This window comes from Vidua chalybeata, chromosome 14, assembly GCF_026979565.1.
Source record: "Vidua chalybeata isolate OUT-0048 chromosome 14, bVidCha1 merged haplotype, whole genome shotgun sequence".
Taxonomy (NCBI): domain Eukaryota; kingdom Metazoa; phylum Chordata; class Aves; order Passeriformes; family Viduidae; genus Vidua; species Vidua chalybeata.
In genome coordinates, this window is record NC_071543.1 from 16297609 (window position 1) to 16369697 (window position 72089).

Here is a 72089-nt window from a genome sequence, read left to right on the forward strand (position 1 = left end):
CCATTTGTAGGAATTTTACACAGCAAGACAAACAAATGCAGACCCTTAAGGAGATGCGGGAGCTGCGGGAGAGTTTCGCGGCGAATCGCCACCAAAAACCCGCCTGAAAGCATCCTCTCTAAATCTCCCGTGAAAAGCAGCATTGCTAATCAGCAGGCTTGATGGAGAGTGCCGTGAGATAGATAGAAAGTCTTGTCACTTTATTTGTGCATGCTTCCCTGCATCTTAAGTTGCAGCTCGGGCTCCCTGAGGATCATGTGAGGCTGGGTTATATATTGGGAGCCGCGCTATAGAGCTGGGAGTGTGTAAGCCTGGCAGCTGGGGAGTGTTATGGTTGCTGCTTTCCTGTGCTAAGCTGATTTACTTGTTTAAGGTCTGACCTCATCATCCTGTCAGTATGGATTCCCACCTATACAGTTAACAGCAGCTCAGCATCGCTCGCGGTGCATTAATCAGGAGAGAGAGGGAGAGAGCTACCGGTATTTGTTCTTCTGTTGCCTTTTCTTAAGAAGAGGAGTTGAAACAGAAGAGATAACAAAGAATCCATTTCCTTCCTGAAAGAATAGGCTTTTGTCTTTTTTTTTTTTTTTTTTTTTTTCTTCCTCTCTGAAAAAACCATGTCAGTCTCTGGAAAGAAAGAGTTTGACGTGAAGCAGATCCTGAGGCTCCGCTGGAGGTGGTTCAGCCACCCCTCGCAGGGCTCCGCCGGCTCCGGGGGCTGCCATCAGCAGGAAGGGTACGAGCACAGAGGCACTCCGGTGCAGAACAGGTTGAAGAGCCACTCTCGGGACAGAAATGGGCTGAAGAAGAACAGCAGCCCTGTCCACCACAACATCCTGGCCCCCGTGCCGGGACCAACGCCGGTGCACCACCGCTCCATCCGCAGCTGGCACCAGCAGAACCTCATCGAGCAGCTGCGCTCCAGCGAGGAGACCCCCAAAGCCAGCACGGAGGAAAACTCTGGCAAAGAAGATTCAAGTAAAACCACACAGGAGCTGCAGATGATCACAGAACAAAATGCAGATGAATCTGCAGAGAGGTAGGAGTTTTAAACTCTGCACTTGGAAAGCCAGACTTGTTTCCAAGTTATTCCCTAAAACTGTCTTTGTTTTTAGCCAGAGTTCCTTACTGCATTAATCTCACTTTATATCTGTGCACACCCACACTCAGAGGAGAAGGAACACTTCTGCACCAGAAAAATCAACAGAAACATTGTCATGAAATTTTGATCTTTGCTTAAGGTACATCATTCCATAACTCTTCCATATGCATACAATCTGCCAGTTTGTCAAATTTGCTCTATCAACATTCACAGCACATCAATTTCTTCCCTTGATTTATTGTGTGTGAGTGCAATGAAAAAAGGAGCCTCCTGACATCCTGTCCTCATTCTGACTTTATCAATGGGTGCAACTTTGACAAATGGGAGCTGCTGGAGGTGCATGGGCTCTGTGGTTGCCATTGATCTCTCACATTTCTCACTCATTTTCTTTTACTGTCTTCCTGGCAAGTAAAATTAACCTTCAACTAAGTGGAAAGGAAGCATCATTCTTTGCTTTTTTGAAGGTTTGTTTGAAATCCCAGTACTTTCACAGCTTATTTAGTAGGCTAAGACAAATGTTTTCTGCAAGGTCAGGTGAAAAAACATTACAGCTATGAGACCTTAAAGGTGTAAGCACAAAGGAAGAGCTATTTTAAAGTTGTGAATAACAAAGAATACAATGTTAATACCACTTATTTAATTAAGGCTTTTTATGTTTTCTTTTTCAAAACTTATGTCAGTATTTTTAGCTTATCCAGCAACATTTTTACCCCACATTTCCCTATATTGGATTCAAATCAAACATTTATCATATGATTATTTTCACCATTTGATGAGATTACTATCAGTCTTTGGACTGATAGTAATAATAATTTAAACATATTACATTGCATTTAAATACAAATTTATCTCACTTGAAGTTACAATTCTCTCAGTAAAAAACAAGCTGACAGCTTGCATATTTTTAGCAGTTATTATTTTTCAAGTTGTGCATCTGCTGTGGGGAACATCTGCAGATGGGAGAGCAAAGACTGCATTCCAAAATGTCACTTGGAAAGCAGTCCCAGTAGTCAATAGGTACCAGATAAAATCATGACAGAATAAAAGCACTGAGGAAGGACTGTGGGAGTTCTGTGTGTTTCCAAGGGCACTGGTTTGGAATGGGGAAGCAGCAGACCCTTAGTACTACATTTCAAATGATAGTACAAATTTCCTGAAAAAAAGAGATTATTTCAGACACACTTTAGAAGGGAAACTGATTTAATTTGAACAAAAATAAGGAGCACTTCTTCATCTAAATAAGATTCTATACCATGTGAAGAAGGAGGTAAAAAAAAGCCAGATCAGTTCAGTTTGGGAGGTAATAAACCACTGCCTTCTAAAATAACATGTGACATTTTCTCCAGCTATATATAAAGTTTCTGCTAAGACCTCCTGAAGTTTTGTGCCTTCATATCCATTCCAATTTAAGTTCTGCTCTTGAGTTGTTTGAAGTTGCAGATTTTAGGATAGTTTTGGAACTGCATATATCATATATTCTTATAGTCAAATAAGTGGGTTTCTTTAAGATTTCAGTAAAAGCCATCATTGCATGTTGTAGATTAAATTATATTTTAACATACGTCTTAAAAAGCAGAATTGGTAATCGATTATTTATAAAGTGATTCATGGCTATGAGTTTCTATATAATTAAAATTTATTTCAAGAAAATAAAACTGACCATTAAGGACAACGTAGCTCAAATTTCTTAAATCTGTATCAACAGAAATCATTAAGTAAAACACTGTTCCCTTCCCCTACAGCATCCAGCACAGGCAACACATTAATGAATACATTAATTGGTTGGGTAGAAATGAGATTCTGAGAAGAAATAAGGAGAAGCAGCCTTATACCTACATCTACCTAAGTCTAGGATGTAGATATCGATATCTGGACATATTTTCATCACTTCAAAACAATGTCTCATCTCTGAAATCATGCTTTTACATCATTCCAGGTCTCCTTTTCCTTTAGAAGTTCCAGATAGTCCCAATCAATGTAATCAATGGGCTCTGCTGGTGATTAACACGTAAAAATCAGTTTTTTTGCAGGATCCCCAGAGCCCTGTTCTCACACTGCCAAAGTGTGGACAGCAGGAGCTGTGCAGGTATTGCAGCTAAATCCCACATCCACACCTGAGGACACCAAAGACAAATTTGCCTTTTAGACCACAAAAGCACTGTACCTTCAAAGCAGCTCTCTCTCAACCAGTGGCTTTTCCTCTGCCTGGAGAAGTCCCATTTTTAGGTGGATCTAAAGCAGGACTCTGCTGAGTGTCACATGGACATCCTAAATAGTAGAAAAGGAAAGAGAATCTGGCCAATACCTCAATCCTGAGCAGAATATAAAAGCAGTTTCTACTAAGAGTTTAATGCTTCCCATGGAAAACTTTGGAAGTGTAAACACAGTATTCTGAATTTCTTCAGAAAAATGTGAGCTGTTTTTCTGTCAAACCTCAGGAGTGAATGCTGTCAGTGATGGACAGAGAGCACCCTGGGGTTTGATGAAATAAGGGTTGGTTGTTGAGGAGGAAAGTTAAATGATAAAGTTCCAAATAGCAGTTCCATTTGGAATACATGATCATCAATATACTTATTTCTGCTTTCTTCAAACCATTTTGGTATTCCTGTCCCCAAATTAAATAGTGAAAGACTTAAAGAAACTCTTTGGGTCCACATGCTTGCTCCTGAATCATATCCCATGACAAGTGACAAAGTGAATGAGGCTCAAGTGATTAAAACTCATTAGTTTTGTCCTAATCATAACCAGTTAATGTGTGGACAACCAACACATTTGGAGCCATAAATAACTGGTTTATTGGCACAAGGGTAAGGAAAACCCCTCAGCATCCTGGGGACTGTCTGGTCCAGTGCTGCTCAGGGAACCTGCTCAAACAGCTTCCAAGAGCATCTGCAATGATGGGCCTTGACCTGCTGCTCTAAGATCCTTATGGAAGTTACATCTGTAGTTTGGAAAAAAGATAAACAGCAGACAACCTTTATTTACTGACCTCATCTGATTCTCACACATCTGCTCCTTGAATGGGGACTGGGACCTCTGCATGGGTGAAAAAGAAAAAAAACAGCTAAAGTCTGCATAGCCACCAAGTTATTTTATTTGTAGAGTGCATTTCCCAATGCAGCATTTTCTGATATTACTGGGGGTGATCAGCAAGCTAAACCTGTGGAATGTGGCCATGCCAAGGAAGGCCAAACACCTTCAGAGATTTCAGGTTTGGCTTAAAGAGGGAGCTGAAGTGAGCTCTGCCAGAGCCCATGGGAAATAACCCGTGGGTGGTTCAGCAGGCAGGGCTGGGGGAGCTGAGCACTTGAGCTGTTCTGATCCATCTGACATCTCTGATCTATCTGACATCTCTGATCTATCCTGCTGGAATCTGCTGAGGTTCAGGCTCCTCTGCCAGGGGGACCAGGAAGAATTTCCATGTCTTTCAAAGAAAGCAGTGTGGCAGTGATCCAGAGACAGCAGCACACACTGGGAGGATTTGATTGTTAGATCTTGACAGTCAGCAGAAACTTTGTGTGCACCCCATGAACACACGTGTGCACACACAGGCTGACAGAGCACTGAAGCCTCCTAAAAAGAAGAATTTTGATATTGAATTACTTTAATTAGTTCTCTTAATAATTTCTGGGCACACAGATATTGACTTCTCCTTGAGAGCACTGTGCCCAGCATTTATTAACATTCTGCCACATTACCACATCCATTCCTGCATGCCTGGCAGGTTTGTGATTCCACAAGTGTGCTATTGCAGACCATGTGTGCTGGTTAGGTATTTCCTAACTGCCCAAGGGCACTAAGATTTCAATAGTAAATGTAGCATCCATTCATCATTTTTCTCTTCTGCATCTTTTTTTCTAATTATGTGGCTGAAAAATTGCCGACAAACTCTAGCTTGGGACAAATTCTAGGACAAATGTTTTCTAATTTCCCACATGAGACAAAATATATTTCTAACTAATTTTAATAGTATCTTTTGATATCATAATCCAAACAGCCATTACTGATGCAAATGGAAACAGATACTTGGGAGGTGCATCCTCCCAAAGGCAATCATTTTCTGTGGTGGTTATTTTTGATGTACAGCTGTTCTGATAGTTCATGCTAAAACTTGAAAATTCACTTTTTTTGGTTTTGGCAGACATGTGGAAATAACTATCAGACTATTTTCTTCACTGTCTCTGACATACATGTAAACACACACATGTGTACGTGACTATTTCAGATATTGTCTCCTATCTGAGCGTTTTCCCTCGAGTTCTGTTTTAGCTCCAGCTGGCTCCCACTCCAGTGTGAAATAAAGAAAAAGTAAACAGGTGACAATTTTCCTGGTGAAAATGGAAGATATTAATTATTCTGTGAAACCACTGGTCAAACCAGATTGAGAGGGCTTTTTGGCACTGCGAGTGAAGTTCTGGGTACCCAAATGAACAGTGGAGCACAGGAATGACTGATCATGCATCCCAAGGCAGCAGTGAAAGGGAGGACTGAGATGTGCCCAGTGCAGAGAAGGTGATAAAGGGGGGAACATCACCACACTGCTTCCCTGTTGTGCTAAGAAACCAGTTCCATGAGCAATCTCTGATGCCCAAGGCAAAGTTTAGAAATGACAATTCCTAATCTTACATCACGGCAGCCTTTATTTTTTAAAACACAACTACTCCAATTTTATTTTCACTGAACCTCCAGCATTTTGAAAGAAAACTTTCAAAAAAATCTTAAATTTAACAAATAAGTATTTTAGAAGCGCGATAAAGAATGCTGGACATGTAGTCAGACAACATTTCAATCCTTCTGTGAAAAAGCTGGACCAGCTAGGTTTAGGTGCTTCCTTGCTTGTCTACAGTACAATTCGAGCTAATTAATGCCTTGGTGTGTATATATATATATGTATATATATATATATATATATACACACCCATATAGATATATATATAGTAGAGTATATAGTATATAGTAAATAGTAAATAGTATATAGTATACAGTATATCATATATAGTATATAATATATATACACATATATACATACATATATACATAGATATATATTTACACACATATATACACACATTTTTATAAATATACACACACACACACACATTGTATAATATATATATATCTTTCTCTTTATTCTAATTTGCCACACTTTCCTTCTTGACACCCTTTGCTTATGTTTGGAAATTGCTGCAAGTCTAAAGAGCTGCAATTCTTGCACTCTGGTCCCAGAATTGCTGTCCTGCCAGCTCTGATATTTCACTGCTGTCCTGCCTGTCTCCAGCAGCTCTGTCTGGACTTGCAGCTCTGTGGGCAGACCTGGATGTGTTCCTGTTGGAGTCTGGCAGTTCTAGTGGAGAGCTGGATTCCTTCTGTGTCATCCTGACTCAAATCTGTTTGAATGTCCTCAGCAGTTGTTTTTCTTTTACCAGCAATGTGGTGCTGTTGCTCATGACTGCCTTGTGATTCATGTGAAACTCCTGCCTCTGTACCAGAGACCTGTTCCCAAGCCATCTGTACATTTTTGCAGTTATTTGTTCCTAAAACCAGTGCTTTGCACAAATAAATTCCATCTTGTGTTTATCAGATCATGTCCCCAGTTGGCTGAGCAATTCAGTTCTGATTTTATAACCCTGATTTAGTGATTTAATATTCAGTTCTGGTCTAATACCCCACCATACATGCAGCTCTTCTCAGCTTGATCTCCAATTGCAATATATAATACCCAAGATTTATCTTTATTTTTTCAATTAATTTAGAAAATTTATGAGAAGTTACAGAGGAACTTCAGTGCTAAGCTCCTTAGGAACCCAGTTTGATTTACCTTCCTATTTGTCAGTGAACCATTGATAATTTAATAGCCTGATTCCAAACCAGTTTGACACTTGTTCCAAAATTAGTTACTCCAGACAGTCCTTGAGGCTGAACTTTGCACTGTCTGACATAACACACTGAAAAATAATATTCTTATGTTCAAGGTATACATGACAACTCTTTCTTTTCTGTTCTCCATAATTTCTAGTAAAAGCTGTTAATGAGGCACTTCGGTTTACTTTGACATGTTATTCTTGGCAAATTCTTGCTGACTTAAGTTTTATTTCTAAGTGCTTAGAAATAACAATTATATGAATTTTACACTGTATAATTTGGCAAGAAGCAGCAACAAGGAAAAGAAATTATGTTTGTGTCTTGTGGAGAATTTTTCAGTTTCTATAGCATTTATAACAATTTAATATCAATTCCAGCAGTAAGTTTAAAAAAAAAAAAGATTTTCTGCAAGCCTGCAATGGATAACCAAAATGCTCCCTTGTTACCTCAGGGACAAGCAGAAACTAATTTTCTTCTAACAATGACCTTTAGCTAAAGGTCAAAATATGAGTTTGAAACTGGATTGTTTAAGATGTTGGTAGCTGATTTGAGAGGGGTCAGAAGTGACAGCATTTTATGGAAATTCACTCACAACTGGTTGAAATAGGGTAGCTGGGGGTAAGCAAGAAAATTTGATATCTAATATTTGCTAAGTGTGGAAAATCTATATAGTTATAGTAAGTGGTATCTGATGCAGGATTTAAATCTAAGAGGAAAATCAACTTTTTTTTTTCTGGCAGCTGATAATTCAAAAAGAGGAAAAGGCCTTTTGAGGCCAAGTGCAAATGCACTGAACAGTGACCAATGAATTAATTCTGACTAAACAAATGCTGTGACCTCATACAGGAGCTCTTGGTACAGAAATTAGACTCACCACATCTCAAAGGCATCCTTGGGATGTATTCCTACTCTCACCTTCTATTATGACATCTTCTGAAGAGCTTAAAAAGCAAAAAAATGGGGTATTGAAGTGGGTTGAAACAGTTATTAAAGATGAAAGGAATTAGTAGAATTGCATTTTGAATTTAATTTTATATTCACCCTGTGGAAGGACTGCATATTTATTAAAAATATTTTTTTTCCATAGCTAGATAAGTAGACTCATGGGAAAATTTAAGCTGAAAAGGGGCTCTGGATGTCATCAAGTCTAACCTTGTCTACCCACCAAGAAGTCTATAATGAGAAATAATCTGACTTACTAGAAAACACATAATATCTTACAGGCCTACACTTAACAAGCCTAGCTTTCAAAGATAAATTATTACAGGCAAGGGAAAAAAACTACCATTTAATAGTAATTTAACAATCTAGGACAATTCCAGTCATTTCAAAACAATTTTTTTATGATTCAATTATCTGCTCATTTTCACTCCACAGAGTTCGCTCTCAGCAAAGACAGCTGTTAAATGGCTTTTTAAAGAGTTATTACTGTTCTAAAAATCACTTCTTAATGTCTTCAGAAAAAGTTAAGGAGATGATTAAACACATGTGCCCAATGCAGAGCAGTTTTTACAGACCCACTGAGATTATGCAACTGAAAGATCAACAAGAAATGAGATGGTTGGTGAAATATTCTGGGAAAAGGGGAAGGAGGTTTCGCTTTGTTTCAAAGTTAGAGCCAGGCAGGATCCTAACAGAAAGAAACTATTTATTTTCTACCTTGGTTTGTGGCTGAATTGTTTACTTTGGAATATTGTACTGAGGAGAACTACTAAAATCCTACACATTTAAAAAATAAAGAGATTTGTTTGTTATAATCAAGCAGCTAAATTTGCCCAATTAACTAGACCATTTTGGTTTAGCTCCTTTCATTCTGCTAGAATAAAATAATTCTCTAATGTATTCAGAGAATGATTATATCAGGCAAATAATAAGACTGTGGCTTACTTCTTGTGCACCTGTTGGTGTGCAGGGTAAAAGAATTAAAAAATGAAGCTGAAGTACTGTTGGGATTCACAGAAAGAGCTGAAGATAAGTGTAGGATATAAACATTAAGAAAATAATATTTAAAACAAAGTTATAACCAAATTTAACCTCTGTGACATCAGATCCCCCCTCAGTGACAGAAACACCAGCACTGGAAATTCCCACCCTGCTGTGACAGCAAATCTGCTCCCAGACCACCTCCCTCCCTCCTTTTCCAAGCAAGTGCTCAATAGTCAAAACTCAATTCAAAGTAAATTAAAATAGCTAGAACAAGACCAGAGAGCCTCTACAAAAATTATGCCCATCCAAGAATTCTTAGCTTAAAATGTCTTTGATTTCATTGTAGTAATTGTTTCCATCCTATGTGACAAGTCAGGATTTTTATTTCACTAAATTTCTTTTTTTTTTTATTTCACTAAAACCTGGCTACTGCTCTCAGGGAACAAGAGGAAAACAAAAAGTATTTAAAGGAACATCTTGCCTTCAGGTTTAAATATATGCTTGAGCATCTAAATGAATACAGTTTCAAAGTGTTTTGTCAGGAAATAGGCACTGTATTCTCATGCTGTTTTAAAGGATAAAAAGTTTGCCTCATCACATTCTCCACTAAAACCCATTTAGGCCACAGAAACATTTTTTAGTGGAAAGGAAAGCAATGGCTGATACCTGGCCCTTCCTTCAGTTTTGTTGCACATATTTTGAAAACCTTGAGACAATAATCTAGATTTCTTACCTAGATATTAACATTTGATTTAATAAAATTCAAGTGCTCACAGCCTATTTTTTTATCTTCATGACCAGGATCTGAAAATCAATATATGTGTTATGTCTCAGATTCGTTGCCATTACCTCAGAGCCATCACCCAGCCTCTTGGTATCACAGCTCACTCATGTAAAAGAGCATTTTCCTGGGGACACAACAGGAACTGAGCAGGGTTTTCAAACATTCAGATTTGCCTGCACACAGCATTGCAAAGTGGAATTCATGTACACTGTGATTAATTCATTATATTTTATAGTTGCACTGTTTATCTTCTCCTTATACTGACATCACAGAAATCAGTCTGCTGGGATTCCCCATTACAATAAGTAGAGACCAAAATTCTTCCAAGAAAATGTTTTGAAGAGCAAACAAATGCAATGCATTTGAGAAGGTGGACAGCCACTGTCACCCTTTGCCATGCTTCAGTTTACCTGATAAGTTACAAGTCAAGAGATGGGAGGCATTCTGGCAAGAAATGAGCATTTTCAAACCCTGTTCATTTTAATGGAACTTGAGAAAATGAAGAACCTTTTTCAATGGGGCAAATATACCTTTATTTAAATGGAAATTGTGAGCAAACCACTAAGAAATCCTAGGAGTTGGAGAAAAGCTATTTTAAGCTATTACATATGGTTTGAGTTGCTAGGGAAACCTCTTTTACAGTGTTCATTTAGCACAGATGCTCAGGAAAGCTCTGTCTCCATGTCAGACCATTTCAGAGCGTTGCAGAATGGGAGGAAATAGAGATGCACACACACACACACACACACATGCAGGCAAAAATACCTCAGCAATTTTACCTTAGTCATGTTCCACGTCTTTGGGGGGAGCTCCTTCTTTTCCTTTCTGCCAGGACCACCAGACTGAAAGCTCTGATTCCAGACTGAGAATATTTGTTCAAACATTGCCTTCAGTTTTGATCCATTGGGGTTCGTGTTGCAAACATTCATCTCTGTAGAGCTTTGCCTTTGTCATGTACTCAGTGAAAAGGCAAAGGAGAGGCTGGCTCTGATGCCACCATTACTGGCCACCCTTTTGAGCAGGGAGATAAAAATATATTTTATATATATTTTGAGCAGAGAATAAATATATACTCTGAACAAAAACTGGGGTGCTCTATCATGTTTGTAGTGATCATTAAAAGGTGAAAATGCTGGTTCTGGGTCATGACTCTCATTTCTGTCTCACAAAGTCACTCACAAAAAATTCTCTCCAGCTCATCATTCAGTTTATGGAAAACTACACCTAAAGGCAGAAATCCCCTCCTGTGCCCTTCCTTACCCCCACCCTGCTCTGTGTGCTGGTGCAGTGCCTTAGGATGGACTCTTGACCTTTCTGGCTGAGATGCCTGACCCACTAAAATCCCCCAGCAGTGCAGCCAGTGCAGCCCCCTGGTGCTGTCACAGGGGATTTAGGAGCAGAGCAAGACAACTTCCTGGGAAGTTCCAGCCTGGTGATCCTGCAGGAGCCAGGCTCTTCAATCAGAACACAACGAGCTGCTGAGATCAGCACAGAAAGGACAAGGCTGTAAGTCAGGACCTATTTCTATTGCCTTCATTTGTTTCATTCGCTTAAAGGATCCCAATTTCTGCTAAAAAAGAGATGTAGAGTGGCCTGGTGGTACAAAATGCCAGTAAAGTTGCTCGGGAGGAAGCTCCCATGGGATGCCCCAAAGCAGGAGAGCTCAAATGTTCCTCTCCCTTCCTCTTTCAAACAGAGCCCAATTACTCCTCAGCCGTTTAAAGTTTCCTTATACTTTTTCACTTAAAGTGAATCCAAACCTGACTTTAACACAACTAATAAAGCAACAAAGTCAGGACTGGAGGGACAATATTTTATGAATAAATGCAATAAAATTGCTGTGTTATTTTTTTATATAACCACATTACAATGTACATTTGTACATTCTACTGGCACTCCAGGAGAAAAACCTGTCATAATAATAATAATATAAGCAATATTTTTCACAGTTCATATCAGTTATACACTTTTAGCCTTTCTTTGTTTTTCTTTTGATTTAATGTGCTACATTTATTTAGATTTTGTGTTTTTATTCCTATTCAATTGCAGTGAGTGAGGCTGACACAAACCCTGGCTTGTTGGAGCAAGTTATCACTATTATCTGTCCAGATAAATGCCAAGTCACTAATGGCATCGAGAGAACAGGTTTTATTAAGCCAGGTTGTCAGAAACACTGGTAAATACACTTGATATTGTCAAATTAAAGCAGCCCTAATGTTCTGTCTGTAAAGGTTGTAAAGACAATTCTCTCTCTGTGTTCCAGAGGTGCTGTGGGTTCATGTGTAGAGGTTTCCTCACTAAGGAATTCCTGTAAGGTGCTGCCTCAAGCCCCTTCTTTTCTGAGCTAGCAAAGGAGATGTTCAGTGGGTGTTCATTTCTGACATTAGCAATGATGATTAGCAATAATAATAAATGCTGAAATATTTCTCAGGTGTTAAAAAGTGCAAGTCAGTGACCCAAGGTAAGAACAGGAGCTAAAGCACAACAGTCAACCTAATTTATAATATTCAAAATTGCCTCCAGTAAATATGGAAGGGCATTTACAATGCACTGGTTTGGTTGTACTGACTTGAAAGAAAATGCCCTCAATTGAGCCAGAAATGAATACAGCAGGTTAAGTTATTTGAATTCCTTCCCAGACCTAAGTTTGAGTTTTATTTTCTGACACAGAAGCTCAGAAGATAACAACTGGCTGGAGAGTACTTTGGTATCAGCATATCTGTACCTAGGGACACACAGAAATATTTGGCTTTAACACAGACAGACTCTCTCAGGGTGTAATTGCACAATTAAGAGAAGGAGAGAATTGATCACAGATAAATTCATGTGGCTTACAAAACCTTCAAACAGCATAGAAAACTTCAGTCTACTTCTCATCTGTGATTTCTACCTGTGAGGCTGCCCAGACCTTTACACACATCCTCTCTCCCTCATTTGTAATAAATCTGTAATTATGACAGGGCACTCTTGCTAAATAGGTTAAAAATCACACTTTTTTCTCCCCAGTGCAGTAGTTTTTAGATTTGAATGAGGTATCCAGCAGATCAACTGAATCAGGTCAGGAGATATTTTGGAACAAGCCTGGAGATTTTTACATGCCTGGAGATTTTTACATGACTGGGGGTGTCTCATATAGCAAAATGAAATTTGAAGCCGTGCCTTCATCTAGGGGATCATGTTTCACTTGAATGGGAAAACGTGATAGATCTGGTTATTTGTTAGTTAGGATCCAGATAAATGCAGGAAAGGAAAAATGTAAAAAATGAAATGATCATGAGAATCCCAAGGAGAGTGTCCCTTTGCCTTTGATGAAAAACAAAAAAGAGGTGAGAAGTACGTATGAAGGTATTATGGTAGTGGTTTGAGGTTTAATAAATCAAGATACCTGAGAAAATCTCCCAGCAGGATCCATAGCTGATGAGCTGCAAGGCTCAGATTGGCAGGGGCAGGGATAATTGCTATTGAGACTGTTACTCTCTGCCTTTCCAAAGCTCTGCTCACTGGAGGCACAACCACTTCACATTTCATTTTTTCTTATACTTGGATCTCCCTTTGCTCCTCTCTGCTCCACTTTTCCCAATAATAGGCAAAAAGGGACAGCATAAAGCAGGGTCTTCTTCCCCTCATGCTCTCCCATCAAGAGTCTTTCTGAAAAGTCCTTAATGAAGGAACAAACATGGAGTTAATTAGTTTCATCTGGCAATAGCTTTGCTTGGAGTGAAAACCAGTTCTTCTTGCCATTGGCCTGTATTTTGTTTTCTGTGTCCTCTAAAGAAAAATGCCACAGGCTCAGATCCAGCATTAAGCCATTAGTTTTCATTTTGTACATTCTGACAGCTTGAAATCTTGCTATATCATGCCTTCTGGTCACATCATTTTTTGTTCTTTAGAAAGATTATCACTTGCTCCCAGGAAGTTGAGCAGGAAGCACTCAGCCTCCCTGAGTTTCTCCTTCACTTTTAATTTCCCTCCAACACAACCACATACTACAAATGTGAGTTTGGAATTCATGCATTGCAGTGATCACTTGGCATTATCAGAACAAAGGATAATTTTAAGATGGCAATATATAAAATACTCCTTTTACCTGAAAGGTTTCACTCAGTTATTCTTTATTATATAATGTAAACGAATAGTGTTAATTCTCCTGGAGGATAATGTTCTTGAATGGTGATTTAAACTGGCATTAATTGAAATTATTTGTCTGAGACACTCACATCATCCCTGAATATCGACACATTTCTATTAAATAAAACACTCAGGCTGTGCAGGCAGTGTTCTCTCCAGGCTGGTTGGATATTGCTACAGCTCCAATTTCTATGCCACAGAAATAAGTGGTTTTAAGCCATGCATTAGAATGTTTATAGCAAAGTTTTGTGTTCAGATTAGTTCTGTACCAGGAAGAGAACCATTAGAAACTCCTTTCTATGTGTCAATTTCTTAATTTTCTGCATAAAACAAACAGTGAGCGTAAAACCCTTCTGTAGACACAAGATCTTTCAAAAGTAGAAAAAGCAGAAAAAGATCAACAATCAAGAGGGAGCACACACTCATCTGCAGAGACTGGAAAATAATTTTGCAATTCCTCTGTTAAAAATAATAAATATACAATTTCCAAAGGGAAAGCTTCCTGAGGAGAGTGTTTGGATTGACTCATCTTTGTACCTCAAAAGCACGGTGTGGCCACAGCTGAGAGACAGCACAAAGGGCTCAGGGGCTCTGCAGTTTGGGTGCAGCTTCCATCTCCCAGTGGAATTACCCCAACAAATCCATGATTTCTATTTCTTAGGAGCATCCAAAATATCCTAACCCAAATTCATCCTGCTATGAATCATGATGACATCTGTCTGTACATTGTCATGTCTAGGGGAAGAACAGAACTCAAACTAGCCAAAGTGGTTTGCAGTTAATGGTATGCACATTTACACTTGTAATCCCAAATGGGAAAAGTTATTTTAACTAACACCAGCTGAGAGAAGTGGCAGGTTTATGCTAGCCTTGGCAATAAAAAATTGCTAAAAACAGGCAGTTTCAAGAGCTCTAGGTTCCAAAGGAATTGTCAGAGCTTTCAGTTTAGTTGGGAAGTCAGGAGTTTCTCTGTTAACTGAAATAAATTATAAATTTTAATTACTTCTTTCTTCATTTGCTACATCATTTCCTATCATTATTACAACCTCATGTCAATGTTACAACCTCAGCAGTCATCAATAATTTCCCATACTCTTTTAGGACAAATCTTTTCATCCATATCCTAAAAACTCCACCATAAAGAATAAAAAATGAAGAATGTGATTGTAGCAGAAATTTCGAGGCAGAGGCTGAGGCAGTTACTGATGTGCTGCAATTTTATCAGCATCAATTAATACAATTAATACAACTTTATCATTATTTTATCTGTGTTCAGAAATGGCTTCTAACTTTCTCTCTCGTCTTTCCTAACTGAAATATTTTTATTTCCCAGCCAGCTGCTGGGGTTTAGCTGTGACAGATGCTGTGATTTTTGTAAGAAAAGAGTTTTTCTCAGCAGCCAGAGGGGCAGAGCTCACAGGGCTGAGCTGCCTGGGGAAAGGGGCTGAGCTGCACTTCTCTTAAAAAAGCAAAAAATAAAAAAAAAAGAGAAAAGAAAAATGATGAGCTGCACTGGAAATATTGCTGCACAAACAAACGGAGCTGGTGGAGCTGCACTTTTGCCCTGGCACAGCTCCAGCACGTCCAGAGCCCCACGGAGCTGGAGCCCCCTGAACCCCAGGCCCGGTGACTGCTGGGCTTTACAGAGCACAGGGAAGGACACCCCACATCCAAATCCCTAAATGACACCAATAACTGAACTTGATTAAACTGAATTTCTCAAATGTCACAGCATCTTAAATAGGTACAGTCAACAAACCCCCGGGAAGTGGTCACCATAAAAATGTAAATAATAGCCTCATCTGCACCAAGAAAATCAAAATACTCCAGTAAATCACCTTGTTTTCATGCAATATTATGCTTCTAAGCTTCCTTATCATCAGGTTTCCCTCCTAGTTTTGGCCACAGACACACTGAATGAGGTTTAATAAAACACTGAATTTTAAAAAGGACATGGCAAATAAATGGCATTTATGTGTTATCGCATTCTAATTAAATAATGAGGAAATCTGGATTTATCCTTTATATACTGATTAATGAAGAGTGCTCTGCTGATTAGTGTGAAGAGTTCTCCATAATGACAGAAAATAAATTCAACATAATTCAGAAATTTAAAGAATTGTAGGCCTGGAATGAATCACAAAACTTATGCCATCAATTCTGATTACAGAAAAGATGAAATTTTACCTGCACACACCATTTTTGAGTCCTGGCTTTCTTAGGACCCAGAAAAATCTTGCTGTTACCTGTCATTCCCCCCCCGTGTTTCATTCAGGTATTTATTTGAACAGAGGTGTAAGCAGTTCTTTGAAAAGTAAAAATTTCCCCAAAGTTTAATGAGAAAAGGGCAAAGATGCCTCTCTGAAATTAAATTCAGTTCCCAACAAACTTTTTGTCTTGCTATGATATACCCATTATAATAATAATTAAATATTAATAGCAATTAAACCCTCTTCCTACCACATGATTTTCTGTAATAAAAACATGGAGCAGCCTGGAATTCTCTCAGCACCTCATCTGCCTTTGCAATTGAATCCCTGACAGATTTCAAGCGTGGCTAAACAAGTTATTCATATCTCTTGTATTTATTTCACTTAAAACCTGCCATCCCAGCTCGATTTTGAAAATGCCATGTGAAATAGTGTCAGAAGTCACCCAGAAGGCGAGATGACTTCTGACAATTCGTGTTTTTCTCCCAGTAAGCTTTGGTATCTCGGAAAAAAAGAATAAAATACAATTTTCTGACATGATTCATTCTGACCAGCCACGCTGGCTGGTATTTATGTCCTTCTTATCATCCAGACACTTAATACTTTTTGATTATTTCTTCAAGTTTTCAGTTTATATTGTCTGTTTCAAAATTCCATGTTTCTTTTAAAATATGGGACCATATTTTGGTTATCCTTCACAAATCCTTACAGGAAAACTCTGGAACGATTTCACTTGGTTCTCTACCTAAATGAAATTCATACAACTCAGTGACTTTGGAATAATCGAAATATAGATTTATCTCTCCAGGCTAATGCACATTTTAAGCCATTATTAAGAATGCTAATTACAGCTCCTCATCCCAGTGAACAGCAGCACAAAGATAACATGAAACAATTTGGGTTCCTGATTCTTCAGACCAAATCATTGATATTTTTGCTCCCTGACTAATGCACTTGTGGAAACTTTCATTCCTGAATACTCAGCTTTTGTTTGTCCAAACTTGTGCACATTTTATAGGAACAAATCTTTATCTGTGCCACACCCTCAGCATCCTCTGCCAGAATTCCATGTCAGACTCCAGGGGGCTTTTCCTGACTCCTTCCTTCAGGATATTTTGATCCCTGACTTTAGTTCATCACTACCCAGTTCTACACTCTGAAGGTCAATATTTGAGTCTGACAGTCATACCATAAGGAAAATATAGAAATATTTATCTTTGAATTCAATTTTTCCCCTCCATGATATATCTACCATTTCGAATTAGCTGCTGAAGATAAAACAGAAATTATATTATTAATTTTAATGGAGAAATTGCTTTTGCTTCTAGTGTTTTTCAGTCTCTGAAGACCTTTGCCTTTGAAATAATTAATTATATTAGTGGTATTTATGGTGTAGTTAAATGTGACTCCACTAAAAAGTACCGAGGACTAAATGAAATAATTGGACTTTCACTCTCTTGGAAATGATTCTCTAACTACAAATAAATACATGCTATGGGGAATTATTTATTCCCCACAACAGTACTGTCTATTTACAATTGGATGGCTGAGTATTATTTGAGATTTTTTCTGCAAACATCAAGGCTAAGTGCAATGTACTGAGGTACAACATTTAGAGTGTTGTATCTTGGATATACTGAATCTGAAAAAAATAATATTTTTCAAAAAAGAATTTTCTGAAAAACATTAAAATATGCTTAAGAGGTAAATAATAAAACATTCCAGAGTATGAATTTGGCACCCAGTTGCTGATACAAAACTAATGAGCATATAATCCAATTTTGCAGCTTTGTCACCGTCTATGAAGCATTGAAAGAAAACAAATAAGAAAGTGGAGTCATTAAACACACTGAGACAAATTCATTTTTGTAAGTCAAAAATTACAAAGGAAACACTTTAGAGGTGAACTTGGTTTTCCCATTTTTCTTTAAAACTAAAGCCAAGCTAAGATGGATTTGAAATTGTAATAAAGACAGAAATGTTCTGCAGAGGGGATGGAAAACTGTTGTGTCTCAATTCAATATTACATTATAATTTGATTTCTAATTATTTCCCTTGACTCCTATGAGATATATAATGAGGTATGATCTTTGAAAATGAATAACATCTCTATTTTCTGATACTACCAATTCAACCCAACTTACCCTTTTTTATTTCTCTGTTTTCTCAACTAGATGTTAAATTGTGGATATAATCCAATATTCTGCTAAATTTACTACGCTAATTTTGTGAAGAGACCTTATCTCTCCTAATCATTTATGAATTTGCATTAACAATATCAAAGACAACCAGGAAATTTAGTCAACAAGCTGTCATTATTTCCCAGTTGGGCTTGGAAATTTAAAAAAAAAAAAGGTGCTATACATTCTAAAAAAATATGATATTAAACTGAGAAAATGTTTTTCTAAATAATCTTTAGCTAAAGTAGTGTTAAATATTGCGGCATTTTCAAGCTATGTGATATACATTTATATCAACAAATGTATTATTATTTACTAAAAACAGATGAAGAGAAAAAGAAATATTTTTCTAAGTGTCAGGAAGGTGTTTAAATCTACATCAAAATCAATTTCTAAAGGCTGTAAGGAGTGATGTTTTGAAAAAACATTATGGGAAATAAGTGGGAAAGCTAGCAGAATTCTGGAGTGGGAGGAATATATTTATATTGTACATTTCCAGGAAAGGCAGAGTCATTATTTTGTCTCCATTATTTGTATCCAGATTCTAAAGGCCATGTACAGGTTCCATGAGCTGTTAATTTGGAAATTTCTCTAGAATTATATGGTGCTCATTAAATTGTCCTCAGATTCATTACTATTGAATCAAGTAATTTAATTGACAAAGTAAGAAGAGATCAGAAATAAGACCTAAAGATGTAACATCCAACATTTCATACCAAGAGGTATTTCAGCTATCAGTATCACAGGAAAATAGGGTTTTTTAAGGATTCTGTTTGTGAGTGCTCAGGAGGCTGCATTTATCTCGTCAGTGCTGTGCAATCCACTCAAAACTGACGGAAGCAGAGAAATCAGTAGCACCCCTACTACACATAACTGCAGTAAAGCACAGTTTATGTGCTGGTTGCTGAATGAAAACTTCCAGATACCAAAGAGAAAAAGCTGGAAGAAGGCATGGTAAGACCAGGATTGTGAGACTTTTATAATCTCAAAAATTTCTGTGCTGCCTTTTGAATAAAAATCAACATCTTCAGCGTTTATAACGCATTTCTAACGCTGTGATCATCACTGCCTCTGTCCCTGGCAGACTGTCCACCACCAGCAGCTCTCTTGGGATGAGCACCAATGGCTCTGACGAGTATTTCCAGTCCACGAACCACGCGGAGCAAACCTTCCGCAAGATGGAGAATTACCTGCAGCAGAAGCAGCTCTGCGACGTGCTCCTGATCGCCGGCGACCAAAAGATCCCAGCCCACAGGTACTGCTCCCAGCATCCTTTCTGCCTGAAATTCCCAAAAAGCTGCCTCGATTTATGAATAGCCTGGTTAGTTATGAATGGAGAGCTACTCTAATTAGGACTCCAGCTAATCACGACGTGATCAACCTTTCTTATATATCTATTATTTTAAACACAATGAAATTCAAATGCAAACTGCTGGCAATGTCCACCCTTTCTTCTTGCTGCTGTCAAACTACAGCAAGATCAGCAGAGAAAATCTGCCCAGATAAGCACTCTGGGAGAAAATTAGATTACTAATTACTCTTTTAACTTCACCGCTCACTGCTGCAAAACTTGATTCCTATGCTAATTGTTTCTGTTGTACACACAATTAATAACATAATAATGCTGGATTTTCTGCCTGGTACTGAGATGATGAGGTAATTTGCTGTCCTGCTGATGCCTTGTCAAGGCTGCCCTAGAACAGAGGCTGGACAGAGCTAAAGAATAAAGTAGGGATTTATTAGGAGGCCTCAATGGATCCACCTTGGGCAGCACCAGAGCCCAGCCAGGGCTGCACCCAAGATGAACCAAAATGGTCCCAAAATGCACGAGCGCTCCCGGGGCTCTCACTGGGATCAGCTCTGCTCCATTTGCACCTTGCAGTTCATTGTCCCATTCCAGCTTTAGCCCAGGCACTCCCATCCTGCTTGTTTTTCTCTCTCCAGCCCACGCTGTTTGTGCTCTTGGGCCTGAGGTTTGGATCATTTGTCCTTGGTGCCCAGCTGGAGCAGGAATTGTTTTATCTCCTTACTCTGTGAAGAGAGCTCACCACCCCATAATATGAAGCCCAGACACTAAAGCAGCACAGAATCTAAAAAATATAAAAGCAAAAACCTTGAGGCATGTCTGCTAACACTGCCTCTCCCGCAGGCTGGTCCTCAGTGCAGTCTCTGATTACTTTGCTGCCATGTTCACCAACGACGTGCGGGAAGCAAAGCAGGAGGAGATCAAGATGGAGGGAGTGGATCCCGAGGCGCTGAAGGCTCTGGTGCGCTACGCCTACACAGGTAACCCTGCCCCAGAGCTGCTTGTAGAAATTGATATCTATTTTTGTTCTTTAAGATATGCATTTTCACACTAAAGTTCTGTTTATAGAAATTTATAGATATATTTATTCATTAATATATGCATTTTGATACTAAAGTTCTGTTTATAGAAATTTATATATATTTTTGTTCATTAATATATGCATTTTGATACTAAAGTTCTGTTTATAGAAATTTATATATATATTTATTCATTAATATATTAATTTTCATACTAAAGTTCTGTTTATAGAAATTTATAGATATATTTATTCATTAATATATGCATTTTGATACTAAAGTTCTGTTTATAGAAATGTATAGATATATTTATTCATTAATATATTAATTTTCATACTAAAATTCTGTATATAGAAATTTATAGATATATTTATTCATGAATATATGCATTTTCACACTAAAGTTCTGTTCATAGAAATTTATATATATTTTTGTTCATTAATATATGAATTTTCATACTCTGGGTTGGAAGGGAGTTTAAAAAATGCCCATCTCCAACCCCAACACCTTCCACAAGACCAGGTTACTCAGAGCCTTGTTTTGGGAAAAGTTTTTCCCTAAACACAATTTTCTTTTTCTTTTTTTTTGAACAATCTAGGTCGTATCTAAAGCTGTTAAAGTTCCAATAAAAATGTCCCAGTCATTGTAGTCAGAACCCACCAAATCCTGCAAGTTAAAATATCTGTTTAAAGAATCCTTCAGCAAGAAAAGAAAATGAATTTGTGAACCACGGGACATCGCAGAGAAAAGCCAAAGAGCAACGAGGTTTTAAATAATGAAAACACAAGGGAAATTACTTTAAACTTACTTTTTTTTTTTTTTTTTTTTTTTTTTTTTTTTTTTTTTTTGCCTAAATGAAAACTGCCCAGGTATCCTCGAGTTAAAGGAAGACACCATAGAGAGCTTGCTGGCTGCTGCATGCCTTCTGCAGCTCTCCCAGGTCATTGAGGTGTGCTGCAACTTCCTCATGAAGCAGCTCCACCCTTCCAACTGCCTGGGGATCCGCTCCTTCGGGGACGCCCAGGGCTGCACCGAGCTCCTGAAGGTGGCCCACACGTACACCATGGTAAGGTGAACAGCTGACAGCTTGGCAGTCACAATTACATACAGAAATACTCACTCCTGTTGTTCCCCATTTCAGAGTTTTGCCCTGTAGGAAGGCAGCCTCAGTGAACTTAAATTTGCGGCATGAGTGGTACCTACTCCGGCCAAAAAAATGTAACAGGGCCTTAGCACGGCTCATGTCTAGGGACAGACAGCAATGGGCCATCCTCATGCCTTTGATTCCACACAAAGAAAACTCTAAAGCTGATTTTAAGGTGAGACACGCATAAAAAGAGTCAAAATAAGAATGTATTGGAAAGATTTGGAATGCTAAAAAGAAGCACGTCCCTGACTGGAGCATAATCCTCCTCTGGCTCAAAGCAAGAAATGAATATTCAGAGCATGGGAAACAGAGAAGCGAGATAACTTGCTATGAAACCAAATGGAGGGATAAATATTCAGGGCAACAAGATGTGCTATCACAGCTTAAAACACACAAAAAGAATGGCAACTGCTACAGCTAAATAGATATAAAAAGAGCTGCTTGTTAGGAGAGCCATGGCAGCTTTCTGCTTGAAATACTAGGGGAGATGTCAGAAGCAGTTTAGAGGCTTCATAATGCTGAGAACACTCCAGCAGGGGATTGTGCCTGTCCTCCTGCTGAAGGAGGTGAGGGTGGCCTGAGCAGATCGGGGGCACTGCTTGTGCTCCTCCCTGTCACAGCAATGAAAGCTTTGTTTAGCAGCAATTACACCGCCTTTGCATTTCAAAGTTTGAAATGGGGCATTTAAGATAGAGGTTTGCTCAGCCTGTGTAAAATAGTGTTGTCCTTGCTGCTCCAAACCTTTTTATACTCATCCAAAATCAGGAAATCCCCCTCTACTGTTGCTTTCCTCCCACCAGTGCGAGAACGTGGGGGGCAGCTTCAGGCATTTAAAATTATGGTTCAGATTTCTGCAAAACCGAAATAAAATCATAGGGCTGGATTTATGATTTTATGACAGTAAGAGATGACGAGACAATAAACAACGAAGAGATTATGACAATAATTTTTGTTTATAGTTTTTTAAACTTTTGAATCCTCCAGGCTTTCCCAGGAGTTAAAACTTTATTATTTTTTGAAACCCTGTGTCACAGATTTGAGAGTTGAGTCATTAAGAACTTCCTAAAGTAAAGGATCATGATGACTCTGTGACATTCAGCAGCACTAGGCATAAGTTTTATATTATTTTCCTTGAAAACAACTTCTACCACCTCCTGTTCTTGCATGGAACAGACTGAAAATGCTGCCATGAAGCAGGACCTGGGCCATAAACCCACCCACCACGTTTGCTACTGACAGCTTAGAAAGAGAAGAGGAAACCTGCACCTCTGAAATAAAAATCTGTCTCAAACCCTTGCAGTGATATTACAAAAAGCCTTTGGAGAACAGGAGAGCATAACAATCCATAAACACATAAACATTGTGGAGGGGGATAAGTAAAACATTCAGGTTTGTTTCATGTTGGTGAAAATGTGGAACTTAGGGGAAAGGCTAGAAAGTTGTCCTGTAAATATAGAGCCCATTGCCTTTTCTTCTGTAAACACCAGATCCATTCAATAAAACCAGACACAATGGGGACCTTCCCCTGCAGTATTTTGGCCACTGAGGCAGAGTATTAACAATTTCCTGCCTGGTATCTTTTCGTGCAGATAGAGCTCGTTCTGATAAACAACTTGGGCTATATTTGTAACTAGAAGTGGACTGGCCTTCCTGTCCCTGTTCTCTGAATGTCACAAATATTAAAGCAGGATATGCATAACAGACCAAAGTTGACATCTCCTTTAATCACTGATACTTCTGTATTTGCATCCTGGCTACACTAGAAAAGTTACAGAGTTACAGAAAGTGAAGAAACTGCTGAAAACAAACAATAAAACATCAGTTACTAAAATTTCTTCAACTGCCCTATTTCAACCTGGTTCCTAAAGAAGATATATTAATTCTAGGTACAGAAATAGAAATTCTATTTCAAATGCAGTCATGAATTCCTACATGCAAATAACATAACCCCCTCTCTCTCTTCATCAAATTTCTTTTTTCCTTTGGAATTTGATATGGAAAGAGATAATATATATATTTATATCCTATATATTGATATCAACTCTGATATTGTTGTAACTCAATTGTACAATATTTTTTTTAAATGAAAAATAATTCTATGAAAGACCCTAGATATTTAACACATGTGGTCACTTCTAGAGCTGGGGAGTTTTATCACAGCAGTAGCTAAAAGGCTGAGAACCTTTCGTTGGGATTTATCCAACTTTGCATTGCCCAAACAGTGCTGTTGGAAAAGTGAGCTGAATTTCCTTTGCTGGATTTTCTTGCCCTAAGAGCACAGTCACACAGCCAACAGCTGGCACAGCTCATTGCAAAAGGATTGGAAGGTTTTGGTTTATTTGGCTCAAAACCTCTGAATCTGCAACAGAAGGGACACATTTTATTTGAGTGCCCACTTGGCATTTCTAAAATGCACATTTTATCTTCAAATAGTATTTCTAACAAGCCACAGAGCTAAGACCATGCTGATGAACAAAAGTGCCAGTGGCAAATCCCTAAGCCAGGACAAAGACATCTGCAGCATGGTGGTGTGAGGATGAGCATTATTCCTCAGTTCTGCAAGAGTAGGGCAGCAAAAAGCAACCAAAATCTCCCTTAAATGGTAGAAGGACACTCAGTGGTCTTTAGAACATCCACAGCATTTCTCTGTATTGTGGAACAGAACAGGAATGAAATATTCACAAAGCCTACATTATCTAAGAAAAAGCTATTTCTACCTGTGCATTGAAATCTTCTTTTATTTTTAGGAACACTTCATAGAAGTAATAAAAAACCAGGAATTTCTTTTGCTCCCAGCTAACGAAATTGCCAAGCTCTTGTCTAGCGACGACATCAACGTGCCGGACGAAGAGGCAATTTTCCAGGCCCTGATGATGTGGGTGAGGCACGACCTGCAAAACCGACAGCGGGACCTGGGCATGCTCCTCTCCTACATCAGACTGCCCCTGCTGCCACCCCAGGTAGGAATGTGAAGGGTTGACAGGGAATTCTGCCAGCTGAAATGCCCGTCTTTAGCATCCTGTAGGCAGAGAGGAGAGCTTTGTGGAAAGGTTCTGGCTGGGGCTGGAGATTATTGGGTTTTTTTCACCCTTTAAAATTTTTTTGATGATATAGTATATATATCTTCATTGTTTTTAAACACAGATGGAAATAAATCCCCTAGTGCCAGTGTAATTACCAGGCTCAGAATTACCTCTAAAAAATGCCAGTCTATTCCAAAAGCCAAGTGATCCTTTGTTGGGTTGCAATAATTCTCCTCTAACAGAACAGCAATTTAGATAAAATTAAAAGATATTTCTTTAGATTTATCAAACTGCAGGACAGATAAGCCACAATGCTTCTTTCTTTATTACCATAAAAAGTAGACAAATATAAAAGGGCCTAAATTATTGCTGACAATTCTGAGCACTGACATTACTTGTCCCTTAATTCTGAAAGAGACAAGTCATCCATCAAGTTCCAGAGCTGGACAGTCTGTTTTACAGAAAGGTGACACTGCTGTGTCTGTGTCATAGAGGAATCTTTATATTTCCTCAAAACTGCATATAGAATATTGAGACTGTCAGTCAGGACACTTTATGAGTCTGCATGACTGATGCTGCAAATATTCTACCTTAAATAACATATAAAAGTACCACACACACTTAATTTTAAAAACATTTAGTATCTTCTAATATTCACAGAGATGTCCAGTACTCTGTGGTAGATTTATTTACTCACATAACGAGTTTTGTGTAGAGGATGCAGCACTACAAATTTCTGATTTGAACCTTTTTCAAAAGTTAAAAGAAAGAGGTAGGAAAAAATAATCAAAGCCATCACACTCATAGACTTTCCTCCTCCATCTTTATCTAGTTTTGCTTGCATCAAAGCAGAATTCCCAGCAAAGCACAAGTGAGTGGTGAGCTCAAAATGAGTATTTGTAGCTACAAATACTTTAATTATTCAAGTACATGCAATTTTAATGATTTAGCTGTATATCAAGATGATTTTTTTTTCCCCATTTCTTAGCTACTGGCTGATCTAGAAAACAGCCCAATGTTTGCAGACGACCTTGAGTGTCAGAAACTCCTCATGGAGGCCATGAAGTACCACCTGCTGCCAGAGAGACGCTCCATGATGCAGAGCCCTCGAACCAAGCCCAGAAAATCCACAGTGGGTGCCCTTTATGCTGTGGGAGGCATGGATGCCACTAAAGGTAAGCCCACAAGTTAATTTGATGGGATTAATTAATTGTATTGCAGACACCTAGGGGATAGATGACATTTAGTTAAATATTTCCCATAGGAAAACGTCAATTTAGGGGAAAAGAAGAAGAAAAAGCAAATCACAGAACAGAATCCTGTCAGAAGTGCTTTCTTCTTGCAAGAATCATATTTGTAAAAAATTCAGTTATATTTAGGTGCAGACTAAAGAAGTTTGAGTCATATGGTGACTTTTAAGATTAAACTTAGTATGAATTTTTGCAAAAAATAGTTGAAATTACCAATCAGAAGGGAAAGTAAATATTTAAAATGTTTCAAGATTTGTTTAATATTAAACCTTGTGGTCTATATTATGACAAATCAAGAAAGCTTTGATTTCAAAGAAGAAGAAAATAAGACCAAAAGCATCACTGAGCTATAGAGAACTCTTACCTAATGCTTATAAATCCTTATTAGAACATTTCAGGTGGAAAGATTTGTATTTTTCATGAATGCAGCTTTTTTCCAGGACTTCAAACACAGTTTTTTTTTTTTCCAGGTTTGTAGTTGAAAGTTAATTATTATAAATATATTCCAGTTTCTATTATTTGATTTTCACAGCTGCAATCAGGTTACAGCTTTAAACATTGCACTATTCTATTTAGGAGGCAGAATATTAAATCATTTTCTCCAGGAACCTTAACTTCAAACCCACAGCTTGGAGCCAGAGAACTCTAATTAGTTTAAAGTCTAGCAACTTGCAGCACAGAATTACTTTTAGCTGTGTGAGTTCACTTTTAATAGAATCACAAAGAAGATAATCCATTTCATGGTTTACAAAAAGCTGCTGATGACTGATTTTTCCTCACATGAGAGGCCTTGCAGAGCTACCTCCCTATCTCTGTGCAATCAAATCAAGTGCAGAATACACATTCATCACCAGCACAACATGAAAACACTCATTCCTAGGACAATTTAGCAAATTGGAGTTAATCTGTTGCAATTAAGCAGATTCATCAGTGATACTGAGTATTTATGAATTATATCAGACAATCAGGTAGTCTTTAAAGTATCTTCCCCTAAAATAAGAACACAATTTTCCAATCATTTTTTTCCTAGCAAAGGTTATGCAAAGAAAGGGCTATTTCAGTCAACATCTGCACTTCCTCTTGGTGCCTCTCTTACTTCTTACCTTGGAGTGAAGCCAATTGTTTGAACTTTTGCCTTTTGATGGGCAAGAAGAACAGCACTTCTGCTCCTCCTGCTGTCCTCCACAGCTCTGACTCAGATTTGGAGTCTGGGAGATAAAGGAACAGCAGAAAGAGACCAGGATGCTCTGGAGGAACAGCTCTGAGAAGGGAATATCTCCCACCCCTGGCAATAACACTCTGCCTGTGATAAAGGCAGACACCAGGCAACGCCAGCTTTGCCTCCGTGCTTATCTCAGGTGGAATACGAAGACAAGTCTCAAATTCCAATGATCAAAAGAAGATCAAAGAGGTACTTTTGGGCCGGAATTTTGAAAAATGGGAATGTGCCTACACCACGTTAGGTTCTGTGACTTTCAAATCTTCGAGCCTCTGTAAAAATTACAGCCCACGGGGTATGGCTGAACACACTTGAACCTGACTGCATTTTCCCCGTGTTTTAGTTAGTGTGAGAGATTTCCTTTGAAGTGGAGAACTTTGGGGCACTCACGTATTAGCATAGAATAAATGAGAAAGAATCAAAGCAAAGAGCAGCAAACAGAATAACAAGATGGAAAGAGCAGGCAAAGAAACCCAGCTGCTCTGAATAAAGGGGGAAAGCAGAATTTCTGTCTTTTATTGCAGATGGGGCTGGTAGTTTCTTTCCCAACTTATGCCTGCGGAAAAACATATAGATAAGAGAAAAGACAGAATGAGATAAACTCTTATTTCACTGAATTTCTGGAGTGCATCAGGTGATCTATAACAGATCTCTAAACCAAATCCTACCTTTCTTTTCTGCTTTATTGCATGGTTGTTTTCCTGTTGTAAAAATAATTTCTTAGCCACAAACTGCCTGTTGTTATCTCCAAAACGCCACTTGTCTGGTCTCAAATCCCAGTCAAGGAACAAGAAATCAGCTGTGTTTTCCTCATCTGGTTGCCTTTGACTGAGCTGAATTTGAGCTCCAAGGTGCAGTGGCAATTCTGCCTCAGATCTTACTGAGCCGTGGCCTCGCTGTGCTCAGCAGCTCTCAGAGGAGCAATTATGGCTCCTGAGTGATGGTGGGAGCCGGCGCGTGGAGAAGTGTCAGTCTGAATGGCAGAGAGCTCCTGCCTTAGGAAGGGTTTCAGTAAAATGTTACTGCAGGTCCAGCGACCTGAAAGAAAAGGAAAATGTGGCTGCTGCAGGGCTGCTGCACAGGTGAGCCTCAGGGGAGATACCTGTGGGAACCAGGTGTGCACTCACACACAGCCCTGCCTTCTGCCTGACTGCATCCCCAAAGGGAAAATAGCCACAGGATGGCTGAACGTGCTTGTCCAGTTCCTCAGACAGATACATGGAGTCTGGTTTTAATATCACTAATGCTTTAAGGCCCAAACATGGTTAAAGAGTGGATTGTTGTGAGGCACTGTATTCATAAGGAATATAAAGAAACCCCAAAACAAACCCACAAACCCCCTACTGTCATGGTATTTAAGCAAGAGATTTAACTCACCTCCCAGATTTGCAGCGCTACAAAAAGTGCCACAATTTAATTCTTCATTTCTTGCCACCAGTATATTCTCATAGACTTGCCAACCGTGTATCCAATTAATGCAGCTGTCTCATTAGTCCTCACATGAGAACTGAAGTTCACAGCAGCACCTCACGCACAAAATTTCAATATTTTTTAATTTACTCATGCTTTGAGCTGCCTGCTGACTGCTGGGCACTTCTCCCTCCATGGCTGTCTCTGTTTTTCACAGGCACCACCACAATTGAGAAGTACGACCTCAGGACCAACAGCTGGATCCAGATTGGGACCATGAACGGCCGGCGGCTGCAGTTTGGGGTCGCAGTGATCGACAACAAGCTCTACATCGTGGGGGGCAGGGATGGGCTCAAAACCTCCAACATTGTCGAGTGCTTCAACCCTGTCACCAAGGCCTGGACCGTGATGCCCCCGATGTCAACACACAGGCACGGCCTGGGTAAGAGGGGCTGTGCCTCTGCAGACGCCTCCCCGCACGCTCAGAGGGGTTTGATTGACTCCAGCACTGCTGAGAAAACTTCTAACAGAATTCAGAGACATGCAGCAATATTTGTAGAGGACGTTTCTCAAAGAGACATTTGCCCATTGCCATAATTTTATGGTTTTATTAGTATCCACCTAAGTAGCACTGGTCTTCCAGAGTTAATTTCGCTGGTAGGAAATTCCAAAATATAAGCTATAGTGAAAATAATCAACTTCACGTGATTTAATGGTCAAGGGATACATTTACAATACAATAACAACCTGATTTTATTTTATTTTTTAAAATAAACTATGAATTAAGCCCAGAGGTATCAACCACCTCTGTAACTCAGATCAGGGCATTACCCACGCTGAAGAAAACAGTGTATGGAAATAAATACAACATCACCAGTTCTAATGTTGTAATTACAAGAAGTTTTACAAAGCTCTTCCATGGCTTAGTACCTATGGTTTTTTATTGCAAAATAATCCTTAATATTATTCACATTGAAAGAATAATATGAATATGAAAGCTAGAATTTATTTCCAGAACTATTAAAAAAAAGGCTAAGTTTACAAGTGAGTAGACTGTAACAGAGAGAATATGATGATTTCTGAACAATTTCTATATCCCAGGCCTTATGAAAAAGCTGGCTTCTCTTAAGTTACAGAGACAGATATTGCTTGAAATCATCAGTAATTTCAAATGTCATGAAATATTTTTATTTTTACGGGTAATAGAGGAAGATTGATCCAGAATTATTTGGCAAACCATTGTGGCCCATGTCACCTTCTCCACTGCTTGACAGAGAAAGGGTCATGTAGGGTTCTTACTAGCTGGAGCACAAAATTTATGAAACCAAATACAATAGTAGGTGGCAAAAGGGAAGAAGACCAAACAGATGAAATAATTTGCATTGAAATCTGTATAATTCCTGACTGCAGGGGCATAATTCTCCCCAGCAAGTAGGTCACAGCCATAAATTGGAGTGCCCAAAGTTTGGCTTCAATCTGTGCCTAGTTTGCAAAGCTGCCTCACACTTACAGTCCCCATTACCTTTGGGAAGATTGTGTGGAGCTTTTGAAGAAATCAGGCCATGTATATTTAGGCCTGAAAGACAGATTTAAAAAACTTTTAAGCAGCTGGATTGAAACATTTTGCCTCACCTAACAAAGGGAGCAAAGAGCAGCAGCAGCTCCCAAAGGGAAGGCACCAAAGCCCTTCTTTGGAGAAGCACAACGACCCAGGGTTTGTCCACACAGAGCTTTGCAGTGGCAGCCAAGCTGGCTCTCCCGTGCCTCAAGGACAGCAGATAGGAGCCAGCTCTTATCCAAAAGGCATTAAAATGTTGTGGTGCTTTAGCTGGTAAGGACAGCCAGCTACCCACCCACCCAGGCTTCGTGCTGGCAGCACTACAGAGCTTCAGCTGGCTCAGAATTAGGAGAGGCTGTTGGTTTGGGCATATTTTCCATTGCCTGACTCGAGTTTTGCCTTTTTGTAAGAGAATAACATCGTTTCCCAGTTAGGGACTCAAATTTGTTTCAGAGCAAGGTCACCAGAAGTGAAAGAGATAAGTCCAAGAAGAGAACATCAGAACTAAAGCAGCTTTCCTATAATCTTTTGGCAAAAGATAATGGTTATTTAGAAGAGCACTGTATGTGAAGTGCTTGTTTATCTCTCTTTATTCTTCCAAATGAAAAGGCAGCTTTCAGATCGTTTAATACCAGCCGAAATTGCTTATCTGCATACAGGGAATTAACGCACGAAATGAACTCACCGCTGGTCACTGAAACCAAGAGATAATTTGTCCCCAATTCTATCTCCCAAGGGGTAGCAATGCTTGAAGGACCAATGTATGCAGTTGGTGGCCACGATGGGTGGAGTTACCTGAACACGGTGGAGCGCTGGGACCCGCAGGCTCGGCAGTGGAATTACGTGGCCAGCATGTCCACCCCAAGGAGCACTGTCGGGGTTGCAGCACTCAACAGCAAGTATGGCAACAGGAAAACCTCCCTCTGGGCTTTCATTTGCTTCCTTCCCTGCAAATGCAGCTTCTTGAATTTTATTTTCAGGCTCATGGTTATTAATGACCTCAAGGAAACAAAGGGAAAAATGTAATGCGTAGAAATAAGAAAGGAAAGCCTTTCCTCTGCCGTGTGGTGAATTGATTTCAGGCTTGCAGTCAGGTTCTAAAAACGTTTCAGCCCTTTTAAATCATAGCAATGTGAAAATGTTATTACATGCACATCAGAATTTCACCTGGAAAATAGCATATGGGGATATAAAATCAGCTACTTAAAGAAATATTCCAAGTTTATGTTAACACTTTAAAATCATTGTGTCTAAATAGACTTAATGTGTATGGAAACAAAGTCTTTCCTTTGTCATACAAATTTGCAGCCAATTTTTAAAACGTTGAAGTTGTATGGTGTGGTTAGTGGGAAGAAGACGAGTTTATTAATTAGGTATGAAATAAAAAACCTCTTATAAATCTTATCCTATCCAGATTTACTGCACCCTCCATCTCTTGCTTAAATACTCAAAATCAAGTGTTAATGTATTTAAACATTCTGTTAAGATGCTAAAGCCACTCAAGCCCTTTTACATGGGAGCAGACAGCTGTATGCATCTTACAAAAACCTTGTAAAACCGCTGAGGTTATGGAAGACATGGTTTGAGCCAACATTTCTTATTTAACCCTGTGGGAAGCTCTTAGCAATCTGTAGGGGCTGGGACCACTCAGTTACAGGCAGACAACTGCATTTACCTGGAACCTTTGCCACTGGCTTCCCTGATCACTTTGTAAATTCCCAAAAAGAGAAGGATAAAAAGCAGAAACAAAGATGCCAGTAAAGGGATATTTGTAAATGCAAGCTGGCAGTTTGCATTCATACAAGGCAGGATTCAAATCGTAGCTCAGAAGTCCAAGAGAGGCAGAAGTGCCTCTCCAGCTCCCTGCTGTACCTCAGAGGAAATGTTCTCAGCAGAAACTCCACCAGAAACTTCTCCTGGTGCCTTCCACAGCAACAACATACAGGAAACCACTTTGTCAAAGAGGAAATCAGCCCGATCCTGACTCCGTTCTCAATCATTGCTGATACAAACCGTCTCCAGCAGGGTTTAAATCACGTCTGTTAGTCTGGTGATGTAATTTCTGGCATACCAGGAGATCAAATGTCCATCACTCAGTGCCACTGCTGCGCTCCAACCAAGAGAATGCTTCTCCTTTTCCTGTTTCCCTAAACCAGAGCATATTTTTTTCCTGTTTAACCCCACCAGAAAAGCATTTACCTATCTGTGGAGCAACGCTTTTGGACCAATAAATGGTCCATTGAAAACATCACTCAATAATGCTATATTTGGTCTTTTCCTTAAAGAATGGGAGCCACCATCATGTTTGTAGACATGCTGTGGAGAACAAAGGATCCCAACCAATCACTCTGAATATACAGAGATTTCCTTGCCCTGTGAAAGCTGAGTAAACAAGCAGGCTGTATCAATGGCATGATGTGAAAAGAAAATAAATCAAAGCCTCAAGTTTTGTATGAGTCAGACAATAGACTGCACAACCAAACTCAATTTTATCAAGTGAACAAACATTAGGAGAGAGCGAGCTGGGGATTTTTTATTATTCTAATGGTGAATAGAAGAATCTTCTAGTTAAAATATGCACCAGAGAAGTCTGAAAGCTTTTTAAGTCTCTGGAAAAAAAACAGGCACTTCTAAAGGAAAATTCAGCTGATCTAGTTTATGTGATTTATCCTGGGCAAGTTCCACATTTCGCTAGGTCTCTAATAAGCTGCACTAAATAAATTTAATTTCATGGCAGAAAACAATAACAAGGGTCTGAAAGGGAGCAGAAAAGCCAGAACATTCAACACCTGAACACACCTTCTATTACATTCCATCCTAGTCCAGCAGCATCCAAGTTAGCTTGAGACTGGAAAAAAGTTCAGGCTTTGGAAAATTAATTGACAAAAAGCCACATGTGGATTACCACAATTTATTCCTAAAAGTTGCCCCAATGTTTTTTAACTGGGATTAGCACAATTTATTCCTACGAATTGTCCTGACATCAGCTGTTTAAATCTCTGTTTGCTAAATGCCTTTGGGCTGAACAGACAAGGTGGTACCTTCTGTCCAGCAGATTTTCTTAGGTACAGACTGAGAGGAAAATATATTTACTGTATGTTTTATATATGTTTTTGATATATATTCAAGTTATTAAAGTTAACTGCACAGGCAAAAACTTTTAATGTGATAAGATGTCAAATGTTCTGTAACCCCGTCCCAGGGAATGCTACCATATGTTTCAAACATATGCAGCATCTTCCAATTCAACTCTTTCTATTGGCTCACATTTAGAGAACCTAACATGAACTTTTAAGATTAATTTTCATATGTGGCTGCTTGAAGTGAAGAATGTAACTTCATCTAACATGTTTGCCTTTGAGCAAAGGAAATTCCAGGGCACAGCAAATAATGACAATTTTAAAGTGGTCTGAATGAAGTCAGCCAGACAAAATTCCTATTAGTGGGAGAATAAAGACTGAAATTGTTTCCCTGTTTGTGGGTTGCTGTCCCAGGCTGTACGCAGTTGGTGGGCGAGACGGGAGCTCCTGCCTGAAATCCATGGAGTGCTTTGATCCTCACACAAACAAGTGGAGTTTATGTGCCTCCATGTCCAAGAGGAGAGGTGGTGTGGGTGTGGCCACCTACAATGGGTTTTTGTACGCCGTGGGAGGCCATGATGCTCCTGCTTCCAACCACTGCTCCCGCCTGTCCGACTGCGTAGAGAGGTAAGAAATTATTTTGCTTTTTTACTTTTCTGTTTACATTCCGGGAAGGGATTCTAGAATAAATTCTCTTCACAATTGGAACGTTGTGTTTGTAAAACATATTCCACTTTTTTGAAATAATATTTTGAGCAGGAATGTACCACACAGGAATAACTGATTTCCAATACTTTTGTGATAACAAAAGAATTAAACCTCAGCAGTAAATTCCTCCCTTCTGCCTGAGCTACCCAAGAGCCAGGTAAAACCAACTGAAGTACTGAGACAAATTCAACATGTGACCTTCCTATTTCTCAAATGCCAGAACTCAGGTTTAGGCTGCTTGTGCCATGTGCTGTAGGAATGAAATACTTTTCAGTTGTTCTTCCAGTAATTTGACCGATGCTGATAAAAGTTGTAAAAATATAAGAAATATCACACAAAGTCTTGTCATTTGGGGTAAAGAGAGGAAAACTGAACGGGTGTTAAACCCTGCTGTGAAGAGCAATGGCCAAATTCTGTTCTCAGCTAGATGGGGCAAAGCAGGAATTACCTGGAATTCACTGCAATTTATATTGGAATAGATCAGAAGTAAAATCAATATTAATGTAAGATGTTGCCACACATTGCACACATTTCTCATTTCATGTGAGAAGCTTAGAGCTACTACACAAGATATTTAACTTCTTTTATAGGTAATTTCTCTGAAAACATTAATTCTGACAATAAACAGAAAACTAAAAGCTTTATAGAGGAAGAAAATGAGAAACTATTGAAATTAACTTTGCTGAGTTCAACTGGTGGCCATACTATCATTCCCTCAGGTCCCATTTGTGTTTAAAATATATTGATGGCTTAATGTAATCGAAATGGAGAGATTGTAATCAAAAAGTGAAAGCAGGGGTATTTTCTGTGTGCTTGAAGGCCCCTCTAGTGGCTAAATCAAAAACTGAATCACATCTCAGGTGTACTCGTTCTGAACAGCAGCACAGTAGAAAACAAGCGAGTATCAGCAATTTAAATCTGAAACGTGTCTCCACCATGCATTTTTCTGAACTTGCTCCCCACACTTCCTAGGTATGACCCCAAAACTGATGCTTGGACCACCGTGGCCCCTCTGAGCGTGCCCCGGGACGCGGTTGGCATCTGTCCCCTGGGGGACAGGCTGTACGCAGTGGGGGGCTACGATGGCCACTCCTACCTGGACACCGTGGAGTCCTACGATGCCCAGAACAACGAGTGGACAGAGGTAATGGGAGCACAGGTGATGCCTCAGAAAGGATAGGGGCTCTTCCTGCAGCTAGGAGTAATTCCGTCCAAATAACCGCGGAATTATCGCCGGTTTGGTGAAACGCGACGCGTCGGCATGCAGCAGTACTGTAGGTGGGCTTGGATAAAATATCAGTTCCCTCTCCTGCAAAATAACCACGTAAAACTTTTCAGACTGAGGGGTGGAGGAAATGCATGAGCAAGCAAACCAGCTTGCACAAATCACTTTGGGTTTTAAGTGCTTAAATTCAGTGTTGGTCGATCTTGTGTGTTTATCTGCCATACCCTCCTCTGGAGGCACCTCCAAACTTTTATATTCATGGCCCCCCACACTGAGACCAAGAGGAAATCTCTGCACTGCCAAGATCCTTTTGCAGCCACACAGTCCTGGTTTTGGAACACTGGATGGGAAGGCCTTTTGAACACGTCAAGGGGAAAACCCCACGCAGCAATTTTGCCAAAAAGCCCAAACTGTGTTTTCACACCTTAGTTAAATCTAATTTTTTTAGTATTACAGCAGTTTGAATAAACAAATTGCTCTCCTATTAATCTGAAAGTAATTTCTTCTTGTCCTATCCATAAGATGCTACTAAAAATGTTTACTCCTTTTCCTTTTCCTCTTTCCTTTTCCTTTTTAGGAAGTTCCTGTCAACATTGGCAGGGCTGGAGCATGTGTTGTTGTTGTGAAGTTGCCCTGAGGACTGTAAATTATCATGAAACGGAACTGAGTGGAGTCTCAGAAGTCAAGAAACATGTCCAGGACAGTACAGACTGCACACACCTCAGCAGCCCTCCCTTACAGACAATATTTATCCCTGAGCCATCACACCATTACAGCACAGAAGTGTCTTCCTGAATCACAAAAATGAGAAAACTTTGCAGAAGTGAATTACTTTGTTATGCCTAATATGTAAAATCCAGTAAAATGGTTTAAATGTTTGAATAGTTCAGGTTTGTTACAAAAGTGCATCTGTTATTTATAAATTGCAGCAGTGAGAGATGTGTCTAAGATTTCAAAAACTTTTTTCCTTTCTATGTTGTCAGGAATGCTAAAGTTTATAAAAAGAGCTTTTATATTTTAAGTACATGAAAATGACTATGAAACACCTCCACCAGGGAGCTGCACAAAAAGAAATATTTGCTCCTAAGTATTACTGTCAACAGAATATTCTCTGCAGAAGCAACTTAATTTCTATATTCAGAAATTAAACTCCTAAATTAACTTTAAAATCAAATCAGAGAATCAGATAATTTGTTTGTTCTTTACCATCCAGCACTGCCAGAACTGTGACAGAATATCCATTTTTAGCAGTGTATTGAATAGAACAGTAGCGTTAAGGTACCTTTATCCTATTGTGTGCCAGCAGAAAGAAATCTCTCTTGTCAAAACATAATGCAAATATAATTTGCAAAAAAATTCAATGCATAGATTTGTGATATTTTAATGCTGCTCTGTGTGTCAGGTTACTCATGGATTTCTCTTTGCCCACTAACCATCTGTCAGTATGTGTTAAACTAATCTGACTATTCTTGGGATAATAACCATGCATCAAATTTTAAAACAATCACACAATTACATTCCTTGAATATAACTTACAAAACGAAGTTTTTATATCATATTGATATGACAATCTTTGACCTCAGCTGAAGATTACCAGCTTTCTCTCATGTACAGTAGAGATATGGTAAAGGAATAAACCACACCCACTGTGTAACATTGGATCCCATCATGTAAACATGCTTATGTTCTACCTGGAGTTTGTGGAATGATAAGAATCAAGAACAAACAGGAAAGGGATCACCTGAAAACAGCACATAATATTCCACATGCATGATATTTTCTCTTTGTGTGCCAATTTCTACTGTTTTGCTTTAATTTCATTTTTTATAATTTCAAATGCTGAAAGTGTATTCTAGAAAAAAGAATGTATGTAAGATATTCTATGCTGTAAAGCACAATATTTGGTCAGTATTCACCTCAGTGTTTGTTATGTTGTTGTTTTGTCAGTATCAGAAAATTCAGGACAGAGACAAAGATCTCTGAATGTGTAGGCCAACATTCCTGATAAAATACTGTGGTTTCAGATTTTAGCAATATGCTATTTTAAAACAAATTTATAGTATTAAACCTATTGAATGCCTCTAAAGAAAAAAATATCATAAGCATATTTATAAAAAGAAGAACATTTTTAACTTTAAAAATCAATTATGTTTATATATAGCATGCTACATTCAAATAAACTTTACTTTCTCTGCTAAGAAAATTTGGATTATATTTTAACAACTTTGTGGTTTTTATTTTACATCCTTTCAAAACCAGAAGACACAGAATCATCAATCTCATTTTGTACTCTGAAAGAACAAAAGATTCACAAAAAACCCCTGCCAAGTAAGTGGGGAATGAACCCTAAACCAGCTCCTGCGTTCCAGAAGTCACATCAGAAGAAGGAAATATTTTAATTTCCCAGCAGATCAAGATCTGAAGCAAACACAAGGGGCCAAGCACAGACAGAGAATCTGCCCAGTGGCACTGGGGAGGGGGAGGTGGGTGTTGTTCCTCTCTCCCTGTCCATAGGGAAGCTGTCTGTCCACCTACCCAGAACATCTTCTTGCAGCAAACACTAACTTTTAAACATGAATAATAAAGATTTTAACATTTCCCCCCTATTCTTTGCCATCCTGCTTTGGTCCTGCAACAGCCATGTGCAATCTTTTATATGAATAAGGATTTGTGTGGATGCAGGGAGAGGGGTCACTGCTGCTTTTCACTCAGGCTCTAAATCATTCTTTTCTCCTAAAACAGCACATCACTGCTTCCAGTAACCAGCACAGCCTCATGTGGTTGGAAAACACTGGTACTGAATGCTCATTTCTAAAATTCCAACATAAAAATGATACAAACAATGTGCAACTTGATGCCAACGTGGGCAAGAGGCACATCAGGACAGACTGACAGTGCCAATGGACCTGACCCACTGAGCCTTTGCAGGGAATTTGAAGTTTTCTTGGGTAAAAGAACACAGAAGCCTCAAGTGAGAGAAAGCAGCCATGGCTCCTGAGCCAATTGAGAGGTCTGTAAATAAAAATCCATCTCCAGAAACCTGTTCAAGTCTATATTATCTTAATCCAAACACAGAATCTTTGAGAGATGACACAGAACTCCCTTACCTTTGTCCCCTCCTCAGCTTGCAAATTTTATTAAATGCTCTATCAGCAAACAAGACATGAAACACTTAAGGAAAGCACTTAGATAAAAACAATCCCCTTAAATATCTCTCAAAATACACACTGCCATTTCTGTAATCTAATAAAGGCTCAGAAGGAGTATTAGAGCACTTTTTGTATTTCTTTACAGCTCTCTAAAGAAATCGTGCCATGAGGTTTGCTTATGTAAAAAATAACATAAGGCAGAAAAAATATGTCATGCTTCTAGCTTGCAGAAAGCAGCTCTGTTTATCAGTTTAATAAATTCAGTAGCTCTTCCTGGCATGAACCACAATCTCTGAGGCAGAGCATGTGAATATTTGCATGTGTGTGTTATGAGGTGAGATGGTCTCATTTCTGTGGCAAGGCTGCAGTAACAAGTGCACTTCTTCAATTTTAAGGCTGCATCTTGTTACAGAAACAACACCAAGATAAATACTGGTATGGGGAAAAGGGAAAGGATGGGAAGGATATGGTGGTTTTAGTACTGAACTTTAAGGGTTTTGTTTTGTTTTTTCCATATTATTTGTACAGCAGTGAAAAACTATGTGAAAGGAAACCAGCACTCCACAAAAGGAAATTGGGCTCGTAACAGGAAGGTGGAAGGAAAGAAAGCAAGAGAATTTGAAGGTTTGGGTGATAGCTCTACATGAGCTGCAGCAGCAATGATACTTTATGCAAATAGGATGTATGGGGTGCAGGGATACCCCTTACCCATGACATCAGTTCTGGGAAAGGCTGAAGATGCAGCTTAACCCCATCTCTGTCTAGGAGGAGATCTTTAGGCCAAGAGCATGAGCCCAAAAAAGTCCCTCCCATAACTTCAGCAGTGATATTTGGAGGAAAGCAGTATTAGAGCTATTTACAGCTGTCACAATAAAAATAGCTTATTTTCCTGATAGAATATAATTTTTAATTTCTTGGATAACACAGCTACACTAAACCACAACCTCAATTGATCAGTTCTGGGTGTCTTCAAATTGTACAAACCAAGGAGTGAACAGCCTACATTCAGAGTTTATAGGAACTTAGTAAGGATTTACTCAATCCAGGCAGTAACATGAGATTTTTTTTCCCTGACAGGGTCACACATACTGCATTTTCCACATAGGATATTTCAGTGTGAATTTCCTTAAAGCTGCTTGATGTTTGCCCATGAATTTTTTCACTCAGGGCACACATGACACTCTTAGATCCATTTCTTAATAATGAGTCCTCTTCCTCAGCAAATTGGATAAAACTTTTCTCATCCCACAGTCCTTGCAAAGCCCTGAGCACTGGGGGTTTGAGCAAGACTTGAACTCAGCTCAGGCTTGGTTTGCCATTCAGGCTCTGCTCAGAAGATGGTGCTATGTGGCAATTTTTGGAGAATCCTGGCTCTTTGTAAGAGAACACGAGACTACCTTGTAGTAATATTTATCCTTGAAATATAAATCCACTCTTTAATACTCTCAAGAGCCTCCTCTATTTGCTAGTGGAACTGCCTTATGGACCTGCTCCCTGCACACACAGAGATCACTGAGCTCCTCAGGAAAGTTTGGAATCAAAGTTACCAATTCACAGCAAAGCCCCTTCTGTAAATATTCCCAAAGCAGCAGCTGGAACTGCTTCCCTGGTGCCTGTTCTGGCTTTTGGCACGTGGAAATCAAAAGTGGTTCATGTTTGATTTCGCCGAGCTCAAATCATGGAACCCATTTCTCTGGCTGCTAAGGCTCGGGATGAAAAGCCAACGATGTGGGCAGGTGGATGAAGAGAAGGATCTGTTTTGGCCCATTAGCCCATCAAGCAGCCAGGTAGCCCCCAGCACCCACCCCTGACTCCCTCCAGACATTTTTAAGCTGCAGTCCCTGATGTGGGGTAAAACTGCACAGCTCTGCCATTTAGAAAATACACCTGACATGTCCATAGGTGTTAGAGCCATCAATAAAATAAAAAAAGGTTTTTGCCCTGTTTCCCCGTTTTCCATACTGGGATAGTCATGAAACAGAGCCAGAGGTGAATACAATGTGCTTTACATGAAAGATAACAGTCAGGACTTCATACAGTCCTGACTGTTCTTTTTATAGGGGATAAAGCAGGGCTTCATCCTTCCACTGCAGCAGGGAACAGGGAATATTGCATATTCCCAGATACTGAATGCAGCTTTTCCAGGATTCAGCAGTCTCACCTCACCTCTCTGTAAACACAGAGCTGCAACTTGTTTTCATATGTAGTTCTCCCTGTCACCTCCAATTTATAGATGGTTCAATGATACTACTTCCAGAATTCAGAAATAAGTTCTGAATGAAAACATTAAAAAATACACTTTATGAATTATTCCTTGCAGAAAATAAAGACAAATTTACAATCAGCTGTTTATAAAACAGCTCTAAATAAAAACAATAATTAAAATAATGTTGGGGAAAGTGAAGTGTTAGAGCACTTGAAACTGACCCTTTCCTCTGCTATACTTTAATTAAAGGGGTAACTATTCCTCACTGAATTCTGTCAGCTCAAGGTAAGTCTGAGCTCAGAGACATTTGACTATGCTCTGTAGAGAAGTTAAAGCACCACAAATATATTAATAATCTCCTGTGAACCACCACTATTACATGGCAAAGGTTGCTTTTGTTTTTTCAGGACACCTACCCCCCACCAAAGACATTTCCTTAATAATTACAACCGTGGGGCAGAAGAAATTCCATAAGAAAACCTCTTTATTTCTGTGACACAAGAAGCAGAGACGGAAAAAAAGACAAAAATTCAAATTTGTTGCCTCAGCTTCCCAAACTCCTCAGTGTCCAACTGGTCCCTTTCAAAGGCCAGAGCTAATATTTGGATGCAGCTGTTTACATAACAAGTCTCAGTGGCTCTTTCCCTGCCTGTCCCTTCTCACTAAACAGGAGCTTTCTTCCAAAAAACTTGGAAACACCATTTCCCTAGAGGCTCCTCTGTGCATTACCTCCCTCCTATTCCCTCACAAAAAACATCTCCTATTCTCTTAAAAACCAAACATCCTGCCCCCAAATCCTCCAAACCTCTTTGTGCCAAAGGTTTCCTGCCTGAGAGATCCTCCTCCCAAAGCTCAGCATTTCTCTGACAGTGCTCACATGTAAAATCAGGCACGAGGAAATAATGCCAATTGTCACGAAACCAGTCCAAGTGGGAGCAGTTTTAATTTCAAGCATTCAAATGTAGGCTAATCTTTCTTAAAATAAAGATAAAATCAGCACTTCTAGATGAAAAAAAAATAAAAGCCCATGTACAGCTACTGAACAACTGATGATAATTGAAAAACCCCATTCTGCCCAAGGCATCTCTGATAAGAATTGATTATCAAAGACCTCATTAGTTTCTTTCACTCTACACTGTTTGTACTGAACAATAGTAAATAAAAAGTCTTGTGATGATTGTGTCTTTACAACCTTAAGTATTGCACGATGCTCAGAAAAACATGTGCTTGTCTGATTCACTTGGGGAAAACAGTGTGCCATATAAAGAAAAATTCATTTTAATCACACTCAGTAATCAGATTCTTTTGTGGGAAAAGGGGCCTGCAGCTGCTAGATGGAATCAAACACGCTGCAAGAATAAAGAAAAATCACTATGGCATGTTCTTCCCGAGCAACATTGTACACACTTCATTAACAATGTCCTGTAAAACTGGGAGAGATTGGAGAGAGAGGTCAGGAGCTAAAAGAGACACTGCAGAGTCGGGAAAAAAAAAACATACCCAAAAAGTAATTCCTCTGAGGAACCTGTCAGACTTAATTTGATCCTTAAGATACAATAAAATGCATTACAAAAATCTCATTTGATGCTTTACTACAAGAAGTAAAAAGGGCCATGAAGCAAAGCAGGAGCAATGAGGCTCTAAGTGTGTACAGGAGCATTTCTTACAGACTTCTTTCCTGTTTTCTTCCCTCCAACAACAACAGAATTGTCAGATCCGAAAGCAACATTTCATTTGGAATCTGTTTCACTCTATACTTAGTAACTTAGAGATGAAAATGGTATATAAATTCACATTTCAATTATCTAACATGCAGACATAGCAACGGAGTTAAAATTCATGGTGATTAAATGCCAAGAGGTTTTTATTTCCTTTAGCATTAAAGAGCTGAAGAGCCTTTAAAAAAGGTTAAAAGCCAACAAGATCTAAAATGTAATGTAATTTTCTTAAGTTTTAACAATCGACCTCTGTGAACTTCACTTTACTTTTTTTTTTTTTTTTTTTTTTTTTTTTTTTTTTTTTTTTTGGTATCTCCCTGCATTTCTTCTCTTTTTCCCTGGTCAAACCTTTTTTACTTAATTTTATTTTTGTATTTTCTCCACTAGGTTGTCATCATAAAAGTCTTATGACTGTTGAGTTTATTCAGCCCTCCAGAGACAGATAAAATGCAAGGTCCTTTACAATGTTGGCATCTTCTCATAAAAGTACTGTAGCTGCTGATGAAAGGAAACTTTTGCTAAAGTTGTTTCAGGAAATCAATTCTATAATTCCCATTATCTTGAATGGTTTATAGTCCCCTAATTTATTTACATAGCTCATTGTTGTAATTATTTAAAGTCCAGAGCTACATGTTTTACTCTAAAATTTTCATTTGAGAGCAGACATTTGTAAATGTTTAAACAGAATTTTGTAGAATTGTGTTTGGATATTGATTGATAATTGCAAGTAACAAGCTCTTGATTTGAGCATGCAAATAACTCCTTTTTCAGCTGAAAACATTTTTTATACTTTCATATTGACAGAGTCAGGACTTTAAGGGACACTGCAAGAATCTAAAAGTGATCTGCAAATGAAAATATCATTTTTGTGCAGTGCATTAAAAGTTTCTTTTCTCTGCTGTTAAAAGCTCATTTGCTCTTCTGTCAAATAAACTGAGTTCAAGCTGTTCTATCAAATACATCAGACCATGCCTTGCCCTTATGATAAACAGACTTTGTTTTCTATGTTTCATGACCTCTGAGAAGCCCAGATGCACTTCACAAAACAATAACTTCATTTTAAAATGAAGCAGACACCTATTCTAGCGTGGTCCCATCACTGGAGTGTTAAATGAGGAATGTTGAGATTATTTATTTCTCAGTTTTTCAGAGCACAACCCACGAAGGAGAGGGAGCTAAAGGAGCTTTGTGGGCAGGTGGGGTCAATCTCTTCTCTCAAATAAGAAGTGAGAGGATAAGAAGAAGAGAAAACTGAAACTCAGGCTCCAACTGTGAAGGACCAAACAGGAGCAAACCAGAACAAACCAGCAAACAAATGATTTGAGGAGGATCAAAGACCAAAGGGTGATATTCCACATTATATCTGTACAACCCCTGCACCCCGAACCTCCTGCATGTCTCAAATTTCAGTACAGACAGATTTTATTTTTAGTCTGCCACAGGTGATAGCTCAGAAAGTCACCCAGTCTAGCCAGTACAGCTGTAATGGCACTCCAAGCTATTTTTACAAAGCAAATCAATTTTTCTATATGGTATTGAGTTACAATATCACTAATTTAATTTTGACTTGAAAAAAAAAATCCCCTAAACAGCAGACTGTTTGGCTGGTAGCTCAAAGGAAGGGAAAGGAAAAAAACTGCATTTCAACCCCAGAGAAATTAATGTTTGCATTGGATAAAAATTCAAAATAGGACTGAAGCAAAAGAAAGAGAGAAAGAGGAAAGAAAGAGGGAAAGAGAGAGAGAAGGAGGGAGAGAAAGAGAGAAATAAAAAGAAAGAGAGAGAGAGAAAGAGAGGGAGAAAGAGAAAAGAAAGAAAGAAAGAAAGAAAGAAAGAAAGAAAGAAAGAAAGAAAGAAAGAAAGAAAGAAAGAAAGAAAGAAAGAAAGAAAGAAAGAAAGAAAGAAAGAAAGAAAGAAAGAAAGAGAAAGAGAGAAAGAAAGAGAGAAAGAAAGAGAAAAGAGAAAGAAAGAGAGAGAAAGAGAAAGAATGAGAGAGAATGAAAAAGAATGAGAAAGAAAGAGAAAGAAAGAGAAAGAAAGAGAAAGAAGGAAAGAAAGAGAGAGATGTGGTGTATCTCTGACTATATATCCATTACTTTTATGGTATTTTTAAAATTTAAAAGCTTGTTATGTGTCTCAATAGCGACAGTTTTAACAGAAAATTTTATTAATGGAAAAAAAATATGCGTACAGCTCTTACAAAAGGGAAGTACTGTCCTTGGCGATGGAAGCTGTGACCATTTACTCCAAAACTAACACTAACATTAAAACTCAATATGTTAATTAGGATACTGAAATGCATAACATTTTTAAGAAAAAGTGGATCTTTCTATATTCATTTATTTGGGCTGAGAGCAACTTGATGATATAACTGTTTCAATTCAAACTGTCATCCACTCTGCCAGGTTTACTAAATAAAATTAATTTTCAGTTGCCTGCCAATAGAGAAGTATTGCTATGACATAAACATGGCATTTATTTATTTATTAACATGTATTATATACATGTTCAGGGCTGGAATGGTCATTGGACCTCAGCAGCCTTTCATTTTGGAAAGAGAAAAGAATAAATATTAGTGCCACAAGACAGTAGGAACTGCAGGGCTTCTAAACCCTCAAATTTTGGGGAAATTCTTTAGTTGGCTTCATCACCACCATGCTCCTGCATTGTGCAGTGCAAGCATGGACTTTTTGTGTTCTTGAAGAAAAAGAAGGGACAAAAGGAGAAGTTTTCATGACTTCTACATGAGGAGGGGAAGCAATGAATCAAATGGGGAATGAGCCATGGTGGTTCTGCACTATTTATCAACAACTGAGGTGAAGGTTTTGCACCATTTAATAAATATGAAATTTTTAAAACTCAAACCAATAAATTGTTTCCAGCATGACCATGAGTTTTAGACATCCTTAGAACGAATCCTTCCATCAAATGACATTATCAATCAACATACCAGTCATCTGGGGAAAACTGATGAATCAATGGTCTTGTTCTAAAATTCTTCTGCAAGGTAAGATTTGGACAGGTCAGACTCTGCTGAGGATTATTTTTACAGCCACCAGGGATTGCTCTGCACTGCTGGTTGTTCAGGCTGAGTGTGGCTCCCAGCAGCTGCAGACCTGGTGCAAATAGCTCTTACCAAGAGTCAGCAAAACACTGAGCTCTCACACTTTATTTCGGAGGATTTCAATGTCAGGTACAGCTACACCAAAAATTTTTAAATAATTAAAACAAAATTATCTTTTAAAGAATTTTCACACTCCACCAAACGTTTCTTTGGTCTTGGCCAATGCTAAAAATGTTACAGCCTGGGAGGAAAGGAAATCTCACAGTTCAGTGATGTCACATCTTGATGTCATGCTGTGATGTTTTAACACAATCACCAGAAAGTGCCAACAAACTGCACCATTATTTACAGTAAAATCAGTAGGATCCCAGTGTGTAAGTGGCCACACACAACTGGACACAAAGACTGGAACAAATCCAGTACGAACTCTTAGTTATCCACTCCCCATTCTCTGTGCTAGGATTACTCCTTTTGTACACAATAATAACAACAAAACACCTTTAAATAAACCTATAAATTATTCTTTAGTACATTAAATTCTCTTAGATTCTCAAGTTTGTCTTCATAAGGAAGGAAAAACCATTTTTCTGCAATCCTATAAAGGTTGCAGCACGTGTAGCCTTGAAGGGAGGTTGCTGAAGCATTACATGTGTGATTTGTATCAGTACTTTCTCTCTGTGCCTATTGCACAGAAAAAATAATTGCAGCTTAATAGACTTCTTCTGAATAGTATAATTTATATAGAGTATAACTTTTACTGTAGACTGAGGTTACTTTAAGAGGAAAGGTAAATTAAACATTTTAAAGAGCAAAGATTGTAAGCAAATGGACACATAATTCAAAGCTGGAGAAGAATTATGCTACTTGTTGGAAACTGAAAAGTACTAATTTGCATTTCTGTAATCATTAATAGGGGTTATGAGGTGTCAATTATGTTCCACGTGTGACCTTTTTAGTTTCTAGGTAATGTACCTCAATTAATTGTCTGTGGCATCATAAAGCACCTTTTTCACTGCACCATCACCGTGAAAAGCAATAAAATTCTGCCTGTGCAGCTGAAGTATGAAATGCACAGCTGACCTTAGCACTCAGCAGTAGCTCACTGCTGCTAATGCAGATCTGCCTTTGGCATAAATTACAGTGCAGGCACGAGCTCAGAGCCCAGCTGATGCTTTCCCAGCTCAGGGTGGATTTTTGTAAAGTCACAGGAATGGCCACGCTTTGAAATTCCAGTTTCAGTTCTCAGCTGAGCTGCACACTGAGAATTCTGCTGGAACCAAACTCAATCAACTGCTCTAAATTTCAGTGCAGAAATTGCTGTGAAGGGCAAAACTATGATCAAGTCACACTGTTCCTCTAGAAATGAACCAAAAATCTTGATATTCACAGGCATTCTGAACAGCACTGATGAACAAAATCAGATGAGAATCATGCAATATTTTCTACCCAAGAGCCCTACACTGTAAATACAATGTGTAAATATAATCTGTGAATTAAAATATGTCATTAACTCATTACGTACTTTGGAAATATTCAGATGAACAAATAGTCATAAGATTATTAAATTTTTTTTTAAACCTCAAAGACCATAAATTAAACTTCTTGATGCAAGGAAACCAATGATTTTCAGCTTTCAAAGTAATTTACTTGCAAAATCATACAGGAGGAAGAAGAGAAAAAAAACATGCTCTGGTCATTAAATAGTAAGGTAATTGAGTAGAAAAACATAACCCTAAATGGCAGTTGCATCACCATTTTAAGGACAGCATGGTGAGAAAATTAATGTAAAAAAACCCTTTAACCTTCTTCCCTCTTCTCCCCAACAATGAACTACAGAACTGAAAATCTAATCAACAAACAGAAAGCAAATGAAATCCAACAGAATATTTCATCTTTCTCAGCTTTCTAAATCTTCAAATAAATGTCATATGTAAATGTATTTTCCAACCTGCCAATGCCAAGGTGTAAAATCCTCTTGGGCTCATGTAAATGTTTTTTGCCACTCACAAAGACTTTATGAATCAATGGTGAGATATCTATTGAAGTTTATATTTATTTTGTAGTTTAAGTTTATATTTATATTTCTTGCCAAGACTGCTTCTCAAAGCCCACCTGTCAGTAGCAGTTTTGTTTTCATTAATTATTGCTCGCATGTCCCTACACAGAGACAGACATAGCAGAGGATTTATCTCAAGTTCATAATAACGAGGCTGCTCAGTAATCTCATGAAGTATGTACTGATACAGACATAAAATTGGCATTACTGGAACTTTTAAAGGAATAAAAATATTTTGAGTTGAAGTGCAAATATAATTTCAGAAAAGCTTCAAGGAGTCCTATGAAAACTAGGACATAATGAATGGGATCAGTATGCACACAGATCAAGACAGAACTTCCCCAAAACACCTTCCTTTTATTATGTCCTGACATTTTTACCTTAAGAAATTAAACAGTTAAAAGTGGAGATGATTTCAGTTTTAAAATACTCTGAATGTCTGGTATTAGAAGCAAGGAAATGTATTTAGGTTCATTGTCAAACTCTGAGCCCTCAGCCCATGCAGTCTGTGTGAAACCAGAATATGCTCATTAGATGGGAGAATATTCCCATGTGCACTCCATTTTATGGCTCTGAGGAAATGCAGACATCTGAAAGTCAGAATTTTTGCTTTCCTTCCCACATGATGCTATTCTATCAGCTACACTAAAAATAGGGAATTCTAGTTAGGAACACACCTCAAGCACACTATAGCTGCAACAGGAGTGACGGTGCCTTAAGATTTTTCCTATTAAAAGAAGATTTAACAGACACAAAAATCTACTTCATGTACTGAAAAACTTCCTGGCAGATCCATGAGCTCATTTTGCCTTGCTGGTTCTCTGTGAGCTCTCCCTCACTGGTAAATTTCTTTTTGTGTAAAAAAATTAAGTTAGTTTATTGGGTTCCTTTATGAAACAGAAGGTTTCCATGAGCGTCCTGTAATACATAATAAGAGTGAAACTAAATTATATCAATTCTCATGAAGAAAAGTGGCCAGCTGTTTTTGAGAAGGGAGCTTGTGGATTTAGTGAGCCCAGTATTGCCCAAGCTGCTCACTTTGAACAGCCCAAACAACTCCCAAACTAACTTTTCCTCCAAACCACTGCATGTGACATTGGAAAATGTCCATTTTTAAAAGGAAAAGGGTACAGGAACAGTAAATGATGTGTAAAATTGAGTAAAAGATCTTCACTTTTTCTCCATATTTATTGTTGCCAACTATTCTCAGAATTGTATGGGGTTGACAGAGGATTCAGGAGAAGTTCCATCCATCTGTATCTTATTTTCATTAAACACTGTAATTTTATGTCAAAGGAATTTATGTTCTGTTCTGACATGCATTATACTATATGTCCTAGACATAATAAAGCAGTTTCTGATCACCAGAGTTTGAGAGAGATTAATTCATTCCACTTACGTTATCCAGAATATGCTCTGTGGTTCCTCCATAACAATTTCTGAAGCTTTTCTTTTGCAGAATGGCAATTCTGCCTGTGGGATATTTCTTTTTCATAAAAATGTTTAAGACTTTATGAAGTAAATATGAAAAAGGCTCTTATGGGCACTGGAAATCTGAGAGGAGATTTAAGTTTTACCTGCAGTAAGGTGAGTGCAATAAAACTGAGATGTGAAAGAGCTTTTAAACCAAGTCTGTTAAAGCATTTTATTTGCTCTCATGTTGCTTCATTAGTGCAAGCTCCCATTTTAAATAAATCTGTGCCTTCATTTTGAAACTTTTCAGGTGATGGAGATAATAATGAATTATTCTAGCACTTGGCTCTTACAGAGAGACCATCCTTAAAGCCTGGCTCTAGGACTGCCTAACAACTTCCCGGCTCTTCTCATGTACTTAAACCCCACGCCCAGGGTTAAGTAAGACATCCTTGCAGAAGATTTGCAAAGCCAAAGGTGAATCAAAGGGCTCCAGAGAGGGCTGGAACACCTCCACCATCCCTGCCACCTCCTGCAGGTCTCAGTGGAGCTGGAGCACACCTGAGCCTCGGGTGGCACAGGACAAGAACCCAACAAATCCCGGCTCTGCTCGCTGAGCCATCTCCTCGTGCTGCGAGCCTCTCTGAGGGTTCTGAGCCTTTTGTGCTTTTCTTCTTTCCCCAGGAGCCAAATTCTGTTTGAAAGACTGAACAATACCTCCATGGAATGTTTCTTTATGTTTACAGGACACTTCTGATCACACTCAGTGTATTTAGAGATTCATTAGCAGTGTTTCATGGTTGTGTGCCTAACTTGGTAAATCACTTCATGTCAGAGGCAGCCAATGAAAGAAAACAAAAGAAGGCAAAATACAGCTGTAGAAAAAAAAAAAAAAAAAAAACCAAACAGGAAGTATTTGGTACTTTTATCTTCCAGAATCATTCTGAATATTAATCACTCAAAGACATGGGTCCACAAGTAAGACCATCTTCTGAGCTGTAAAATTTTAAATTCACAGCCTATATAGGGACCTGAGAAGAGAAAAGGAAATAGAAACGAGAAGAGTTTCTCGTGAGCAGTTGAACCCTGCCTGTGCTGATGCCCAGCCTGTGAGAAGTGACAGGGCAGTGAATTTCTGCTTCACTGACTGTCCCAGGAATAAGCAGGGTCAGCTGATGCTGGTGTAGGATGCGAGGGATGGCTCTTTGTGGGACCATATTTAACTGCAGGGTGCCCTGACTGTCTTCCCTTAGGGCTGGAGATCAATTTCTGAAGCTTTAGGAGAGCCAGATGTATTTACCCAAGGATTCCTTGGACTGGGGCCGAGGTGACACAAGGGAAGGTGTTATGGACACAAAGCCAGCAAGGGCAGCCCTGCAGGCAAGGCAAGGCTAAGAACATCCATCAGCTTTCAAACCTCTCATGCATTTCAGTGCTTTCAACTACAAATTCCAGCCACCTCTGCTGCCATTCCAAATGATCCAGCTAATGATTTGATGAAAGACTTCATTCTTCAAACCTGATCGCTTCATAACGGGAGGGCTTTGCAAACTGATCCTCCTTAATCAACTGCATACTTAAGGCTTTAATTGTGTGAATACTACTCATTTCATTCCAAAATTGCTAGTGAACAATTATCATCTTACTGTCACTTCTATGCAAATCACAGGTCCCGATCAACTTTACAGCGCAGTTTCCTGCTAAGGTCATTAATGCCATTCCCATGTACTCTGTGATCTCCCTGCTATTATTGTAGCCATAATGAATGCTTAAATTCATAGTAATGAACCAAAGTTTTTTTTTTTTTTTTTTTCAATATATCTTGACGACATTTTTCAGAAAAAAATTCTTGGATTTAGCCTAGTGATTCAAAAATCCCCATAGTCAATCAGTATTGAATTTTCTTAGAAAGGGAGTTTAAAAACAAGACATTATTTTCAAGTCTTGAATCGGGGTTTTTCTTTCACAAAAACCAATGTAAGTGGGGCTGGCAGCTTTGTGCCTGTAAAAGTGTTGTATCATAATCCACACCAGTAGATCAATGAACTCTTGGACAGAACCACTCAAAATCACCTCCCTTCCCATTATCCTGCTTTCTGGCCTTCCAAGCACAAATTACCCATCAACCTGGCTGACCCAGCTCCAGAACGCTGCTGTAAGGAGCACCTGTCAGAGTGATGCATGCACCAGCCCGCTGCAGTGACAAAGAGGAGGCAGGAGCACTTTTCACAAGGAATAACAATTTAGCCACAAATCTGGCTCAGCTCTGCCTCGATTTCCCGCTGTACAATCTCAGAGCTGCTACTGGACAGGACATTATCCTGCCAAACCTTTGTGATTCACCACAGGACAAATTGCCAGTGAGGTGTGTGACTTCAGGGATATCCTCCAGCTTTTTAAAGACCTGACACCTGATTATTTTCTCCCTCAGGTAAAGCCTGGAAAAGACAGCATGGAGGAAATACGCCCCACTCTCCTATCAGATCAATTTTTAGAGTGGAATTCACAGCCTGACAACCCTCAGGGTGCTCACCACTGCAGTCCTGACTATGTTCTGCCTGTAAAAAACAGAGCTTAATTAAAAGCATATATGCTTCCAAATTGCAATTAGTCATATGTGAAACCTCCAGAGACGCAATGTTTGGCTTAGATTTTATCCTTATCTACTGTTTCTAAGCTGGAGGGACAAAACAGATTTTCCTACTTGACATTTAGTTTTGGCATTAGTAAAGCTAAGCAAGGAAAAAAGGACAGACAGGAAATTAATTGGCTGTGTCCATTACCACGGAGCCCTGAAGTTATCACTATAGAAACTGTGATGGGGAGTGTGCCACGGTGAGACCAGGCTCGGGTGCTGCTGTCACCTCAGAAATTGCCAGGGCACAGGCCAGGGGATGGGAGGTGGATGAGCCACTCAGGCGTAGTCGGGGATGGACTCTCACACACTCATTTGTGGTTATAGCTGCATGGAAATTAAAGTCTGTAATAAAGGCTTCCATTTCCATTAATGAATTACTGGCTTAAGTTCACGGGGGTCTTCTGAAGTGAAAGTGGTTTTGTCAGTGGTGGGGATTTAACCCACTCTTGAACTCAGTGAGGGCTGTGAAGTGTTTCACATCCTCGCAGGGGAAAGGAACTCAAACTCAAGCCGAGTGCTGAAACTCGGGAGCCTTCAGGACAAATGTCCCAGGCTGAGCACAGAAACAGCACCCAGGACGAGTGCTGGGGCAAAGAACATCCTTTGATCATGCTGAAGCCACCAAAAGTGAGGCAGGAGGGAGATTCCTGACACAATTCCTGCCTCACTCTGGCTAACATCCAAAAGTGCCAAACTGCTTTGCTGGTGGAGATTTTCCAGAAGGCTGATTACCTGCATCTGCTTCTCCTGCTGGAAAGGAAGGTTTGTCTCTGGGAGAGGGAGGAAAAGGAAAGCCAGTAACAACCAGAACTGAGGAAGAGTCTCTAGGCCACCAGTCAAAAGGATGAAGTGACATCACACCACAGGCTCTTACATTTGTTTGGCGTGTATGTGAACTTCATGGCTTACACGAAATACATCTAAATATCACCAGAATGACCTAATTCCCTCCCCAGCCATGCAGAACTTGGTGCCCTATCATCCAATTTCTCACATGCAGTGAGTGAAAACGCTTGCCAAGACCCCAAATTCACAGTAATGGATTGTAAATTCTGCAGAAATTTATCTAAAGACCTGACATTTTAAGATCTATGTTTTGGCATTTCTCTGTTTCGGCTTATTGAAAATGCAGAAGGTGAGGGTAAAATAGATTGTTAACACCAGAACCCTGTTCTTTAGATGAGGCACATGCAATACATTAAATCATGCCAAAGGATAAAAATCCTATGAATTATAAACGAAGCAAGTGCCATGGGAACCTTCAATGCACATGCAAAACGTTAATTAAAATTTAACATTTCCACCAAAGTTTCTAGCAACAGGTGACTCTCACCAGCTCCCACACTGCACACAGAAATATGAGTTGCTGAAGTTTTCAAAAGCATGTGTCTAATCAAGAAGCAATTTTTACCACTCTATCCAATTTTCAGTTTTATGCCAATGCAAAAAGGCATTTAAAAAATCTATTCCTAAAGCTCAGGTCAAGAGCAGACGTCTGTGTGAAAACCTTAGGGAACGCACTGGAGAGTCAGCTGAACACTTTGAGCTGGTGACCAGTAGATGGTGGCATAAGCTAAAATACTGAAATATTTGATAAAAAGATGGCAACTGTGATAAAATGACAGCTTTTGTTTTTCATGAGATTTCAGATCTTTTATCTGATACCAGGATCCTTTCTGCTTTATTCTTCTTATTGCAGTTGCTGTCTTTGTTCAATTCGTTTAAAGTTGGAGAGAAAGGTGTATTTTATTGTCTTCCATCAAATATTAATTTTCATATTCTTTGGTCTAATATTTACACTGCATAATATTTACATTGAATCAAAAAGCCTTCACTTTCAAGACTCCTGATTAATCAATTTGTTATTTATTTATAGCATTTGATGCAGGAATAATAATTTTAAAAGGGCAATACCACTGTTAGTTTGGTTGAGCCAGAGTTAAGCATTAGCAGGATGGGGCAGCACCAGCTTTGCCTTGTCACAGGCCAGAGGAACAACAACAGCAGCACCAAAAGGACTTTTCTGCAGGTATTTGCTCCACAGTGTTCCGCCCTGCAGTTCATACATCATTCCTGTTTCAATACCAAGGAACAGGGAGAGAAACAAAAGCAATTTGCTGTTCTTCATTTCGGACTCACAGCAGCTGGGGAGGAACTGATGGATTTGGTGGGACTGCATCAGAAGCGACGCTCCGTCACCACCCGTCCCAGAATCAGCTAAAGAGCACACAGGTTTTCCCAATATCAAGGAAAAATTGCCTCTTGAATTAAATAAATGCTGCCTAGGTGGATCAAGATGAGATGTAAGTGGAGACAAAATGAGCTTTCAGAGGTCGCCAGTGTTTGTCAGGGCACCTGTCAGAAAGCTGCAGAGGGATCCAATAACTGCAGGACACCTCGGTGCTCTCTCCTGTGTCCTGGAGGCCGGTGGGAATGGGAGCAGAGCTCATCCATTGTCTCTGTCACTCAGAGCAAAAACTGCTAATGCTTCACTGTAACAAACACTGCAGCAAAAACCTGCTCTGAACAGGCACTAAAATACCTGGCGGGCCCAGCAAGGCAGGGCACTGTGCAACCACACAAGCAGTGCTCTCTCTAACAGTATTTAGTTCCGGAGTTCTTAAAAAAGCAATACCTCCAAAGCTCAAACAGCCCCAGATCTCACTTATACAGAATTACCTGCAGATATTCGTTGCAATTATGAAAGAAAGAAGTTTTACTGTCAGACTTACAGTTCATAATTCCCTTCCACAGGAAGTGATGACTGCAGAACTGCTCAAATTTAAAATAAGAGTCTTTGCTGAATTATGCCTCTGTACACAAATTAAGCTATGATACACATGCTCACAAACACAAACAAAAACCCCTAAAGGCAAGACACCTTTGCAGTGGCACAAAATAATCTTGAAAGAGCATTATGATGTCTTTCAGGATATAAAATCTAAACGTGACCCATCATTGTTATTGTTCTCGGGTGGTTCATGCAACAAAGCTGATGCACACACAAAAGTTTCAGGTTTGCCCTTGTGCTGCAGTTCCATTTCCATTGTCTGCAAACAGATTCTTGCACAGTTAGAGAAACAGGCTTTAAATGCCATGGTCTGAAGAAATTCGGTTTCACTAAGACTGTCCCCAGATTTCTTCTATTATCAGGGCTGAGGTCTAAGCATTGTTTGTTACTATGTAATAAAAAAATAAAAGGAAATTTGGTCCCTTCTAAAGGGACTAAATCAGTGACATTTCATTCATTCTTCAAATTTCTTCCAAACACCCCCATTTTCCCTTATATACATGAAAATGAATATAAATCTGCACTTGTATTTTGATTTACAGCCTTGAGAGAATTAATTATAATGTCAGTGCTTACAGAGACAATTATGGTGGAGTTTTTTTTTCAATACTTTTGAAGGGAATGTAAAGGATGTATTTAAACAACTAAGAATTATACAAATTAAAGAAAAACCCCAAACCCTGCTAGGAAGGACTGGAAAACTGGGAAGAACTGGAAAAAAAAAATGCAGTGAGAGCAGGAAATATTGTTGTGAAGGAAAATACTGAACCCCTTCAAAATGCTCAGATGACAATGAATAAAGAGTGGAGTGCCAACAGTGAAAGTGTTTTAGTCTTTCCAAGCTGGGAAATATTTACTGCCTGTAGTTCATGTATTGAATGACATTAAACAAAAAGAGTATATTCAACTCCCTGTAGGGTGGAATTCTTCCTTAGCAATCCATGAGGGAAAATGATTCATTGAGTTATTTACAGTGAGATGTAACAAAACCCTGGCAGGTTTCTGATGACGTACTTGTGTGTTGACAGGCAACCAGACAAGGGTGTTCTCAGTAATCATCTTTTTCCATCCCTAAAATTTCAGCACATCCTCTTTTGCAGATATTCACTTTGTATAACTTTAGGGAATAACATTTCCTCTAAGGAGGTTACTGTATGATGAGAGAATTAAATGATTTAATATCTGTTTATTCTATAAGTTACTTTAAAAGTAGAGGTGGAATAGGTTATAAAAGCTGTTCTTATAAGAGTTCAATGCTATTTGAGTTTTGGGCCACTGTCGATGCCCAAAATCCTACAAATCCAGGAGCAGAAGCTCGTGGGGTAGCAGGAAAAAACCCAAATGTGCCTTTATTTCTCTGATAAAGCTATGCAAGAGAGGCAAATTTACAGCAAGCACATTCATAATTATCACATGTAGTTTTTCAAAATACAAATCCACGGTAAAGAAATAATTTGTCCAGTAGCAACAGCTATTGCAGAAGAGAAATGATAAGACATTAATTATGATATGAGTGTCTGTTTAAGCATGTACACCTGCAAATGAATATCTATATTTTAATTTTGCCACTGTAAAACCCAGCTTTATAAAAATTTTTCTTAATCTAAGATAGTTGGGCATTACTCAAATGTGTCTCTCAAAGTGAAACAGTGAGAATATTTGGGAGCTGTCAGACCTTCCCAGGTAACTCCCAAAACACTGAAGTTATCAAAAAGAACTCAAAAGTGAGAAGTTATTTGTCAGTCTCTTCAGTTTTAAAGCTCTGTAGTACTTGGATTTATTTCTTCTTGTCCTGAAATCAGAATATTTTGCCCACTTATATTTTGAGCAAGCGAGCCTTGCTACCTTCCTCTTAAAACAACCAGGTTCCTATCACCAGTGAATGACCAGTCTAAGACTTCTTTTTTGACATTTAATATTTCTTCAGGTTACAAAAAGTATCATCTCTGTCTTTTCTGATGCTGCAGCTGTTAAACTCTGCCATTCCCACAGAATTTTGCTGGGGATGCTGTTTCCCCACAAGCACTGGGGTGATGCCCTTTGTCCCAGGTCACATGTGCTCTGTGTCAGTGCCACCAAAATTTGGAATCTGTCAACTTAAATGCTGGTAGTTTATTATCCCCTCATGTTTTGACACAAGGGCTACAGTGAAGTAAAAGGTGACTGCATCTCCCTAAATATTCCAGTGATTCCTCCTGAGTGAGTGCTGCAATTTTCTCTCTCTTTTTTCCCTTTTGTTAGCTGTGGGATAATCACAGCAACCACTCTCCACCATTAATTCAAGTGGTACAAAACAGTTCCTGGACAGAGAATACAGAATTCATTTTAAATGGCAATATTTCCATTTGACTACTTTAGAGTGAAAAAAAACAAAACATTTCTAATCTTTCAAAGCCGCCTGCTGGAAAGGATTACAGAAATTGCTAATGTAGAGGAATAGAGAAACAAGAGGTGATAACTGTGGCAAATGAGGTAGCACAAAGGTGGTTCCCCTCAGTTATCCAGTGAACTCTTTCTGATACCCAATTGCATTTGTGCTATATATAAAGATAGAAAAGAATCCAGTGACTTTAGAGGGAGAGTGCTGTGTTAAAAGCAACATGTACACATGTTGAAAGCTTCACTGATCCTTGTGGTTGTTGTGTCAGCAAGGAAAAATATGTGACCATGTGAAAACTGATGCAGCTGCAGGATGGAAACCTGTGCATGCAATGCTACCAAATTTTACAGGCTCACCTGCCACCTCTTCCTTGTGGGAATCTTGTGCATTCCAATGCTGACAGTAAATGTCATGAACTCACTGAGAAATGTTAGAGATCTATCAAAATTAATGCAGATAGAGGCTGGATGGGAACTGTTTGTCAGATGTTGTCTGACTTCAAACCTCATCCAGCTCCTGTACTGCAAAGAGACTGTGGATATAGAAAAGGAATGGAGCAGTGATTCAAAGTTCCATATATTCACTGAGAGTAAATCACATTAGAAATGGAAAAATCCACAATCTAATCAAGAAAATCCACAAAACAGGTACTTAGTGCATATAAATAAAGAAAATTCAGAGAAACTAATCACTGTTTCTGACCTGCAGTATAATTTAATTTTCTTTATTTAACCCCCTTTAGACAGCTGTATACTCACAAGTATTTCTGGTATTTAGTTATTTTTCCTTAGGCTTTTTTATTACTTTTATTATTTTTAAATTTGAACATTATCACAATTTAACTGCTACATTTTTCAGTACTTTATGTGGTACCAAAGTAAACAGATTTAAGATGGAAGCTCTTTTAACTTCTGTCAGTCATTAGCATCACTTAATTTGGTTTTATGGTACCTTTCTCATTAGACTCTTTTTGCAACTTCCATTCAAGTCACAGAATCCACCTAATGGTGCTCATCAAAAGGTGCTAGGCCTTACTTTGTATTACAGGTATTTTTTAGAATAACTCCAATCTCGTGGAAATCTAAATTCCAGTTGATTATAAGCCCTTCACAAAGATAAATTATTGCAAACCAATCTTCTGCGGATGAAAATGATTGCAAAGCTGATTTTATGCATGCTACACATTCTGCTGCTAACTCTTAGAGTCTGGAAGAAAATAACTTGTTCTTTACTATTAAAATATAATTGAAAACATACGGCATTCTTTCCCAGCTAATTTCCATGGAGCAGCTAATGAAAGTGCTGCAGTGAAACTGGGCTTCAGTGGGAAGCAATATCACAAAAGTAATGCCAGAGCAGCATGGGTCTAATTACTCAATTTTTAAACTAATTCTGAAGGCCTTTTAGTAAATGCCTGATTTAATAGTTTCACCGTGCTTTGGTTAATATATGACCCAGATGAAAAACAATTGTTTCAAGCATTATAACAAAGACTCCCTCCAGAAATGTATCCACCCAATGATTCTGAGATGCTTTTTGGATCCAGCTCTCTCTTTTCTAAAGGATCTACAGGTTGGCTGTGACATAACCTGAGGAGTTTTGCAAAGAAGCTGGGAAAATATTGAGATCTCCATTGGACTCTAAGAGTTCAGGCATTAGTGATTGACGAGATTTCCCTCAGCCCCTACATTTGATGGCTATGCAACCCTTACATTTCCAATTTTGGTGCCAGAAAATCACATAACCAGCCTGGATTTAATGCAGCAGGTCTGCACTAGTCAGGTGCTAAATAAGGTTACTTGTTAATTATGCCAAAAGCGTGACTTGTTAAGAGTTGAGTCTTTTAAAATATATTTTAAAAGAATTACCTAAAGAAATGACATTTCACTTTATGAATCTGATTTTATGGAAGTGAGGCTGCTGTAAAGTAATGGATGTCGCAGTTCTGTGGAAGCACTCTTTGGGGATTACTGCTTGCCCTTACACCATGAAGAACTGTAATGTGCTTTGGCTTACACAGTGACTTCATGCTTTTAGTTGAAATCCCCTGGCTACACCATAACTCACTCTCACTTGGAGAGAACAGCCATGTTAAAGGGGATACTTTCCTGGACAGTATATCTCCTGCTCCCACGTACAGGTTTACATATGGTGTCAGTGACAATAAAACACAGGAATCCAGCTTTATTTCAGCGTGGAAAGTTCTCTGATGTGGCATGACCATGTGTGCCAACTCTTCAGGTCATCACATCCTCTTCTGATAACAAAGCTCCAAGTTCTCTGAAATTCTAGCAGTAGGAATATCTAGAAAATGTTGTAATAGTCTCTGGATTCATTTCCCTCAACAAATTTAACTGATATCTGGTGTCTATATTTTCCTTTGAGACAGTGTTCTCTAATTATTTAAATGCATATTTTGTTGACAAGTGATAAGCAGAGACTGACTTATTCCAGACAATTTCTGCTAGAGTGCTCTGTGGCAAGAATCTCAGAAAATTTTAAGAGCAGGAAATTAATACCATATTTTTTTAATAAAATTGCATTATCTTAATCTCAAATGCCTATCCCCATTCCTGTGCCCCCATACCTAAGCAGAAAATCTCCCTGCCAACAACTCTTTTCCTGTTTTCTTTTATCACATTGAATTATCTTGCAATATTGTATAATGGACTGGATTTCCCTGCTTGGCTCTTTCAGCACCCTGAGATAAAAAAAATCTTCAAAATAACTAAAATCTCGTTTTGCACAATTGATGCAAAGTCAGTGGTGTTGGGACCATGACAAGCAGCAGGAGCTCTGTGGGACCTACCAGATCCACCAGATTTTACCTCTGGTAAATCCAGATCAGCTCCACAGTGAACACAAGTTATTGAAGCTGCACTGCACAACAGATCAAGCCTTAAACACTACGTGCAGAACTTGCAGATGAAATACAGTTGGCATGTGAGAACCTTCCTGAAAAGCAGCTTTCCCTTTATACTGAATGTGTCAGGATTTGATGCTAATTTTAGTCAAATTTCACAAATAACTAATTTGCCAAACGTGCAGTCAGTTGGTAAGAGCTGTAATCATGGTGATTTCAGTGACATGAAACGTTTAAGACCAGTTTATTTCATATTCAGTAGGCAATCCAGAAGATAATTTCTAATTTGTAAGTCTGAAATCCGTTATCCTTGGGAAGCACTATGGAGAAATCATTATCCTGCTTTCTGAGCTATTATGGTTTCTCTGTGAATACACAGTGATTCTCTGCATAGGCGCTGAGAACTGTACACAATTAAAAATCATTGAACTTTTGAAGTGCCTCTGTTAATTTGCATAGGAGCTACAAAATCAAAAAGAATTCACAAATTCAAGTCCAAACAGAAAAAAACAACCTCCAGGAGTTCTGGAGGTTATTCTTTGGTTCCAGCTCTACCTTTTCTTTCCCACCCTTGCAGCACTAACTGGAGCACACAACAGCAATCCCTTTTCAGATGATTCCCTGCCTCATCCCTCTTTTCCCTTTATTGGGAACCAGTGATAAATGCTTAAATCACAGCACAGGGACCATGCACCATAATCCTACAAACAACCCTTTCTGGGACATTTAGCAAAGAGAAACAGCTGCAGATTTTAATGCTGGGCTTTGAGGAAACAAAAAGCTCAGTTTTGGCTGGGAGTTTAAGGTGAAGGCTGTGGAAGCCCTGACTGAAGAGAAGGGGGAAAGGCAGGAATCTCAGACAACAAAGCACTGGATCTTGGATCATCCCCTCGTTGTGCTTCCTTGTCTGTAACTGCACAGAATCAGTGACTCTCATAAGCTTAGGGAAAAAAAAACCAAACAAAAAACCAACCAATCTTTCTAAAGGAGACATAAAAGCCCAATATGAAGCAGAGTTTTGCCACAGTTAGTAGCAGCCATTTCTACTGGATGTGGAAGTTTTTTGTATCATCTTTTGTGCACTTTCAGACTTTCTTTTCCACCAAATATTATTACTATCAAAACTAGCAAGCAAAGACTGAACTTGAGCAGAATAATAGCAAAATATGAATAAATAAGAGGGGATTTCTTAAAATTTACGTTTTCAAAATTTAGATTGTTATGAACCATAGATTTCTTAAATTTAAAGGTTATAATAAATAGCTGATCTCCTCAGTAATTCAAAGTATTGTATCATCATAAATCCTTCAGCACAAAGTGTTTGTGTTTAAGGCCTTGCTCCATGTGCACAATAAAGAATAAGATTAATTATTAGCGAGGAAAATCTCTTAAAATGCTACAAGAAATAAAATACCAAAAATTCCATTTCAAATCTTTTAAATGTATCTCTCTATTCTATGATCTTCCCAAACCAGGAGGAAATTGCAAGCCCTCGTGTGCACCAATTTACCAATGAAACTTCATGCCAAGGAGCAGCAGCCTGTCAGGGAGGATCTGGTGGTACAGGTGTCTGAGCAGGAGCACACACTCAAGTGTCAGCTCAAATAAAAACGCAGATCACCTTTTTCCCCCATTCAGTAAACAAAAAACACTTATAAAGGGCAGCAGTAACAGAGGGAGAGGAATATCTTCCCTTAATGGTGCTTTCAGAAAGAGGGAGAAGGCCCTGACTAAAATCTAAGTGCCAGGAACCCAGACATTCCCAGGACATGCAACAATTTGTAGCAGCTAGAAGAAAAGAATATTGGAGGAGAAAATAAGTCAGACCTGTCAGATAAAGGCAGTGAGTTCATGATTCAGCAGTGCTTCATTGTTAGCCCAAAGGTCAAGGATGCAAGGGAGGATGTTGGAAGGCTGTATTGTAGCAAAATGCTAAACACAAACTCACAAAGCAATTACAACTTCAAAGCCATAAGTTAAAGCAGGATAACACTGCCTCCTTGCATTTCAGTGTCTGACTGCACTGGGACCAAAGGCAGCAGGCTTTTTCCTTTACTTTTTCTTTTTTCCCCCCTCCTTTTTTAGCTAAATTGACTCTGAAAAGCAGCCTGTAACTTTTGCAGGCATCTGGTGCCCAAATGCCAATTCTCGCTGCATCTTGACATTTGTACAAGGTAAGCATCTTTTAAAGCTTCTTCCCTCTTCCCACCACCAAGAATATGAAATTATTTCATCACATTCTCTCAGGATTTTGAAACTATTTCTAAATTATGAAAGGTTAAGTGTCATACCCTCCAACTGCAATTTGCAGATGCAGTTGCCTTGGTAAGAATATAACAGTGACAAGTTTGTGCTATCTCTCTTGTAATTAAAACAAAAAAAGGTGAGCAAGATCTTGACATCCGACTTGGCAAATTTGTTGGAACATTATATTTTACCATTCTGATGGAGACCCAATTTTCCTGTGAGTGAATTGAAGGGTGACACTGAATTTCCAGCTGCTTGGTGAGGGCTTTATGCCTCCTACAAGCAGAAGATTGGCACTGGACCTGCACTGAGTATTTCCCTTACAGATATTATACTGTTTATAGATTAATTCAGAGGCACACAACAAACTGTACTGGCATCTGGTGGCTCTGAACACAGGGGAGTCTAAATTATAAACATAATTGGCCAAGAATCTACTTATTTATATGTAACAATTTATGACTAGAAAAGAATGAACCTCATTGTAACTACTCCTGATATAGTAAGGTGACATCCAGATGAGGCATGATCAAAAGTGGAGTAAAATTATTTTAATTGGGAGACAGATTCACTTGTGCAGCCTCATAACAGTAAAAATAACATGTTTAAAAGGAAATGAGTAATATTTGGTAGCAGAATTTAGCTTCAGGCTGAGATGCCAGAGATAATTATTCATAATGGAACCCTGGTAAAAATTTTGTCTAGTTTGTGCACTTTTTTCCCTATTTTGGAATGTAAGCCTTTTCTTGTGGATAAAATTACTGTCCAGCTTAAGGGTAATGAAGACAAACAGCTCCTCAATTACTATTTGTAAAAAGCTTATCATAGACTTAATTCTGTTTCAGTATAATGAATAATAAGAATGTCTCCATCATCTATTGTAATAAAAGTTTAAACAAAACCTCAGTTATTGCTAGAATTTTCAATGTATTTCCTTGCTCGAGTGAACTGAATTCTGTTCTTATTTTCTTCTGAATTCTGTTCTTAATTCTTGCAAAAGCCACAGGATAGGGCAGCTTCAAAGAAAATTGCTTAAATCCCCAATTTTCCAAAGCAAGTAATGAAACCCATATTTTGCACATGTTTACTTAGTATCTAATAGAGAACAGGCTCTATTCCTAGATTTTTCATTAAAAGCAAACCATCCCCTGACCACTGCCACAGCTCAGCTCACACTGACATTAACCTAAATTGCATTTATTTAAAATGCAATAAAAACAATTTTACCATAAAATGAGCAGTGCTATGTCTGTGTTGAACAATTATGAGTTTTTTTCCAAAACTGACTATGCCAAGGAAGTCCAAGATCTGCTTTACCATTTAATTCCAGCTCAATGGCAGAGCACAACTAAAGCAGGGATGAGAGCAAAAGTATTCTAGGGGTGCAGATCCTTTCAGGACAGAGACACAAAACCTCTGGTTTATTTATATATTTTTCCTTTTTCACATCAACTGCTGGACTGTATTTTTTTCCAGGCTCAGGCTCTGAATTTCATAAAGGAAAAAGAATGGGTGTCTTGTAGCTGTCAAGGGATGGCACCAGAATGATAATTTTACTTCATTTTTGCCACAGATAAATCATCATTTACCATTTAAAATTGCTGTTCCAATGATGTGACATAATTTTAACCGTATCATCATGAATAGCAACACTGCAATTACATCTAAGAATTCACTGCAGTAAACATCTCATTTCTGAAGTGTCAGACAACAGGCAGCAACCTGCAGACTACAGCTCCACATCTCACTAGTAATCAATGCAACCAACAACAGAGCTGATTGACAGGAAGCTTGATGCTATTAAAAGACAAACAACAAAAAAACTGATTTTCTCCAAGCCATAAAAAATGTATGGACCATCTACACTCCCCTTGTGTTGTCTTCCTGCAGGAAAAAAATAACAGCACAGCTGAAAACCAAAGCAACCTTTTGGGCCTATCTTTAATTAAACTCCAAGTCTGAACTGCTGCACAAGAGTAAGAACTGGCCAATTTCTAGGCTACATTTTTTTGTGAGCTCCTGTTTCTGAGTTGTGGATAACCTGCAAAGGAACCTCCAAATACAGATTTATGCAGTGGTTACTGCAGGTTAATGATTCCTCCTCGTTTGGTTTCTAGAGCTCAGAATCTGCCATCATCACTTGGGGTGTGAAACTGAGAGAGCAGCAGCAGCAAACCTCTGTTCTCACTGATATAAATGGTTTTTAAAAACACCCCAGTGGTTTGCTGTCCCCCTGGTACACAAAGGCAAACAGCAAACAGGCAAACTGCTCTGCAAACACAGTTAAAGCACAATCTCCTTTTCCAGCTCAGTCCTGAGGTGTGTTTTTCCCTATTCACACTGAGAAATAAACCAAACAAAATCTGCCAGGGCAGCGTGAGGATCAGCCACAGAAAAACAATTGTAATAACCTGGAACTAGTGTCTTCTCCCTTGACCTTTGAGGCTCACTGCCATTTCTCCATGCAGCAGGAATAACCTGAGACATTCCATCTTTCTGACATGAGGAATGAGCTTCGATTAAAAGTAGCTAAAAGAAGAAAAGCTACTAATGTGTTTTATACAGTCACTGATCAGTCCCTGACATGAAATATTTCATTTGCTTTAGGACATTAAGAAGTGTTGTGTACCTAAAAACAACAGCTTGGATGATGGTATATCTATCATTACATACATCATAAAAACAAGCAGGACATAAATTTGTTTCTGCCTGTTAAAATCTAATTACCTGTAAAATCATTACTTGGCACTTTAACAAATTGACACAATCAACTTAATGATCCTTAACATATTAAAATTTGCAATGTGTTTCTGCTTGCTGCCTGTCCAAACCACAGTAAATATTTGCTGGTTCAGGTGACACCACAGCAAGGGTCAGATCTTCATTTTTTCTGCTAAGTACGAGTAATTGCAATATTGTCACTTGCCACGGTGCCTGTATTATCTCATCAGTCCTACAGCTTGAGGTGACAGCAGAGAGAGCTTTGTTGCATTCTCTCTTTAAAATCACATTAAATATTTATGCCTTGTTTCTCCTTCTTTCTTAATATTTGGAAAGATGCAGGAATCCTGTTCAGAACGCAGCCCTCAGATAATCCCATTTATGGCAGCACATCCACTGTTGTTTGCCATCACTTTCTTTTAATACCTGCGATATCCATGTCACAAAACTCACGTTCTACCTGCCAGACTACTCCCCCTGACCACCCACCCTTAGCTCCATACACTGATTTATTTTCTGTACAGCATCATCTAGCAGTCCAAGAACATGACCAGACATAGTTTATTCTTTCCCACTGATATAAAAGTTTTCTCCCCTGTGAAAATTACAATATCCAGATCCTTGGGAGAAAACTAAGCCCCCTCAGAACACATCCAAACTGAAAATCTTGTGAGCCAGCATCTGCTATTTTATCTGGGAGATCATAACTTCCTGCAGCAGTTGGTTTTAACTCTCCAAAGTCCTATGTTCAAGGCTGGAATATTTTCAGACACAGACTACTTAAAATTAATGAAGTGACTTCAAGTAAAGTGTTCTGTATCAAAGTCATGAAGAAAGGAACTCATTAGATACTGAAGGAATGTGACTTTACAGGTGTTCTGATGCTATTAAGTGCATTACCATCCCTTCTGATTTCTAAAAACTGTGCAGAGCCTTTAAATAAGTTCTTGAAAATTTAATTTTGATTTTTAGTTACTTTAACAATCCTTTTCCTAATATTTAGAAAGTACAACAGAAAATATTTTAAGTTTCTTTTGCTTGTCTCTTTATAGTATTTCCCTAATTTCTCTCCATAGAAGAATTTACTTCCCATTTCCATGACCACGCTATGAATCTTATCTATTTCTAACAGATATTTATATCAAAAGACATAATTAACCCCAAAATCAAGGGAAGCCACTGAAGATCAAATAATACTTAATGAAGGCACCAGAGAAACTGAGAAACCCCTTAACATTAAAAAATTAAATAAAAGCTGACAATACATTTTATAATCTTCCGGGTTTTCTGTGATCTCTGTTTAATCATATACAGATGTGAGAGAAACGGTACTACCTCAGATTGAATAACTCTTTTTAAAAGTTATTTTGAAGCTGTTGCACTACAAAAGTAATCCTCAAATTAGAAAAAAAAAAGAAATATTTTGAAAGACTGAGTTTAAGATGGCAATTCTGGTGTTTAATCAATCCTTACAGTGACATATTGCCAACTGTTCTTCTAATTAAAACATGACAGCATCTTGATCCACAATCAGAGGCAGAAACATCTATGGGAGAGGGCCATTATGATTGGATTTGTAACCTTCATAATTTCTCATTTCATTTTTATCTTCTTTATAATAAAAATTAACTAATAAATTACACAATTTGATTAAAACAATAAAGCATTTTTACCCTTTTCTTGTTAAATATATAATTCCTGCATCTGTAAGAGTGGAAACACCTCTGAGAAATCCTACAGGTAAGAAAATTGCGTATTTACAAAGCTCATCCTTAACAGAACTGCAGGATCCCTTTCTTAAATTCAGCTTCCTATAACTCCAGGAAGGTTTTTGCCCCTCTATTTCCACACAGACCATGCTGTCAGTCAGCCCAGCTGCAGTTTTTGATGGCCAGCTTCCACACACTTGTTCTCAAGCCAGCATTTGTACTTCACAAAGCTCTTCCCCCCACTTCTCCTCATCATCTTCACTGCATCCTGATTGCTCTCAGAAGGAAGGAGTCTTTGTCAGAAGCTTTTTCCCAGCCTGCTCTCTCCTCCATATGTCTGGCAGTTTGTGTTGTGTTTTAGGAGATTTGTCACCAAATGGATTTTGAGACAGGGAGAGAGCTTGTTCCTACAGCTGTACACATTCAGCTGAGAATTAGGACAAAATCATTTCAATTCAGTGAGGAGGCTGACTTTTTCTTGGAGCATTCTGCTTTAATCCTATTTGCATTTTCATAAGAAGCCACCTCCTGCTGAACAGCAAGATGAGGATGGTACAAGGTCTCCTAAGGGGCTCTTTTCTGAATCCATTCATGAAAAAATTTACTCATGGGAAAACCAAAACATTGTAAAGGATTCAAAATGTTCAAAACAAGAAAGGAACAAATCTGCATGTAATGCCTAATGAAACACTACTCTCCATGAAAATGGCAGAAAGGGAATGAACTTGTCCTTCTTTTCATCTCAACTGTAAAAATCATATTGAAGGTGAAACCCAGGAGCTGTGCAAATTCCCATAGTATTTCTTAACATGCTGGAAAGAGGGACCTAAGCCTTGGAAGACTCAAATATGAGAGCAAGGAGATTTCCTGGCTAGAATTATCTTGCTGTTGAGACAAGCTGTATCTCCTTTTATGTATAGACACATCTCAATACAAGTGTAATAACCAAAGCATCCCTGTTTTACCCTGTTTCCAGCACAAACTCAAAACACAGCCTGACACCAGCTTCTGTCCCAAACCAGCACAAGTCATTACTGATTAACAGAGGAATTACTACACAGTTTGCAAAAGAAAATGTCCTCCCCCATTTCTAAGAGGAAGTTCTGCTTGGTCTGCTAAAAGAAGGATCATGAAATTAATTAGAGGTCTTTACTCCAGATAAGTGCATGTGGTTCACTAACAGTACTGAGAAAAAGCCTTTTGTAGTGGTGGGAGAAAAATATACCTCATGTGCAATTAGACATACGTGGCTCAGTTAAAAAAAAAAAAAAATTACCAAAACCCAAAATCTCACTGCCTCAGTCCAGGTCAGTGATGGATACAAGGACCAGGAGTGATAATTTACTACACAGAACATGCAGAGTGGTAAAACTGCTGTCCAGGCTCACAGGTACCCCTCTCCTATTCCATTTGTATTTTGCTGGAACCAAGAGTTCTGGCCTGCAGGCTTTAAAGCATCTCATAAAGCCACTGAAATTTGGAAGTCACATTGGCTTCTAGTGGGGAACCTGACACAGAAAAATAAAAACCAGAAAGCTGAGCATGAAGCCACACTAAGAGTGGGCCTAAAGCTAGAGGCACACTGTATTTCCACTTCAATTTTGAGTCCCAAACAGCCTGTTGCTCTCATTTCTGTGATGACCCATGCTTTCCCCTGCCAATTTAGAGCTAATCTGTTAGATTGATGACTGGGTATTTTTCCTTTTTTTTACCTTTGGTTCCCATTCTGTCCATTGTGTTTGATCTCTCTCCTTCCCTTGTCATTCACTGCCTTTTTTTTTTTTTTTTTTTTCCTCCCATGATCAAATCATTCCTTATGAGCATTCCACAGGATATTAAGGCAGTCAATGCTTAAACACACATCCACAAATCTAAACAGGGGAGATTCTGCATGCTGCACTGGAGAAATTGGTCACAGGTACTCGAATTAATAGAGGTAGAAGATTGTCAGCATCTGTGCATTTGAGCTTTTTTTCAGCTAGCTAGGATTTAATACAAGATTCAAGAAGAACTTGTACAAGAGGAATTGTGGCTGAAGCCAGGAATGGCAGCTTCAGGCTGCTCCTGGAAAACATCAACATGCTAGGAAAAGCATTTCTCTGCAATAACCAATTTTCCTAACACATCAAATGTCACAGTACTGACTAGGATTATTACCAGGGATGAAAACCACAAAACAACAGCTCTGACCTTCAATAAATCACAATCTATATTGCACTATAACACTCTTACATCTTTCAAAAGCAGAAATCATACGTAAAAAGGAAAAGAGCTGTGCCACCATCACAACCACTTTTAATAGTTTGGAAAAATGTGGTAAAGACTGAGAACTATCACTGTGGGAGAGAAAATGGGGACCCAGAGGAAATCCACTTCCAGGAATGATGGCAAGATTGCACATGGCCCCTGTTTTATAGAAGTTCTTCAGAGCATGCCAAATTCCCAATTTCTCTTTGATAGGCTGCAGTGATTATCATAGCCTGCATCCCATCCCAAGAGCTCCATATGTGACATTTCCTACTTTGCATAAATTCACAGGGAGGCTGCAGTTCATATGTTTCCTCACAAATGTCTCAGCGTGGATCTCGGAGATGCAGATTTACAGAAGCTGGGTTACATGGAGTGGCTTTCATATCTATATTTCATTCACATCAAATACTTCATTTCTTTGACATATATCACGTACCAGGCTTTTGGTCCTGTCACTGAACTTTCATTAGATGCCTAAGGAAAAGCTTTATAAATGGTCCTGCATTTAATTTTACACTATCCTTGCTCACCACAAGTGCACAATAAAATAAATGTTTCATAGCTCTAGAATTGAAGAAAATGCTCTGATTTTAAACACGTGAGCAGGAAAAACAGTAATTAAATCTTTTTACTGTGAATATATTTGGTATATATAAAATTTGATGCAAATTAATTGTTATTAATTTTTATTTGTAATAATTTCACAATTTTATTCATATATTTTAGAGAAAAAAAGTATTAATTGGATTCCGAGGTACCCGTATTCACTAGAAGTAGCAATGCCACGTATCTGTATGAATATGTATGGATGTTGTAATGGTATCTTGACTACACATCTCCATCTGTGTGTGAAATGTTGTGTTCTGCCATGCTGGCTGCTCTGTGCTACATCCCTGAGCTGACTGCCCCAGGCTGAGCGCAGGAATTCCAAACACTGCCAAGTCTGGAGTGGCAACAAGTCCAAAGGCACATTGGCAAAAGCCATATTGCTGAATTTCTCACTGGCAAGGGATAAACTGACAGTGCTAAGTCATCCCCAGAGATAACTGAAAAATATGCTTGAATTTACATGTTTAGAACTCTATACTCCAGAAAAAAAAAAAAAAAATCCCAAAAACTTGTCTCCATTTAAACTCCTATCACCATTTTTTTAGTGATCTCATTTTCCCAGTGAGAAAGTTGCAATTCCTCTCTGCCTGGGTATATAAAGGCACCAATGATATCTGCAGCTTTACCACGATTTGTTGGTCAAGAAAAGAATTAAAAAAATTCCCTGTCTCCAACCTGTCAGATGCACAATACATTTCACATTCTCTAAAACAGACATAGATTTTAGAAAAGTCAGTGTGGTGCCTTTTCCAAAAGAAATGTCACTTCAAAAAACACTCCTTTAAAATATAGTTATGCATACATTAAGAAAATTATATACTATCAACTTCTTTTTTGATTAAGTGTTCTTTTAGAGGAAAGACTGTATGCAAACCAATTCATACAATCAGTTACAATATTTAACATCACTTCATCAAGAAAAGCAGTCCAGAAGTAATCTTCCTAAGATGATACCACACAAATTACACCAGACTTCCTTTAGAATTTGATTAGGTGAAGAGATAAATCATAATCAGTGCTTGTTATCTCTGCAGTCTATTTTTACTAACAATAACCTTCCCAATGTGAGAAGCAAGAAATCTGCATTTAAAGTCAGTTATTGTTAATCTAATGAAAATTCTGCCTTTTAAAGCATCATGACTCAATTCAGCTTTCCTATTTCTGTTGGGTTTAGACTGACTCATTACTTCTCAGAGGACAGATCCCTGCAACAATGCTTCACTCTGCAAAGTGCTCAAGATGCTGATGATCATCTGTGCAAGATTTATTTTTGCTTTGCAACAAATAAAACCGATTTGGAAATCCAGATGTTTAGTGTTACTCATCAACCACAAAGGCTTAAATCCCACTGAATTCCAGATCAGTGTCATTTGGTTGCCTATTACATAATGCAACAAACAGCAAAGATTTGTTTTAGACCAATTTTCTAATTACACATTAATAATGAGTGAATAATAATGAAAACCCAATAAAGACTCCAACTCATTCAGCTGTTAAAATGAGCCAGATTTGAAATACTGGAATCTTCTGAGAGTCTGTCCTTCCTACAAGTGCAAAATTGACATCTACGTAAAAAAGAAAAATCATACTATTAAATTATAAAGAATTACCTAGCTAATGTACGTTTAATTAAGCATACACTCCTAGCATAATATTTTAATATTCTACCCTGTTTATTTCAGTGCAGAGAGATTTTGTTTTAATAAATTGATGGAGATGTCACTTGTCATGAGTCCTGCTAGCCCTTAATTGGAAATAATTTATTATATTTACCAGAAGTTGCAGTTAAAAAGGGGAGGACCACCAAATTTCTCACTAATCATAATATTTAAATGAACCCTAGAGCACAGGGTGATCACAGGGTGATGGGGTGGGATTTTTGTTTGTTTTTTTTTTTTCCAGAACCCTTTGTACATTAATATTTTTTTTTAAAATAAAAGCTTCTGGAATTGGTTTAAAATATGCAATGATTAAATATTGGGACAAAGATTCTACAGTATAACCAGCAGGTTTTTTTCAGAGTGATACATTAAAAAATAAATCCTATTGTCCAGTGTTTCTGCTCCAGGCTATTTTGCTGGTAATTAGGATTTTCATTTATTTGGTAGCCTAACACACCAGTTTTGCTCCACATAGAAAATTTTACTGAGGAAATGCAATTATAGAATTCACCAGTACTATTTGGGTAGCTTGTACCGTTTTTATATTTTAAATCAACAGTTTTTGGCAACTTGTTCAAATAAATGGAAGAGTTATTTTTATCTGCAAGAGAAGGAGTTTTAATAATGAGTGCCTGTCCTCAGTTTAGCCCTTGGATGTGGTTCCTCATGGAGGAACAGCAGGGCAGGTCCCCTTTCAGTTCTTTACAGAGGGACCCAAAAGAGATTTACTACTCAATGCACAATTTAAAATATGCCCATTTCATAAACTTGTCTTGTCACATAACTGTCTTAATTTTCAAAAAATGAAACTATCAGTTTGCAGAATACTGTGGAGCGTAAGCTCAGCTTTGACATGGAAAGACACCTGGAGCTGAACATCAAATATGAAACAATTCTTCATTGCTCACACTCAGTTCATGCCATGAAAGGTCACTGAGCAGAGTCATGTGATTGAAATTTGATCACTGAATAAAGTAATGTGATTGGAATTTTGTCACAGAGCAATGCCACGTGATTGATATTTGATCACTGAGCAAATTCATGGGATTTGAAATTTGATCCCTGAGCGAGCCCATGTGATTTGAAACCCAACCCCACCCCAGCTGGTGAGAGCTATGCCCAGCATAATCCTTGCATTGATTCACCTCCATGGCAATTAAATGAAATTCAATAATTTTTCATTCAGCAGTTCTCCCTTTAATACATTTGCAACATATTTTTTCTTATTTATGAATGTAAGTGCATGAATTCAATATCTTGGCAATGTTTTTAATGAAGCCTGCTGAAAAGTATTAATTGTTGAGATTTTATAGAGAAAATGATCTATGTTAAGCTCTTTTGATAATTACTGTGTCTGAATTAAAAGTTTAATTTTCTGTCTTGATTTTGAGAATTACTGGAGTGGTTTATATTGTATTATTACACTTTCCCCCCCCTGAATTTAGAAAAGCTGATTGGATTATACCTTTATTTGTTG

The 72089-nt window shown here is 38.5% G+C and overlaps 1 protein-coding gene across 1 annotated transcript; it reads left to right on the top strand.

Annotated features, from left to right (window-relative positions):
• Positions 1 to 617: 617 nt before the first annotated feature.
• KLHL4 (kelch like family member 4) lies at positions 618 to 37774 on the top strand. The gene is made up of 11 exons (XM_053955666.1): positions 618 to 1039; positions 19277 to 19447; positions 20342 to 20478; positions 21387 to 21583; positions 24412 to 24624; positions 25676 to 25862; positions 28784 to 29008; positions 30861 to 31023; positions 33619 to 33831; positions 34885 to 35056; positions 35715 to 37774. Exons 1-11 carry the CDS (start codon positions 618 to 620, stop codon positions 35772 to 35774), a joined length of 2160 nt encoding a protein of 719 aa, XP_053811641.1. The 3' UTR covers positions 35775 to 37774.
• Positions 37775 to 72089: the final 34315 nt, after the last annotated feature.

Bases quoted from the DNA above. Each gene is read 5' to 3' on its own strand.
- KLHL4 (XM_053955666.1), top strand. From the start codon at position 618: ATGTCAGTCTCTGGAAAGAAAGAGTTTGACGTGAAGCAGATCCTGAGG. The intron at 20,479-21,386 runs GTAACCCTGCCC...AAAACTGCCCAG, and splicing joins GGTGCGCTACGCCTACACAG to GTATCCTCGAGTTAAAGGAA. The intron at 24,625-25,675 runs GTAGGAATGTGA...CCCATTTCTTAG, and splicing joins TGCCCCTGCTGCCACCCCAG to CTACTGGCTGATCTAGAAAA.